Raw genomic sequence first — 68,526 nt, forward strand, 5'->3', positions numbered from 1 at the left:
TGTGGTGTAAGTGGCCTCAGCCAGCAGCCACAGGCCCTGGTGTGGTGTAAGTGGCCTCAGCCAGAAGCCACAGGCACTGGTGTGGTGTAAGTGGCCTCAGCCAGAGCCACAGGCCCTGATGTGGTGTAAGTGGCCTCAGCCAGCAGCAAAAGGGCCCTGGTGTGGTGTAAGTGGCCTCAGCCAGCAGCCACAGGCCCTGGTGTGGTGTAGGTGGCCTCAGCCAGCAGCCACAGGCCCTGGTGTGGTGTAAGTGGCCTCAGCCAGCAGCCAGCAGCCACAGGCCCTGGTGTGGTGTAAGTGGCCTCAGCCAGCAGCCACAGGCCCTGGTGTGGTGTAAGTGGCCTCAGCCAGTGCCACAGGCCCTGGTGTGGTGTAAGTGGCCTGAGCAAGAGCCACAGGCCCTGGTGTGGTGTAAGTCGCCTCAGCCAGAAGCCACAGGCACTGGTGTGGTGTAAGTGGCCTCAGCCAGCAGCAAAAGGGCCCTGGTGTGGTTTAAGTCGCCTCATCCAGCAGCCACAGGCCCTGGTGTGGTGTAGGTGGCCTCAGCCAGCAGCCACAGGCCCTGGTGTGGTGTAAGTGGCCACAGCAAGCAGCACAGGGCCTGGTTTGGTGAAGATGGCCTCGGCCAGAAGCGCAGGGCCTGGTGTGATGTGAGTGGCCTGAGCAACAGCCACAGGCCTTGGTGTGGTGTAAGTGGCCTCAGCCAGCAGCCACAGGCCCTGGTGTGGTGTAAGTCGCCTCAGCCAGAAGCCACAGGCACTGGTGTGGTGTAAGTGGCCTCAGCCAGCAGCAAAAGGGCCCTGGTGTGGTGTAAGTGGCCTCAGCCAGCAGCCACAGGCCCTGGTGTGGTGTAGGTGGCCTCAGCCAGCAGCCACAGGCCCTGGTGTGGTGTAAGTGGCCTCAGCCAGCAGCCACAGGCCCTGGTGTGGTGTAAGTGGCCTCAGCCAGTGCCACAGGCCCTGGTGTGGTGTAAGTGGCCTGAGCAAGTGCCACAGGCCCTGGTGTGGTGTAAGTGGCCTCAGCCAGTGCCACAGGCCCTGGTGTGGTGTAATTGGCCTCAGCCAGCAACTAATGCCCTGGTGTGGTGTAGGTGGCCTCAGCCAGCAGCCACAGGCCCTGGTGTGGTGTAAGTGGCCTCAGCCAGAGCCACAGGCCCTGATGTGGTGTAAGTGGCCCCAGCCGGTCACTCAGGCCCTTGTGTGGTGTAGGTTGCATCAGCTAGCAGCACAAGACATTGGAAAAGAGCCAAAAGCAGTGTCGTTAATGTGCCCTCATTAATGGGCAGCTGCTTTTGGTCTTTTAATACACCCCTTCTCTGGATCAAAAGCGGTTCAATGACATGAAAATGAAAGGCTTACAGCACCAGGTATTCCCAGGCAGTCTCCCATCCAAGTACTAACCAAGCCCAGCCCTGCTTAGCTTCCGAGATCAGACGAGGTCGGGCGTGCTCAGGGTGGTATGGCCGTAAGCTGCTGGCCCCAGCACAATGTCTCAATTTATGGATTCAAGTGATTAGGTGGCAAGTACCTGAAGTTACGAAGACAATCCTATAACCATACCTGCATGTTTGCATAATACCCTAACCCAAAGGCTCAGTTTGGCATTTATCCAACAGCACAGGCCCTGGATTGTTGAAGATGGCCTCAAGAACCAGCACGGGACCTGGTGTGTTTTACATGGCCACAGCAAGCAGCACAGGGCCTGGTTTGGTGAAGATGGCCTCGGCCAGAAGCGCAGGGCCTGGTGTGATGTGAGTGGCCTGAGCAAGAGCAACAGGCCTTGGTGTGGTGTAAGTGGCCTCAGCCAGCAGCCACAGGCCCTGGTGTGGTGTAAGTCGCCTCAGCCAGAAGCCACAGGCACTGGTGTGGTGTAAGTGGCCTCAGCCAGCAGCCACAGGCCCTGGTGTGGTGTAGGTGGCCTCAGCCAGCAGCCACAGGCCCTGGTGTGGTGTAAGTGGCCTCAGCCAGCAGCCACAGGCCCTGGTGTGGTGTAAGTGGCCTCAGCCAGTGCCACAGGCCCTGGTGTGGTGTAAGTGGCCTGAGCAAGAGCCACAGACCCTGGTGTGGTGTAATTGGCCTCAGCCAGCAGCCACAGGCCCTGGTGTGGTGTAAGTCGCCTCAGCCAGAAGCCACAGGCACTGGTGTGGTGTAAGTGGCCTCAGCCAGCAGCAAAAGGGCCCTGGTGTGGTTTAAATCGCCTCAGCCAGCAGCCACAGGCCCTGGTGTGGTGTAGGTGGCCTCAGCCAGCAGCCACAGGCCCTGGTGTGGTGTAAGTGGCCACAGCAAGCAGCACAGGGCCTGGTTTGGTGAAGATGGCCTCGGCCAGAAGCGCAGGGCCTGGTGTGATGTGAGTGGCCTGAGCAAGAGCCACAGGCCTTGGTGTGGTGTAAGTGGCCTCAGCCAGCAGCCACAGGCCCTGGTGTGGTGTAAGTCGCCTCAGCCAGAAGCCACAGGCACTGGTGTGGTGTAAGTGGCCTCAGCCAGCAGCAAAAGGGCCCTGGTGTGGTGTAAGTGGCCTCAGCCAGCAGCCACAGGCCCTGGTGTGGTGTAGGTGGCCTCAGCCAGCAGCCACAGGCCCTGGTGTGGTGTAAGTGGCCTCAGCCAGCAGCCACAGGCCCTGGTGTGGTGTAAGTGGCCTCAGCCAGTGCCACAGGCCCTGGTGTGGTGTAAGTGGCCTGAGCAAGTGCCACAGGCCCTGGTGTGGTGTAAGTGGCCTCAGCCAGTGCCACAGGCCCTGGTGTGGTGTAATTGGCCTCAGCCAGCAACTAATGCCCTGGTGTGGTGTAGGTGGCCTCAGCCAGCAGCCACAGGCCCTGGTGTGGTGTAAGTGGCCTCAGCCAGCAGCCACAGGCCCTGGTGTGGTGTAAGTGGCCTCAGCCAGAGCCACAGGCCCTGATGTGGTGTAAGTGGCCCCAGCCGGTCACTCAGGCCCTTGTGTGGTGTAGGTTGCATCAGCTAGCAGCACAAGACATTGGAAAAGAGCCAAAAGCAGTGTCGTTAATGTGCCCTCATTAATGGGTAGCTGCTTTTGGTCTTTTAATACACCCCTTCTCTGGATCAAAAGCGGTTCAATGACATGAAAATGAAAGGCTTACAGCACCAGGTATTCCCAGGCAGTCTCCCATCCAAGTACTAACCAAGCCCAGCCCTGCTTAGCTTCCGAGATCAGACGAGGTCGGGCGTGCTCAGGGTGGTATGGCCGTAAGCTGCTGGCTCCAGCACAATGTCTCAATTTATGGATTCAAGTGATTAGGTGGCAAGTACCTGAAGTTACGAAGACAATCCTATAACCATACCTGCATGTTTGCATAATACCCTAACCCAAAGGCTCAGTTTGGCATTTATCCAACAGCACAGGCCCTGGATTGTTGAAGATGGCCTCAGGGACCAGCACAGGCCCTGGTGTGGTGTAAGTGGCCACAGCAAGCAGCACAGGGCCTGGTTTGGTGAAGATGGCCTCGGCCAGAAGCGCAGGGCCTGGTGTGATGTGAGTGGCCTGAGCAAGAGCCACAGGCCTTGGTGTGGTGTAAGTGGCCTCAGCCAGCAGCCACAGGCCCTGGTGTGGTGTAAGTCGCCTCAGCCAGAAGCCACAGGCACTGGTGTGGTGTAAGTGGCCTCAGCCAGCAGCAAAAGGGCCCTGGTGTGGTGTAAGTGGCCTCAGCCAGCAGCCACAGGCCCTGGTGTGGTGTAGGTGGCCTCAGCCAGCAGCCACAGGCCCTGGTGTGGTGTAAGTGGCCTCAGCCAGCAGCCACAGGCCCTGGTGTGGTGTAGGTGGCCTCAGCCAGCAGCCACAGGCCCTGGTGTGGTGTAAGTGGCCTCAGCCAGTGCCACAGGCCCTGGTGTGGTGTAAGTGGCCTGAGCAAGTGCCACAGGCCCTGGTGTGGTGTAAGTGGCCTCAGCCAGTGCCACAGGCCCTGGTGTGGTGTAATTGGCCTCAGCCAGCAACTAATGCCCTGGTGTGGTGTAGGTGGCCTCAGCCAGCAGCCACAGGCCCTGGTGTGGTGTAAGTGGCCTCAGCCAGCAGCCACAGGCCCTGGTGTGGTGTAAGTGGCCTCAGCCAGAGCCACAGGCCCTGATGTGGTGTAAGTGGCCCCAGCCGGTCACTCAGGCCCTTGTGTGGTGTAGGTTGCATCAGCTAGCAGCACAAGACATTGGAAAAGAGCCAAAAGCAGTGTCGTTAATGTGCCCTCATTAATGGGCAGCTGCTTTTGGTCTTTTAATACACCCCTTCTCTGGATCAAAAGCGGTTCAATGACATGAAAATGAAAGGCTTACAGCACCAGGTATTCCCAGGCAGTCTCCCATCCAAGTACTAACCAAGCCCAGCCCTGCTTAGCTTCCGAGATCAGACGAGGTCGGGCGTGCTCAGGGTGGTATGGCCGTAAGCTGCTGGCCCCAGCACAATGTCTCAATTTATGGATTCAAGTGATTAGGTGGCAAGTACCTGAAGTTACGAAGACAATCCTATAACCATACCTGCATGTTTGCATAATACCCTAACCCAAAGGCTCAGTTTGGCATTTATCCAACAGCACAGGCCCTGGATTGTTGAAGATGGCCTCAAGAACCAGCACGGGACCTGGTGTGTTTTACATGGCCACAGCAAGCAGCACAGGGCCTGGTTTGGTGAAGATGGCCTCGGCCAGAAGCGCAGGGCCTGGTGTGATGTGAGTGGCCTGAGCAAGAGCAACAGGCCTTGGTGTGGTGTAAGTGGCCTCAGCCAGCAGCCACAGGCCCTGGTGTGGTGTAAGTCGCCTCAGCCAGAAGCCACAGGCACTGGTGTGGTGTAAGTGGCCTCAGCCAGCAGCCACAGGCCCTGGTGTGGTGTAGGTGGCCTCAGCCAGCAGCCACAGGCCCTGGTGTGGTGTAAGTGGCCTCAGCCAGCAGCCACAGGCCCTGGTGTGGTGTAAGTGGCCTCAGCCAGTGCCACAGGCCCTGGTGTGGTGTAAGTGGCCTGAGCAAGAGCCACAGACCCTGGTGTGGTGTAATTGGCCTCAGCCAGCAGCCACAGGCCCTGGTGTGGTGTAAGTCGCCTCAGCCAGAAGCCACAGGCACTGGTGTGGTGTAAGTGGCCTCAGCCAGCAGCAAAAGGGCCCTGGTGTGGTTTAAATCGCCTCAGCCAGCAGCCACAGGCCCTGGTGTGGTGTAGGTGGCCTCAGCCAGCAGCCACAGGCCCTGGTGTGGTGTAAGTGGCCACAGCAAGCAGCACAGGGCCTGGTTTGGTGAAGATGGCCTCGGCCAGAAGCGCAGGGCCTGGTGTGATGTGAGTGGCCTGAGCAAGAGCCACAGGCCTTGGTGTGGTGTAAGTGGCCTCAGCCAGCAGCCACAGGCCCTGGTGTGGTGTAAGTCGCCTCAGCCAGAAGCCACAGGCACTGGTGTGGTGTAAGTGGCCTCAGCCAGCAGCAAAAGGGCCCTGGTGTGGTGTAAGTGGCCTCAGCCAGCAGCCACAGGCCCTGGTGTGGTGTAGGTGGCCTCAGCCAGCAGCCACAGGCCCTGGTGTGGTGTAAGTGGCCTCAGCCAGCAGCCACAGGCCCTGGTGTGGTGTAAGTGGCCTCAGCCAGTGCCACAGGCCCTGGTGTGGTGTAAGTGGCCTGAGCAAGTGCCACAGGCCCTGGTGTGGTGTAAGTGGCCTCAGCCAGTGCCACAGGCCCTGGTGTGGTGTAATTGGCCTCAGCCAGCAACTAATGCCCTGGTGTGGTGTAGGTGGCCTCAGCCAGCAGCCACAGGCCCTGGTGTGGTGTAAGTGGCCTCAGCCAGCAGCCACAGGCCCTGGTGTGGTGTAAGTGGCCTCAGCCAGAGCCACAGGCCCTGATGTGGTGTAAGTGGCCCCAGCCGGTCACTCAGGCCCTTGTGTGGTGTAGGTTGCATCAGCTAGCAGCACAAGACATTGGAAAAGAGCCAAAAGCAGTGTCGTTAATGTGCCCTCATTAATGGGCAGCTGCTTTTGGTCTTTTAATACACCCCTTCTCTGGATCAAAAGCGGTTCAATGACATGAAAGGCTTACAGCACCAGGTATTCCCAGGTAGTCTCCCATCCAAGTACTAACCAAGCCCAGCCCTGCTTAGCTTCCGAGATCAGACGAGGTCGGGCGTGCTCAGGGTGGTATGGCCGTAAGCTGCTGGCTCCAGCACAATGTCTCAATTTATGGATTCAAGTGATTAGGTGGCAAGTACCTGAAGTTACGAAGACAATCCTATAACAATACCTGCATGTGTGCATAATACCCTAACCCAAAGGCTCAGTTTGGCATTTATCCAACAGCACAGGCCCTGGATTGTTGAAGATGGCCTCAGGAACCAGCACAGGGCCTGGTGTGTTGTACATGGCCACAGCAAGCAGCACAGGGCCTGGTTTGGTGAAGATGGCCTCGGCCAGAAGCGCAGGGCCTGGTGTGATGTGAGTGGCCTGAGCAAGAGCAACAGGCCTTGGTGTGGTGTAAGTGGCCTCAGCCAGCAGCCACAGGCCCTGGTGTGGTGTAAGTCGCCTCAGCCAGAAGCCACAGGCACTGGTGTGGTGTAAGTGGCCTCAGCCAGCAGCAAAAGGGCCCTGGTGTGGTGTAAGTGGCCTCAGCCAGCAGCCACAGGCCCTGGTGTGGTGTAGGTGGCCTCAGCCAGCAGCCACAGGCCCTGGTGTGGTGTAAGTGGCCTCAGCCAGCAGCCACAGGCCCTGGTGTGGTGTAAGTGGCCTCAGCCAGCAGCCACAGGCCCTGGTGTGGTGTAAGTGGCCTCAGCCAGTGCCACAGGCCCTGGTGTGGTGTAAGTGGCCTGAGCAAGAGCCACAGACCCTGGTGTGGTGTAATTGGCCTCAGCCAGCAGCCACAGGCCCTGGTGTGGTGTAAGTTGCCTCAGCTAGAAGACACAGGCACTGGTGTGGTGTAAGTGGCCTCAGCCAGCAGCAAAAGGGCCCTGGTGTGGTGTAAGTCGCCTCAGCCAGCAGCCACAGGCCCTGGTGTGGTGTAGGTGGCCTCAGCCAGCAGCCACAGGCCCTGGTGTGGTGTAAGTGGCCTCAATAGCAACTAAGGCCCTGGTGTGGTGTAAGTGGCTTCAGCCAGCAGCCACAGGCTCTGTTGTGGTGTAACTGGCCTCAGCCAGCAGCCACAGGCACTGGTGTGGTGTAAGTGGCCTCAGCCAGCAGCCACAGGCCCTGGTGTGGTGTAAGTGGCCTCAGCCAGCAGCCACAGGCCCTGGTGTGGTGTAAGTGGCCTCAGCCAGAGCCACAGGCCCTGATGTGGTGTAAGTGGCCCCAGCCGGTCACTCAGGCCCTTGTGTGGTGTAGGTTGCATCAGCTAGCAGCACAAGACATTGGAAAAGAGCCAAAAGCAGTGTCGTTAATGTGCCCTCATTAATGGGCAGCTGCTTTTGGTCTTTTAATACACCCCTTCTCTGGATCAAAAGCGGTTCAATGACATGAAAATGAAAGGCTTACAGCACCAGGTATTCCCAGGCAGTCTCCCATCCAAGTACTAACCAAGCCCAGCCCTGCTTAGCTTCCGAGATCAGACGAGGTCGGGAGTGCTCAGGGTGGTATGGCCGTAAGCTGCTGGCTCCAGCACAATGTCTCAATTTATGGATTCAAGTGATTAGGTGGCAAGTACCTGAAGTTACGAAGACAATCCTATAACCATACCTGCATGTTTGCATAATACCCTAAACAAAGGCTCAGTTTGGCATTTATCCAACAGCACAGGCCCTGGATTGTTGAAGATGGCCTCAGGGACCAGCACAGGGCCTGGTGTGTTGTACATGGCCACAACAAGCAGCACAGGGCCTGGTTTGGTGAAGATGGCCTCGGCCAGAAGCGCAGGGCCTGGTGTGATGTGAGTGGCCTGAGCAAGAGCAACAGGCCTTGGTGTGGTGTAAGTGGCCTCAGCCAGCAGCCACAGGCCCTGGTGTGGTGTAAGTCGCCTCAGCCAGAAGCCACAGGCACTGGTGTGGTGTAAGTGGCCTCAGCCAGCAGCAAAAGGGCCCTGGTGTGGTGTAAGTGGCCTCAGCCAGCAGCCACAGGCCCTGGTGTGGTGTAAGTGGCCTCAGCCAGCAGCCACAGGCACTGGTGTGGTGTAAGTGGCCTCAGCCAGCAGCCAAAGGCCCTGGTGTGGTGTAAGTGGCCTCAGCCAGTGCCACAGGCCCTGGTGTGGTGTAAGTGGCCTGAGCAAGAGCCACAGACCCTGGTGTGGTGTAATTGGCCTCAGCCAGCAGCCACAGGCCCTGGTGTGGTGTAAGTCGCCTCAGCCAGAAGCCACAGGCACTGGTGTGGTGTAAGTGGCCTCAGCCAGCAGCAAAAGGGCCCTGGTGTGGTTTAAGTCGCCTCAGCCAGCAGCCACAGGCCCTGGTGTGGTGTAGGTGGCCTCAGCCAGCAGCCACAGGCCCTGGTGTGGTGTAAGTGGCCACAGCAAGCAACACAGGGCCTGGTTTGGTGAAGATGGCCTCGGCCAGAAGCGCAGGGCCTGGTGTGATGTGAGTGGCCTGAGCAAGAGCCACAGGCCTTGGTGTGGTGTAAGTGGCCTCAGCCAGCAGCCACAGGCCCTGGTGTGGTGTAAGTCGCCTCAGCCAGAAGCCACAGGCACTGGTGTGGTGTAAGTGGCCTCAGCCAGCAGCAAAAGGGCCCTGGTGTGGTGTAAGTGGCCTCAGCCAGCAGCCACAGGCCCTGGTGTGGTGTAGGTGGCCTCAGCCAGCAGCCACAGGCCCTGGTGTGGTGTAAGTGGCCTCAGCCAGCAGCCACAGGCCCTGGTGTGGTGTAAGTGGCCTCAGCCAGTGCCACAGGCCCTGGTGTGGTGTAAGTGGCCTGAGCAAGTGCCACAGGCCCTGGTGTGGTGTAAGTGGCCTGAGCAAGAGCCACAGACCCTGGTGTGGTGTAATTGGCCTCAATAGCAACTAATGCCCTGGTGTGGTGTAAGTGGCCTGAGCAAGAGCCACAGACCCTGGTGTGGTGTAATTGGCCTCAGCCAGCAGCCACAGGCCCTGGTGTGGTGTAAGTGGCCTCAGCCAGCAGCCACAGGCCCTGGTGTGGTGTAGGTGTCCTCAGCCAGCAGCCACAGGCCCTGGTGTGGTGTAAGTGGCCTCAGCCAGCAGCCACAGGCCCTGGTGTGGTGTAAGTGGCCTCAGCCAGTGCCACAGGCCCTGGTGTGGTGTAAGTGGCCTGAGCAAGAGCCACAGGCCCTGGTGTGGTGTAAGTGGCCTCAGCCAGAGCCACAGGCCCTGATGTGGTGTAAGTGGCCCCAGCCGGTCACTCAGGCCCTTGTGTGGTGTAGGTTGCATCAGCTAGCAGCACAAGACATTGGAAAAGAGCCAAAAGCAGTGTCGTTAATGTGCCCTCATTAATGGGCAGCTGCTTTTGGTCTTTTAATACACCCCTTCTCTGGATCAAAAGCGGTTCAATGACATGAAAATGAAAGGCTTACAGCACCAGGTATTCCCAGGCAGTCTCCCATCCAAGTACTAACCAAGCCCAGCCCTGCTTAGCTTCCGAGATCAGACGAGGTCGGGCGTGCTCAGGGTGGTATGGCCGTAAGGTGCTGGCTCCAGCACAATGTCTCAATTTATGGATTCAAGTGATTAGGTGGCAAGTACCTGAAGTTACGAAGACAATCCTATAACCATACCTGCATGTTTGCATAATACCCTAACCCAAAGGCTCAGTTTGGCATTTATCCAACAGCACAGGCCCTGGATTGTTGAAGATGGCCTCAGGAACCAGCACAGGGCCTGGTGTGTTGTACATGGCCACAGCAAGCAGCACAGGGCCTGGTTTGGTGAAGATGGCCTCGGCCAGAAGCGCAGGGCCTGGTGTGATGTGAGTGGCCTGAGTAAGAGCAACAGGCCTTGGTGTGGTGTAAGTGGCCTCAGCCAGCAGCCACAGGCCCTGGTGTGGTGTAAGTCGCCTCAGCCAGAAGCCACAGGCACTGGTGTGGTGTAAGTGGCCTCAGCCAGCAGCAAAAGGGCCCTGGTGTGGTGTAAGTGGCCTCAGCCAGCAGCCACAGGCCCTGGTGTGGTGTAAGTGGCCTCAGCCAGCAGCCACAGGCCCTGGTGTGGTGTAAGTGGCCTCAGCCAGCAGCCACAGGCCCTGGTGTGGTGTAAGTGGCCTCAGCCAGTGCCACAGGCCCTGGTGTGGTGTAAGTGGCCTGAGCAAGAGCCACAGGCCCTGGTGTGGTGTAAGTGGCCTCAGCCAGTGCCACAGGCCCTGGTGTGGTGTAATTGGCCTCAGCCAGCAGCCACAGGCCCTGGTGTGGTGTAGGTGGCCTCAGCCAGCAGCCACAGGCCCTGGTGTGGTGTAAGTGGCCTCAGCCAGAGCCACAGGCCCTGATGTGGTGTAAGTGGCCCCAGCCGGTCACTCAGGCCCTTGTGTGGTGTAGGTTGCATCAGCTAGCAGCACAAGACATTGGAAAAGAGCCAAAAGCAGTGTCGTTAATGTGCCCTCATTAATGGGCAGCTGCTTTTGGTCTTTTAATACACCCCTTCTCTGGATCAAAAGCGGTTCAATGACATGAAAATGAAAGGCTTACAGCACCAGGTATTCCCAGGCAGTCTCCCATCCAAGTACTAACCAAGCCCAGCCCTGCTTAGCTTCCGAGATCAGACGAGGTCGGGCGTGCTCAGGGTGGTATGGCCGTAAGGTGCTGGCTCCAGCACAATGTCTCAATTTATGGATTCAAGTGATTAGGTGGCAAGTACCTGAAGTTACGAAGACAATCCTATAACCATACCTGCATGTTTGCATAATACCCTAAACAAAGGCTCAGTTTGGCATTTATCCAACAGCACAGGCCCTGGATTGTTGAAGATGGCCTCAGGGACCAGCACAGGGCCTGGTGTGTTGTACATGGCCACAGCAAGCAGCACAGGGCCTGGTTTGGTGAAGATGGCCTCGGCCAGAAGCGCAGGGCCTGGTGTGATGTGAGTGGCCTGAGCAAGAGCAACAGGCCTTGGTGTGGTGTAAGTGGCCTCAGCCAGCAGCCACAGGCCCTGGTGTGGTGTAAGTGGCCTCAGCCAGAAGCCACAGGCACTGGTGTGGTGTAAGTGGCCTCAGCCAGCAGCAAAAGGGCCCTGGTGTGGTGTAAGTGGCCTCAGCCAGCAGCCACAGGCCCTGGTGTGGTGTAGGTGGCCTCAGCCAGCAGCCACAGGCCCTGGTGTGGTGTAAGTGGCCTCAGCCAGCAGCCACAGGCCCTGGTGTGGTGTAAGTGGCCTCAGCCAGTGCCACAGGCCCTGGTGTGGTGTAAGTGGCCTGAGCAAGAGCCACAGACCCTGGTGTGGTGTAATTGGCCTCAGCCAGCAGCCACAGGCCCTGGTGTGGTGTAAGTCGCCTCAGCCAGAAGCCACAGGCACTGGTGTGGTGTAAGTGGCCTCAGCCAGCAGCAAAAGGGCCCTGGTGTGGTGTAAGTGGCCTCAGCCAGCAGCCAAGGGCCCTGGTGTGGTGTAGGTGGCCTCAGCCAGCAGCCACAGGCCCTGGTGTGGTGTAGGTGGCCTCAGCCAGCAGCCACAGGCCCTGGTGTGGTGTAAGTGGCCACAGCAAGCAGCACAGGGCCTGGTTTGGTGAAGATGGCCTCGGCCAGAAGCGCAGGGCCTGGTGTGATGTGAGTGGCCTGAGCAAGAGCCACAGGCCTTGGTGTGGTGTAAGTGGCCTCAGCCAGCAGCCACAGGCCCTGGTGTGGTGTAAGTCGCCTCAGCCAGAAGCCACAGGCACTGGTGTGGTGTAAGTGGCCTCAGCCAGCAGCAAAAGGGCCCTGGTGTGGTGTAAGTGGCCTCAGCCAGCAGCCACAGGCCCTGGTGTGGTGTAGGTGGCCTCAGCCAGCAGCCACAGGCCCTGGTGTGGTGTAAGTGGCCTCAGCCAGCAGCCACAGGCCCTGGTGTGGTGTAAGTGGCCTCAGCCAGTGCCACAGGCCCTGGTGTGGTGTAAGTGGCCTGAGCAAGTGCCACAGGCCCTGGTGTGGTGTAAGTGGCCTGAGCAAGAGCCACAGACCCTGGTGTGGTGTAATTGGCCTCAATAGCAACTAATGCCCTGGTGTGGTGTAGGTGGCCTCAGCCAGCAGCCACAGGCCCTGGTGTGGTGTAAGTGGCCTCAGCCAGCAGCCACAGGCCCTGGTGTGGTGTAAGTGGCCTCAGCCAGAGCCACAGGCCCTGATGTGGTGTAAGTGGCCCCAGCCGGTCACTCAGGCCCTTGTGTGGTGTAGGTTGCATCAGCTAGCAGCACAAGACATTGGAAAAGAGCCAAAAGCAGTGTCGTTAATGTGCCCTCATTAATGGGCAGCTGCTTTTGGTCTTTTAATACACCCCTTCTCTGGATCAAAAGCGGTTCAATGACATGAAAATGAAAGGCTTACAGCACCAGGTATTCCCAGGCAGTCTCCCATCCAAGTACTAACCAAGCCCAGCCCTGCTTAGCTTCCGAGATCAGGCGTGCTCAGGGTGGTATGGCCGTAAGCTGCTGGCGCCAGCACAATGTCTCAATTTATGGATTCAAGTGATTAGGTGGCAAGTACCTGAAGTTACGAAGACAATCCTATAACCATACCTGCATGTTTGCATAATACCCTAAACAAAGGCTCAGTTTGGCATTTATCCAACAGCACAGGCCCTGGATTGTTGAAGATGGCCTCAGGGACCAGCACAGGGCCTGGTGTGTTGTACATGGCCACAGCAAGCAGCACAGGGCCTGGTTTGGTGAAGATGGCCTCGGCCAGAAGCGCAGGGCCTGGTGTGATGTGAGTGGCCTGAGCAAGAGCAACAGGCCTTGGTGTGGTGTAAGTGGCCTCAGCCAGCAGCCACAGGCCCTGGTGTGGTGTAAGTGGCCTGAGCAAGAGCCACAGACCCTGGTGTGGTGTAATTGGCCTCAGCCAGCAGCCACAGGCCCTGGTGTGTTGTACATGGCCACAGCAAGCAGCACAGGGCCTGGTGTGGTGTAAGTGGCCTCAGCCAGCAGCAAAAGGGCCCTGGTGTGGTTTAAGTCGCCTCAGCCAGCAGCCACAGGCCCTGGTGTGGTGTAGGTGGCCTCAGCCAGCAGCCACAGGCCCTGGTGTGGTGTAAGTGGCCTGAGCAAGAGCCACAGACCCTGGTTTGGTGAAGATGGCCTCGGCCAGAAGCGCAGGGCCTGGTGTGATGTGAGTGGCCTGAGCAAGAGCCACAGGCCTTGGTGTGGTGTAAGTGGCCTCAGCCAGCAGCCACAGGCCCTGGTGTGGTGTAAGTCGCCTCAGCCAGAAGCCACAGGCACTGGTGTGGTGTAAGTGGCCTCAGCCAGCAGCAAAAGGGCCCTGGTGTGGTGTAAGTGGCCTCAGCCAGCAGCCACAGGCCCTGGTGTGGTGTAGGTGGCCTCAGCCAGCAGCCACAGGCCCTGGTGTGGTGTAGGTGGCCTCAGCCAGCAGCCACAGGCCCTGGTGTGGTGTAAGTGGCCTCAGCCAGCAGCCACAGGCCCTGGTGTGGTGTAAGTGGCCTCAGCCAGTGCCACAGGCCCTGGTGTGGTGTAAGTGGCCTGAGCAAGAGCCACAGGCCCTGGTGTGGTGTAAGTGGCCTGAGCAAGAGCCACAGACCCTGGTGTGGTGTAATTGGCCTCAATAGCAACTAATGCCCTGGTGTGGTGTAGGTGGCCTCAGCCAGCAGCCACAGGCCCTGGTGTGGTGTAAGTGGCCTCAGCCAGCAGCCACAGGCCCTGGTGTGGTGTAAGTGGCCTCAGCCAGAGCCACAGGCCCTGATGTGGTGTAAGTGGCCCCAGCCGGTCACTCAGGCCCTTGTGTGGTGTAGGTTGCATCAGCTAGCAGCACAAGACATTGGAAAAGAGCCAAAAGCAGTGTCGTTAATGTGCCCTCATTAATGGGCAGCTGCTTTTGGTCTTTTAATACACCCCTTCTCTGGATCAAAAGCGGTTCAATGACATGAAAATGAAAGGCTTACAGCACCAGGTATTCCCAGGCAGTCTCCCATCCAAGTACTAACCAAGCCCAGCCCTGCTTAGCTTCCGAGATCAGACGAGGTCGGGCGTGCTCAGGGTGGTATGGCCGTAAGCTGCTGGCGCCAGCACAATGTCTCAATTTATGGATTCAAGTGATTAGGTGGCAAGTACCTGAAGTTACGAAGACAATCCTATAACCATACCTGCATGTTTGCATAATACCCTAACCCAAAGGCTCAGTTTGGCATTTATCCAACAGCACAGGCCCTGGATTGTTGAAGATGGCCTCAGGGACCAGCACAGGGCCTGGTGTGTTGTACATGGCCACAGCAAGCAGCACAGGGCCTGGTTTGGTGAAGATGGCCTCGGCCAGAAGCGCAGGGCCTGGTGTGATGTGAGTGGCCTGAGCAAGAGCAACAGGCCTTGGTGTGGTGTAAGTGGCCTCAGCCAGCAGCCACAGGCCCTGGTGTGGTGTAAGTGGCCTGAGCAAGAGCCACAGACCCTGGTGTGGTGTAATTGGCCTCAGCCAGCAGCCACAGGCCCTGGTGTGGTGTAAGTCGCCTCAGCCAGAAGCCACAGGCACTGGTGTGGTGTAAGTGGCCTCAGCCAGCAGCAAAAGGGCCCTGGTGTGGTTTAAGTCGCCTCAGCCAGCAGCCACAGGCCCTGGTGTGGTGTAGGTGGCCTCAGCCAGCAGCCACAGGCCCTGGTGTGGTGTAAGTGGCCACAGCAAGCAGCACAGGGCCTGGTTTGGTGAAGATGGCCTCGGCCAGAAGCGCAGGGCCTGGTGTGATGTGAGTGGCCTGAGCAAGAGCCACAGGCCTTGGTGTGGTGTAAGTGGCCTCAGCCAGCAGCCACAGGCCCTGGTGTGGTGTAAGTCGCCTCAGCCAGAAGCCACAGGCACTGGTGTGGTGTAAGTGGCCTCAGCCAGCAGCAAAAGGGCCCTGGTGTGGTGTAAGTGGCCTCAGCCAGCAGCCACAGGCCCTGGTGTGGTGTAGGTGGCCTCAGCCAGCAGCCACAGGCCCTGGTGTGGTGTAAGTGGCCTCAGCCAGCAGCAAAAGGGCCCTGGTGTGGTGTAAGTGGCCTCAGCCAGCAGCCACAGGCCCTGGTGTGGTGTAGGTGGCCTCAGCCAGCAGCCACAGGCCCTGGTGTGGTGTAAGTGGCCTCAGCCAGCAGCCACAGGCCCTGGTGTGGTGTAAGTGGCCTCAGCCAGTGCCACAGGCCCTGGTGTGGTGTAAGTGGCCTGAGCAAGAGCCACAGACCCTGGTGTGGTGTAATTGGCCTCAGCCAGCAGCCACAGGCCCTGGTGTGGTGTAAGTCGCCTCAGCCAGAAGCCACAGGCACTGGTGTGGTGTAAGTGGCCTCAGCCAGCAGCAAAAGGGCCCTGGTGTGGTGTAAGTGGCCTCAGCCAGCAGCCACAGGCCCTGGTGTGGTGTAGGTGGCCTCAGCCAGCAGCCACAGGCCCTGGTGTGGTGTAGGTGGCCTCAGCCAGCAGCCACAGGCCCTGGTGTGGTGTAAGTGGCCACAGCAAGCAGCACAGGGCCTGGTTTGGTGAAGATGGCCTCGGCCAGAAGCGCAGGGCCTGGTGTGATGTGAGTGGCCTGAGCAAGAGCCACAGGCCTTGGTGTGGTGTAAGTGGCCTCAGCCAGCAGCCACAGGCCCTGGTGTGGTGTAAGTCGCCTCAGCCAGAAGCCACAGGCACTGGTGTGGTGTAAGTGGCCTCAGCCAGCAGCAAAAGGGCCCTGGTGTGGTGTAAGTGGCCTCAGCCAGCAGCCACAGGCCCTGGTGTGGTGTAGGTGGCCTCAGCCAGCAGCCACAGGCCCTGGTGTGGTGTAAGTGGCCTCAGCCAGCAGCCACAGGCCCTGGTGTGGTGTAAGTGGCCTCAGCCAGTGCCACAGGCCCTGGTGTGGTGTAAGTGGCCTGAGCAAGTGCCACAGGCCCTGGTGTGGTGTAAGTGGCCTGAGCAAGAGCCACAGACCCTGGTGTGGTGTAATTGGCCTCAATAGCAACTAATGCCCTGGTGTGGTGTAGGTGGCCTCAGCCAGCAGCCACAGGCCCTGGTGTGGTGTAAGTGGCCTCAGCCAGCAGCCACAGGCCCTGGTGTGGTGTAAGTGGCCTCAGCCAGAGCCACAGGCCCTGATGTGGTGTAAGTGGCCCCAGCCGGTCACTCAGGCCCTTGTGTGGTGTAGGTTGCATCAGCTAGCAGCACAAGACATTGGAAAAGAGCCAAAAGCAGTGTCGTTAATGTGCCCTCATTAATGGGCAGCTGCTTTTGGTCTTTTAATACACCCCTTCTCTGGATCAAAAGCGGTTCAATGACATGAAAATGAAAGGCTTACAGCACCAGGTATTGCCAGGCAGTCTCCCATCCAAGTACTAACCAAGCCCAGCCCTGCTTAGCTTCCGAGATCAGGCGTGCTCAGGGTGGTATGGCCGTAAGCTGCTGGCGCCAGCACAATGTCTCAATTTATGGATTCAAGTGATTAGGTGGCAAGTACCTGAAGTTACGAAGACAATCCTATAACCATACCTGCATGTTTGCATAATACCCTAAACAAAGGCTCAGTTTGGCATTTATCCAACAGCACAGGCCCTGGATTGTTGAAGATGGCCTCAGGGACCAGCACAGGGCCTGGTGTGTTGTACATGGCCACAGCAAGCAGCACAGGGCCTGGTTTGGTGAAGATGGCCTCGGCCAGAAGCGCAGGGCCTGGTGTGATGTGAGTGGCCTGAGCAAGAGCCACAGACCCTGGTGTGGTGTAATTGGCCTCAGCCAGCAGCCACAGGCCCTGGTGTGGTGTAAGTGGCCTCAGCCAGCAGCCACAGGCACTGGTGTGGTGTAAGTGGCCTCAGCCAGCAGCAAAAGGGCCCTGGTGTGGTTTAAGTCGCCTCAGCCAGCAGCCACAGGCCCTGGTGTGGTGTAGGTGGCCTCAGCCAGCAGCCACAGGCCCTGGTGTGGTGTAAGTGGCCACAGCAAGCAGCACAGGGCCTGGTTTGGTGAAGATGGCCTCGGCCAGAAGCGCAGGGCCTGGTGTGATGTGAGTGGCCTGAGCAAGAGCCACAGGCCTTGGTGTGGTGTAAGTGGCCTCAGCCAGCAGCCACAGGCCCTGGTGTGGTGTAAGTCGCCTCAGCCAGAAGCCACAGGCACTGGTGTGGTGTAAGTGGCCTCAGCCAGCAGCAAAAGGGCCCTGGTGTGGTGTAAGTGGCCTCAGCCAGCAGCCACAGGCCCTGGTGTGGTGTAGGTGGACTCAGCCAGCAGCCACAGGCCCTGGTGTGGTGTAGGTGGCCTCAGCCAGCAGCCACAGGCCCTGGTGTGGTGTAAGTGGCCTCAGCCAGCAGCCACAGGCCCTGGTGTGGTGTAAGTGGCCTCAGCCAATGCCACAGGCCCTGGTGTGGTGTAAGTGGCCTGAGCAAGAGCCACAGGCCCTGGTGTGGTGTAAGTGGCCTGAGCAAGAGCCACAGACCCTGGTGTGGTGTAATTGGCCTCAATAGCAACTAATGCCCTGGTGTGGTGTAGGTGGCCTCAGCCAGCAGCCACAGGCCCTGGTGTGGTGTAAGTGGCCTCAGCCAGCAGCCACAGGCCCTGGTGTGGTGTAAGTGGCCTCAGCCAGAGCCACAGGCCCTGATGTGGTGTAAGTGGCCCCAGCCGGTCACTCAGGCCCTTGTGTGGTGTAGGTTGCATCAGCTAGCAGCACAAGACATTGGAAAAGAGCCAAAAGCAGTGTCGTTAATGTGCCCTCATTAATGGGCAGCTGCTTTTGGTCTTTTAATACACCCCTTCTCTGGATCAAAAGCGGTTCAATGACATGAAAATGAAAGGCTTACAGCACCAGGTATTCCCAGGCAGTCTCCCATCCAAGTACTAACCAAGCCCAGCCCTGCTTAGCTTCCGAGATCAGACGAGGTCGGGCGTGCTCAGGGTGGTATGGCCGTAAGCTGCTGGCGCCAGCACAATGTCTCAATTTATGGATTCAAGTGATTAGGTGGCAAGTACCTGAAGTTACGAAGACAATCCTATAACCATACCTGCATGTTTGCATAATACCCTAACCCAAAGGCTCAGTTTGGCATTTATCCAACAGCACAGGCCCTGGATTGTTGAAGATGGCCTCAGGGACCAGCACAGGGCCTGGTGTGTTGTACATGGCCACAGCAAGCAGCACAGGGCCTGGTTTGGTGAAGATGGCCTCGGCCAGAAGCGCAGGGCCTGGTGTGATGTGAGTGGCCTGAGCAAGAGCAACAGGCCTTGGTGTGGTGTAAGTGGCCTCAGCCAGCAGCCACAGGCCCTGGTGTGGTGTAAGTGGCCTGAGCAAGAGCCACAGACCCTGGTGTGGTGTAATTGGCCTCAGCCAGCAGCCACAGGCCCTGGTGTGGTGTAAGTCGCCTCAGCCAGAAGCCACAGGCACTGGTGTGGTGTAAGTGGCCTCAGCCAGCAGCAAAAGGGCCCTGGTGTGGTTTAAGTCGCCTCAGCCAGCAGCCACAGGCCCTGGTGTGGTGTAGGTGGCCTCAGCCAGCAGCCACAGGCCCTGGTGTGGTGTAAGTGGCCACAGCAAGCAGCACAGGGCCTGGTTTGGTGAAGATGGCCTCGGCCAGAAGCGCAGGGCCTGGTGTGATGTGAGTGGCCTGAGCAAGAGCCACAGGCCTTGGTGTGGTGTAAGTGGCCTCAGCCAGCAGCCACAGGCCCTGGTGTGGTGTAAGTCGCCTCAGCCAGAAGCCACAGGCACTGGTGTGGTGTAAGTGGCCTCAGCCAGCAGCAAAAGGGCCCTGGTGTGGTGTAAGTGGCCTCAGCCAGCAGCCACAGGCCCTGGTGTGGTGTAGGTGGCCTCAGCCAGCAGCCACAGGCCCTGGTGTGGTGTAAGTGGCCTCAGCCAGCAGCCACAGGCCCTGGTGTGGTGTAAGTGGCCTCAGCCAGTGCCACAGGCCCTGGTGTGGTGTAAGTGGCCTGAGCAAGAGCCACAGGCCCTGGTGTGGTGTAAGTGGCCTGAGCAAGAGCCACAGACCCTGGTGTGGTGTAATTGGCCTCAATAGCAACTAATGCCCTGGTGTGGTGTAGGTGGCCTCAGCCAGCAGCCACAGGCCCTGGTGTGGTGTAAGTGGCCTCAGCCAGCAGCCACAGGCCCTGGTGTGGTGTAAGTGGCCTCAGCCAGAGCCACAGGCCCTGATGTGGTGTAAGTGGCCCCAGCCGGTCACTCAGGCCCTTGTGTGGTGTAGGTTGCATCAGCTAGCAGCACAAGACATTGGAAAAGAGCCAAAAGCAGTGTCGTTAATGTGCCCTCATTAATGGGCAGCTGCTTTTGGTCTTTTAATACACCCCTTCTCTGGATCAAAAGCGGTTCAATGACATGAAAATGAAAGGCTTACAGCACCAGGTATTCCCAGGTAGTCTCCCATCCAAGTACTAACCAAGCCCAGCCCTGCTTAGCTTCCGAGATCAGACGAGGTCGGGCGTGCTCAGGGTGGTATGGCCGTAAGCTGCTGGCTCCAGCACAATGTCTCAATTTATGGATTCAAGTGATTAGGTGGCAAGTACCTGAAGTTACGAAGACAATCCTATAACCATACCTGCATGTTTGCATAATACCCTAACCCAAAGGCTCAGTTTGGCATTTATCCAACAGCACAGGCCCTGGATTGTTGAAGATGGCCACAGCAAGCAGCACAGGGCCTGGTTTGGTGAAGATGGCCTCGGCCAGAAGCGCAGGGCCTGGTGTGATGTGAGTGGCCTGAGTAAGAGCAACAGGCCTTGGTGTGGTGTAAGTGGCCTCAGCCAGCAGCCACAGGCCCTGGTGTGGTGTAAGTCGCCTCAGCCAGAAGCCACAGGCACTGGTGTGGTGTAAGTGGCCTCAGCCAGCAGCAAAAGGGCCCTGGTGTGGTGTAAGTGGCCTCAGCCAGCAGCCACAGGCCCTGGTGTGGTGTAGGTGGCCTCAGCCAGCAGCCACAGGCCCTGGTGTGGTGTAAGTGGCCTCAGCCAGCAGCCACAGGCCCTGGTGTGGTGTAAGTGGCCTCAGCCAGCAGCCACAGGCCCTGGTGTGGTGTAAGTGGCCTCAGCCAGTGCCACAGGCCCTGGTGTGGTGTAAGTGGCCTGAGCAAGAGCCACAGGCCCTGGTGTGGTGTAAGTGGCCTCAGCCAGTGCCACAGGCCCTGGTGTGGTGTAGGTGGCCTCAGCCAGCAGCCACAGGCCCTGGTGTGGTGTAAGTGGCCACAGCAAGCAGCACAGGGCCTGGTTTGGTGAAGATGGCCTCGGCCAGAAGCGCAGGGCCTGGTGTGATGTGAGTGGCCTGAGCAAGAGCCACAGGCCTTGGTGTGGTGTAAGTGGCCTCAGCCAGCAGCCACAGGCCCTGGTGTGGTGTAAGTGGCCTCAGCCAGAAGCCACAGGCACTGGTGTGGTGTAAGTGGCCTCAGCCAGCAGCAAAAGGGCCCTGGTGTGGTGTAAGTGGCCTCAGCCAGCAGCCACAGGCCCTGGTGTGGTGTAGGTGGCCTCAGCCAGCAGCCACAGGCCCTGGTGTGGTGTAAGTGGCCTCAGCCAGCAGCCACAGGCCCTGGTGTGGTGTAAGTGGCCTCAGCCAGTGCCACAGGCCCTGGTGTGGTGTAAGTGGCCTGAGCAAGAGCCACAGGCCCTGGTGTGGTGTAAGTGGCCTGAGCAAGAGCCACAGACCCTGGTGTGGTGTAATTGGCCTCAATAGCAACTAATGCCCTGGTGTGGTGTAGGTGGCCTCAGCCAGCAGCCACAGGCCCTGGTGTGGTGTAAGTGGCCTCAGCCAGCAGCCACAGGCCCTGGTGTGGTGTAAGTGGCCTCAGCCAGAGCCACAGGCCCTGATGTGGTGTAAGTGGCCCCAGCCGGTCACTCAGGCCCTTGTGTGGTGTAGGTTGCATCAGCTAGCAGCACAAGACATTGGAAAAGAGCCAAAAGCAGTGTCGTTAATGTGCCCTCATTAATGGGCAGCTGCTTTTGGTCTTTTAATACACCCCTTCTCTGGATCAAAAGCGGTTCAATGACATGAAAATGAAAGGCTTACAGCACCAGGTATTCCCAGGTAGTCTCCCATCCAAGTACTAACCAAGCCCAGCCCTGCTTAGCTTCCGAGATCAGACGAGGTCGGGCGTGCTCAGGGTGGTATGGCCGTAAGCTGCTGGCTCCAGCACAATGTCTCAATTTATGGATTCAAGTGATTAGGTGGCAAGTACCTGAAGTTACGAAGACAATCCTATAACCATACCTGCATGTTTGCATAATACCCTAACCCAAAGGCTCAGTTTGGCATTTATCCAACAGCACAGGCCCTGGATTGTTGAAGATGGCCACAGCAAGCAGCACAGGGCCTGGTTTGGTGAAGATGGCCTCGGCCAGAAGCGCAGGGCCTGGTGTGATGTGAGTGGCCTGAGTAAGAGCAACAGGCCTTGGTGTGGTGTAAGTGGCCTCAGCCAGCAGCCACAGGCCCTGGTGTGGTGTAAGTCGCCTCAGCCAGAAGCCACAGGCACTGGTGTGGTGTAAGTGGCCTCAGCCAGCAGCAAAAGGGCCCTGGTGTGGTGTAAGTGGCCTCAGCCAGCAGCCACAGGCCCTGGTGTGGTGTAGGTGGCCTCAGCCAGCAGCCACAGGCCCTGGTGTGGTGTAAGTGGCCTCAGCCAGCAGCCACAGGCCCTGGTGTGGTGTAAGTGGCCTCAGCCAGCAGCCACAGGCCCTGGTGTGGTGTAAGTGGCCTCAGCCAGTGCCACAGGCCCTGGTGTGGTGTAAGTGGCCTGAGCAAGAGCCACAGGCCCTGGTGTGGTGTAAGTGGCCTCAGCCAGTGCCACAGGCCCTGGTGTGGTGTAGGTGGCCTCAGCCAGCAGCCACAGGCCCTGGTGTGGTGTAAGTGGCCACAGCAAGCAGCACAGGGCCTGGTTTGGTGAAGATGGCCTCGGCCAGAAGCGCAGGGCCTGGTGTGATGTGAGTGGCCTGAGCAAGAGCCACAGGCCTTGGTGTGGTGTAAGTGGCCTCAGCCAGCAGCCACAGGCCCTGGTGTGGTGTAAGTGGCCTCAGCCAGAAGCCACAGGCACTGGTGTGGTGTAAGTGGCCTCAGCCAGCAGCAAAAGGGCCCTGGTGTGGTGTAAGTGGCCTCAGCCAGCAGCCACAGGCCCTGGTGTGGTGTAGGTGGCCTCAGCCAGCAGCCACAGGCCCTGGTGTGGTGTAAGTGGCCTCAGCCAGCAGCCACAGGCCCTGGTGTGGTGTAAGTGGCCTCAGCCAGTGCCACAGGCCCTGGTGTGGTGTAAGTGGCCTGAGCAAGTGCCACAGGCCCTGGTGTGGTGTAAGTGGCCTCAGCCAGTGCCACAGGCCCTGGTGTGGTGTAATTGGCCTCAGCCAGCAACTAATGCCCTGGTGTGGTGTAGGTGGCCTCAGCCAGCAGCCACAGGCCCTGGTGTGGTGTAAGTGGCCTCAGCCAGCAGCCACAGGCCCTGGTGTGGTGTAAGTGGCCTCAGCCAGAGCCACAGGCCCTGATGTGGTGTAAGTGGCCCCAGCCGGTCACTCAGGCCCTTGTGTGGTGTAGGTTGCATCAGCTAGCAGCACAAGACATTGGAAAAGAGCCAAAAGCAGTGTCGTTAATGTGCCCTCATTAATGGGCAGCTGCTTTTGGTCTTTTAATACACCCCTTCTCTGGATCAAAAGCGGTTCAATGACATGAAAATGAAAGGCTTACAGCACCAGGTATTCCCAGGCAGTCTCCCATCCAAGTACTAACCAAGCCCAGCCCTGCTTAGCTTCCGAGATCAGACGAGGTCGGGCGTGCTCAGGGTGGTATGGCCGTAAGCTGCTGGCTCCAGCACAATGTCTCAATTTATGGATTCAAGTGATTAGGTGGCAAGTACCTGAAGTTACGAAGACAATCCTATAACCATACCTGCATGTTTGCATAATACCCTAAACAAAGGCTCAGTTTGGCATTTATCCAACAGCACAGGCCCTGGATTGTTGAAGATGGCCTCAGGGACCAGCACAGGGCCTGGTGTGTTGTACATGGCCACAGCAAGCAGCACAGGGCCTGGTTTGGTGAAGATGGCCTCGGCCAGAAGCGCAGGGCCTGGTGTGATGTGAGTGGCCTGAGCAAGAGCAACAGGCCTTGGTGTGGTGTAAGTGGCCTCAGCCAGCAGCCACAGGCCCTGGTGTGGTGTAAGTCGCCTCAGCCAGAAGCCACAGGCACTGGTGTGGTGTAAGTGGCCTCAGCCAGCAGCAAAAGGGCCCTGGTGTGGTGTAAGTGGCCTCAGCCAGCAGCCACAGGCCCTGGTGTGGTGTAGGTGGCCTCAGCCAGCAGCCACAGGCCCTGGTGTGGTGTAAGTGGCCTCAGCCAGCAGCCACAGGCCCTGGTGTGGTGTAAGTGGCCTCAGCCAGTGCCACAGGCCCTGGTGTGGTGTAAGTGGCCTGAGCAAGAGCCACAGACCCTGGTGTGGTGTAATTGGCCTCAGCCAGCAGCCACAGGCCCTGGTGTGGTGTAAGTCGCCTCAGCTAGAAGACACAGGCACTGGTGTGGTGTAAGTGGCCTCAGCCAGCAGCAAAAGGGCCCTGGTGTGGTGTAAGTCGCCTCAGCCAGCAGCCACAGGCCCTGGTGTGGTGTAGGTGGCCACAGCCAGCAGCCACAGGCCCTGGTGTGGTGTAAGTGGCCTCAGCCAGCAGCCAAAGGCCCTGGTGTGGTGTAAGTGGCCTCAGCCAGTGCCACAGGCCCTGGTGTGGTGTAAGTGGCCTGAGCAAGAGCCACAGACCCTGGTGTGGTGTAATTGGCCTCAGCCAGCAGCCACAGGCCCTGGTGTGGTGTAAGTCGCCTCAGCCAGAAGCCACAGGCACTGGTGTGGTGTAAGTGGCCTCAGCCAGCAGCAAAAGGGCCCTGGTGTGGTTTAAGTCGCCTCAGCCAGCAGCCACAGGCCCTGGTGTGGTGTAGGTGGCCTCAGCCAGCAGCCACAGGCCCTGGTGTGGTGTAAGTGGCCACAGCAAGCAACACAGGGCCTGGTTTGGTGAAGATGGCCTCGGCCAGAAGCGCAGGGCCTGGTGTGATGTGAGTGGCCTGAGCAAGAGCCACAGGCCTTGGTGTGGTGTAAGTGGCCTCAGCCAGCAGCCACAGGCCCTGGTGTGGTGTAAGTCGCCTCAGCCAGAAGCCACAGGCACTGGTGTGGTGTAAGTGGCCTCAGCCAGCAGCAAAAGGGCCCTGGTGTGGTGTAAGTGGCCTCAGCCAGCAGCCACAGGCCCTGGTGTGGTGTAGGTGGCCTCAGCCAGCAGCCACAGGCCCTGGTGTGGTGTAAGTGGCCTCAGCCAGCAGCCACAGGCCCTGGTGTGGTGTAAGTGGCCTCAGCCAGTGCCACAGGCCCTGGTGTGGTGTAAGTGGCCTGAGCAAGAGCCACAGGCCCTGGTGTGGTGTAAGTGGCCTCAGCCAGAGCCACAGGCCCTGATGTGGTGTAAGTGGCCCCAGCCGGTCACTCAGGCCCTTGTGTGGTGTAGGTTGCATCAGCTAGCAGCACAAGACATTGGAAAAGAGCCAAAAGCAGTGTCGTTAATGTGCCCTCATTAATGGGCAGCTGCTTTTGGTCTTTTAATACACCCCTTCTCTGGATCAAAAGCGGTTCAATGACATGAAAATGAAAGGCTTACAGCACCAGGTATTCCCAGGCAGTCTCCCATCCAAGTACTAACCAAGCCCAGCCCTGCTTAGCTTCCGAGATCAGACGAGGTCGGGCGTGCTCAGGGTGGTATGGCCGTAAGGTGCTGGCTCCAGCACAATGTCTCAATTTATGGATTCAAGTGATTAGGTGGCAAGTACCTGAAGTTACGAAGACAATCCTATAACCATACCTGCATGTTTGCATAATACCCTAACCCAAAGGCTCAGTTTGGCATTTATCCAACAGCACAGGCCCTGGATTGTTGAAGATGGCCTCAGGAACCAGCACAGGGCCTGGTGTGTTGTACATGGCCACAGCAAGCAGCACAGGGCCTGGTTTGGTGAAGATGGCCTCGGCCAGAAGCGCAGGGCCTGGTGTGATGTGAGTGGCCTGAGTAAGAGCAACAGGCCTTGGTGTGGTGTAAGTGGCCTCAGCCAGCAGCCACAGGCCCTGGTGTGGTGTAAGTCGCCTCAGCCAGAAGCCACAGGCACTGGTGTGGTGTAAGTGGCCTCAGCCAGCAGCAAAAGGGCCCTGGTGTGGTGTAAGTGGCCTCAGCCAGCAGCCACAGGCCCTGGTGTGGTGTAAGTGGCCTCAGCCAGCAGCCACAGGCCCTGGTGTGGTGTAAGTGGCCTCAGCCAGCAGCCACAGGCCCTGGTGTGGTGTAAGTGGCCTCAGCCAGTGCCACAGGCCCTGGTGTGGTGTAAGTGGCCTGAGCAAGAGCCACAGGCCCTGGTGTGGTGTAAGTGGCCTCAGCCAGTGCCACAGGCCCTGGTGTGGTGTAATTGGCCTCAGCCAGCAGCCACAGGCCCTGGTGTGGTGTAGGTGGCCTCAGCCAGCAGCCACAGGCCCTGGTGTGGTGTAAGTGGCCTCAGCCAGAGCCACAGGCCCTGATGTGGTGTAAGTGGCCCCAGCCGGTCACTCAGGCCCTTGTGTGGTGTAGGTTGCATCAGCTAGCAGCACAAGACATTGGAAAAGAGCCAAAAGCAGTGTCGTTAATGTGCCCTCATTAATGGGCAGCTGCTTTTGGTCTTTTAATACACCCCTTCTCTGGATCAAAAGCGGTTCAATGACATGAAAATGAAAGGCTTACAGCACCAGGTATTCCCAGGCAGTCTCCCATCCAAGTACTAACCAAGCCCAGCCCTGCTTAGCTTCCGAGATCAGACGAGGTCGGGCGTGCTCAGGGTGGTATGGCCGTAAGGTGCTGGCTCCAGCACAATGTCTCAATTTATGGATTCAAGTGATTAGGTGGCAAGTACCTGAAGTTACGAAGACAATCCTATAACCATACCTGCATGTTTGCATAATACCCTAAACAAAGGCTCAGTTTGGCATTTATCCAACAGCACAGGCCCTGGATTGTTGAAGATGGCCTCAGGGACCAGCACAGGGCCTGGTGTGTTGTACATGGCCACAGCAAGCAGCACAGGGCCTGGTTTGGTGAAGATGGCCTCGGCCAGAAGCGCAGGGCCTGGTGTGATGTGAGTGGCCTGAGCAAGAGCAACAGGCCTTGGTGTGGTGTAAGTGGCCTCAGCCAGCAGCCACAGGCCCTGGTGTGGTGTAAGTGGCCTCAGCCAGAAGCCACAGGCACTGGTGTGGTGTAAGTGGCCTCAGCCAGCAGCAAAAGGGCCCTGGTGTGGTGTAAGTGGCCTCAGCCAGCAGCCACAGGCCCTGGTGTGGTGTAGGTGGCCTCAGCCAGCAGCCACAGGCCCTGGTGTGGTGTAAGTGGCCTCAGCCAGCAGCCACAGGCCCTGGTGTGGTGTAAGTGGCCTCAGCCAGTGCCACAGGCCCTGGTGTGGTGTAAGTGGCCTGAGCAAGAGCCACAGACCCTGGTGTGGTGTAATTGGCCTCAGCCAGCAGCCACAGGCCCTGGTGTGGTGTAAGTCGCCTCAGCCAGAAGCCACAGGCACTGGTGTGGTGTAAGTGGCCTCAGCCAGCAGCAAAAGGGCCCTGGTGTGGTGTAAGTGGCCTCAGCCAGCAGCCACAGGCCCTGGTGTGGTGTAGGTGGCCTCAGCCAGCAGCCACAGGCCCTGGTGTGGTGTAGGTGGCCTCAGCCAGCAGCCACAGGCCCTGGTGTGGTGTAAGTGGCCACAGCAAGCAGCACAGGGCCTGGTTTGGTGAAGATGGCCTCGGCCAGAAGCGCAGGGCCTGGTGTGATGTGAGTGGCCTGAGCAAGAGCCACAGGCCTTGGTGTGGTGTAAGTGGCCTCAGCCAGCAGCCACAGGCCCTGGTGTGGTGTAAGTCGCCTCAGCCAGAAGCCACAGGCACTGGTGTGGTGTAAGTGGCCTCAGCCAGCAGCAAAAGGGCCCTGGTGTGGTGTAAGTGGCCTCAGCCAGCAGCCACAGGCCCTGGTGTGGTGTAGGTGGCCTCAGCCAGCAGCCACAGGCCCTGGTGTGGTGTAAGTGGCCTCAGCCAGCAGCCACAGGCCCTGGTGTGGTGTAAGTGGCCTCAGCCAGTGCCACAGGCCCTGGTGTGGTGTAAGTGGCCTGAGCAAGTGCCACAGGCCCTGGTGTGGTGTAAGTGGCCTGAGCAAGAGCCACAGACCCTGGTGTGGTGTAATTGGCCTCAATAGCAACTAATGCCCTGGTGTGGTGTAGGTGGCCTCAGCCAGCAGCCACAGGCCCTGGTGTGGTGTAAGTGGCCTCAGCCAGCAGCCACAGGCCCTGGTGTGGTGTAAGTGGCCTCAGCCAGAGCCACAGGCCCTGATGTGGTGTAAGTGGCCCCAGCCGGTCACTCAGGCCCTTGTGTGGTGTAGGTTGCATCAGCTAGCAGCACAAGACATTGGAAAAGAGCCAAAAGCAGTGTCGTTAATGTGCCCTCATTAATGGGCAGCTGCTTTTGGTCTTTTAATACACCCCTTCTCTGGATCAAAAGCGGTTCAATGACATGAAAATGAAAGGCTTACAGCACCAGGTATTCCCAGGCAGTCTCCCATCCAAGTACTAACCAAGCCCAGCCCTGCTTAGCTTCCGAGATCAGGCGTGCTCAGGGTGGTATGGCCGTAAGCTGCTGGCGCCAGCACAATGTCTCAATTTATGGATTCAAGTGATTAGGTGGCAAGTACCTGAAGTTACGAAGACAATCCTATAACCATACCTGCATGTTTGCATAATACCCTAAACAAAGGCTCAGTTTGGCATTTATCCAACAGCACAGGCCCTGGATTGTTGAAGATGGCCTCAGGGACCAGCACAGGGCCTGGTGTGTTGTACATGGCCACAGCAAGCAGCACAGGGCCTGGTTTGGTGAAGATGGCCTCGGCCAGAAGCGCAGGGCCTGGTGTGATGTGAGTGGCCTGAGCAAGAGCAACAGGCCTTGGTGTGGTGTAAGTGGCCTCAGCCAGCAGCCACAGGCCCTGGTGTGGTGTAAGTGGCCTGAGCAAGAGCCACAGACCCTGGTGTGGTGTAATTGGCCTCAGCCAGCAGCCACAGGCCCTGGTGTGTTGTACATGGCCACAGCAAGCAGCACAGGGCCTGGTGTGGTGTAAGTGGCCTCAGCCAGCAGCAAAAGGGCCCTGGTGTGGTTTAAGTCGCCTCAGCCAGCAGCCACAGGCCCTGGTGTGGTGTAGGTGGCCTCAGCCAGCAGCCACAGGCCCTGGTGTGGTGTAAGTGGCCTGAGCAAGAGCCACAGACCCTGGTTTGGTGAAGATGGCCTCGGCCAGAAGCGCAGGGCCTGGTGTGATGTGAGTGGCCTGAGCAAGAGCCACAGGCCTTGGTGTGGTGTAAGTGGCCTCAGCCAGCAGCCACAGGCCCTGGTGTGGTGTAAGTCGCCTCAGCCAGAAGCCACAGGCACTGGTGTGGTGTAAGTGGCCTCAGCCAGCAGCAAAAGGGCCCTGGTGTGGTGTAAGTGGCCTCAGCCAGCAGCCACAGGCCCTGGTGTGGTGTAGGTGGCCTCAGCCAGCAGCCACAGGCCCTGGTGTGGTGTAGGTGGCCTCAGCCAGCAGCCACAGGCCCTGGTGTGGTGTAAGTGGCCTCAGCCAGCAGCCACAGGCCCTGGTGTGGTGTAAGTGGCCTCAGCCAGTGCCACAGGCCCTGGTGTGGTGTAAGTGGCCTGAGCAAGAGCCACAGGCCCTGGTGTGGTGTAAGTGGCCTGAGCAAGAGCCACAGACCCTGGTGTGGTGTAATTGGCCTCAATAGCAACTAATGCCCTGGTGTGGTGTAGGTGGCCTCAGCCAGCAGCCACAGGCCCTGGTGTGGTGTAAGTGGCCTCAGCCAGCAGCCACAGGCCCTGGTGTGGTGTAAGTGGCCTCAGCCAGAGCCACAGGCCCTGATGTGGTGTAAGTGGCCCCAGCCGGTCACTCAGGCCCTTGTGTGGTGTAGGTTGCATCAGCTAGCAGCACAAGACATTGGAAAAGAGCCAAAAGCAGTGTCGTTAATGTGCCCTCATTAATGGGCAGCTGCTTTTGGTCTTTTAATACACCCCTTCTCTGGATCAAAAGCGGTTCAATGACATGAAAATGAAAGGCTTACAGCACCAGGTATTCCCAGGCAGTCTCCCATCCAAGTACTAACCAAGCCCAGCCCTGCTTAGCTTCCGAGATCAGACGAGGTCGGGCGTGCTCAGGGTGGTATGGCCGTAAGCTGCTGGCGCCAGCACAATGTCTCAATTTATGGATTCAAGTGATTAGGTGGCAAGTACCTGAAGTTACGAAGACAATCCTATAACCATACCTGCATGTTTGCATAATACCCTAACCCAAAGGCTCAGTTTGGCATTTATCCAACAGCACAGGCCCTGGATTGTTGAAGATGGCCTCAGGGACCAGCACAGGGCCTGGTGTGTTGTACATGGCCACAGCAAGCAGCACAGGGCCTGGTTTGGTGAAGATGGCCTCGGCCAGAAGCGCAGGGCCTGGTGTGATGTGAGTGGCCTGAGCAAGAGCAACAGGCCTTGGTGTGGTGTAAGTGGCCTCAGCCAGCAGCCACAGGCCCTGGTGTGGTGTAAGTGGCCTGAGCAAGAGCCACAGACCCTGGTGTGGTGTAATTGGCCTCAGCCAGCAGCCACAGGCCCTGGTGTGGTGTAAGTCGCCTCAGCCAGAAGCCACAGGCACTGGTGTGGTGTAAGTGGCCTCAGCCAGCAGCAAAAGGGCCCTGGTGTGGTTTAAGTCGCCTCAGCCAGCAGCCACAGGCCCTGGTGTGGTGTAGGTGGCCTCAGCCAGCAGCCACAGGCCCTGGTGTGGTGTAAGTGGCCACAGCAAGCAGCACAGGGCCTGGTTTGGTGAAGATGGCCTCGGCCAGAAGCGCAGGGCCTGGTGTGATGTGAGTGGCCTGAGCAAGAGCCACAGGCCTTGGTGTGGTGTAAGTGGCCTCAGCCAGCAGCCACAGGCCCTGGTGTGGTGTAAGTCGCCTCAGCCAGAAGCCACAGGCACTGGTGTGGTGTAAGTGGCCTCAGCCAGCAGCAAAAGGGCCCTGGTGTGGTGTAAGTGGCCTCAGCCAGCAGCCACAGGCCCTGGTGTGGTGTAGGTGGCCTCAGCCAGCAGCCACAGGCCCTGGTGTGGTGTAAGTGGCCTCAGCCAGCAGCCACAGGCCCTGGTGTGGTGTAAGTGGCCTCAGCCAGTGCCACAGGCCCTGGTGTGGTGTAAGTGGCCTGAGCAAGAGCCACAGGCCCTGGTGTGGTGTAAGTGGCCTGAGCAAGAGCCACAGACCCTGGTGTGGTGTAATTGGCCTCAATAGCAACTAATGCCCTGGTGTGGTGTAGGTGGCCTCAGCCAGCAGCCACAGGCCCTGGTGTGGTGTAAGTGGCCTCAGCCAGCAGCCACAGGCCCTGGTGTGGTGTAAGTGGCCTCAGCCAGAGCCACAGGCCCTGATGTGGTGTAAGTGGCCCCAGCCGGTCACTCAGGCCCTTGTGTGGTGTAGGTTGCATCAGCTAGCAGCACAAGACATTGGAAAAGAGCCAAAAGCAGTGTCGTTAATGTGCCCTCATTAATGGGCAGCTGCTTTTGGTCTTTTAATACACCCCTTCTCTGGATCAAAAGCGGTTCAATGACATGAAAATGAAAGGCTTACAGCACCAGGTATTCCCAGGTAGTCTCCCATCCAAGTACTAACCAAGCCCAGCCCTGCTTAGCTTCCGAGATCAGACGAGGTCGGGCGTGCTCAGGGTGGTATGGCCGTAAGCTGCTGGCTCCAGCACAATGTCTCAATTTATGGATTCAAGTGATTAGGTGGCAAGTACCTGAAGTTACGAAGACAATCCTATAACCATACCTGCATGTTTGCATAATACCCTAACCCAAAGGCTCAGTTTGGCATTTATCCAACAGCACAGGCCCTGGATTGTTGAAGATGGCCACAGCAAGCAGCACAGGGCCTGGTTTGGTGAAGATGGCCTCGGCCAGAAGCGCAGGGCCTGGTGTGATGTGAGTGGCCTGAGTAAGAGCAACAGGCCTTGGTGTGGTGTAAGTGGCCTCAGCCAGCAGCCACAGGCCCTGGTGTGGTGTAAGTCGCCTCAGCCAGAAGCCACAGGCACTGGTGTGGTGTAAGTGGCCTCAGCCAGCAGCAAAAGGGCCCTGGTGTGGTGTAAGTGGCCTCAGCCAGCAGCCACAGGCCCTGGTGTGGTGTAGGTGGCCTCAGCCAGCAGCCACAGGCCCTGGTGTGGTGTAAGTGGCCTCAGCCAGCAGCCACAGGCCCTGGTGTGGTGTAAGTGGCCTCAGCCAGCAGCCACAGGCCCTGGTGTGGTGTAAGTGGCCTCAGCCAGTGCCACAGGCCCTGGTGTGGTGTAAGTGGCCTGAGCAAGAGCCACAGGCCCTGGTGTGGTGTAAGTGGCCTCAGCCAGTGCCACAGGCCCTGGTGTGGTGTAGGTGGCCTCAGCCAGCAGCCACAGGCCCTGGTGTGGTGTAAGTGGCCACAGCAAGCAGCACAGGGCCTGGTTTGGTGAAGATGGCCTCGGCCAGAAGCGCAGGGCCTGGTGTGATGTGAGTGGCCTGAGCAAGAGCCACAGGCCTTGGTGTGGTGTAAGTGGCCTCAGCCAGCAGCCACAGGCCCTGGTGTGGTGTAAGTGGCCTCAGCCAGAAGCCACAGGCACTGGTGTGGTGTAAGTGGCCTCAGCCAGCAGCAAAAGGGCCCTGGTGTGGTGTAAGTGGCCTCAGCCAGCAGCCACAGGCCCTGGTGTGGTGTAGGTGGCCTCAGCCAGCAGCCACAGGCCCTGGTGTGGTGTAAGTGGCCTCAGCCAGCAGCCACAGGCCCTGGTGTGGTGTAAGTGGCCTCAGCCAGTGCCACAGGCCCTGGTGTGGTGTAAGTGGCCTGAGCAAGAGCCACAGGCCCTGGTGTGGTGTAAGTGGCCTGAGCAAGAGCCACAGACCCTGGTGTGGTGTAATTGGCCTCAATAGCAACTAATGCCCTGGTGTGGTGTAGGTGGCCTCAGCCAGCAGCCACAGGCCCTGGTGTGGTGTAAGTGGCCTCAGCCAGCAGCCACAGGCCCTGGTGTGGTGTAAGTGGCCTCAGCCAGAGCCACAGGCCCTGATGTGGTGTAAGTGGCCCCAGCCGGTCACTCAGGCCCTTGTGTGGTGTAGGTTGCATCAGCTAGCAGCACAAGACATTGGAAAAGAGCCAAAAGCAGTGTCGTTAATGTGCCCTCATTAATGGGCAGCTGCTTTTGGTCTTTTAATACACCCCTTCTCTGGATCAAAAGCGGTTCAATGACATGAAAATGAAAGGCTTACAGCACCAGGTATTCCCAGGTAGTCTCCCATCCAAGTACTAACCAAGCCCAGCCCTGCTTAGCTTCCGAGATCAGACGAGGTCGGGCGTGCTCAGGGTGGTATGGCCGTAAGCTGCTGGCTCCAGCACAATGTCTCAATTTATGGATTCAAGTGATTAGGTGGCAAGTACCTGAAGTTACGAAGACAATCCTATAACCATACCTGCATGTTTGCATAATACCCTAACCCAAAGGCTCAGTTTGGCATTTATCCAACAGCACAGGCCCTGGATTGTTGAAGATGGCCACAGCAAGCAGCACAGGGCCTGGTTTGGTGAAGATGGCCTCGGCCAGAAGCGCAGGGCCTGGTGTGATGTGAGTGGCCTGAGTAAGAGCAACAGGCCTTGGTGTGGTGTAAGTGGCCTCAGCCAGCAGCCACAGGCCCTGGTGTGGTGTAAGTCGCCTCAGCCAGAAGCCACAGGCACTGGTGTGGTGTAAGTGGCCTCAGCCAGCAGCAAAAGGGCCCTGGTGTGGTGTAAGTGGCCTCAGCCAGCAGCCACAGGCCCTGGTGTGGTGTAGGTGGCCTCAGCCAGCAGCCACAGGCCCTGGTGTGGTGTAAGTGGCCTCAGCCAGCAGCCACAGGCCCTGGTGTGGTGTAAGTGGCCTCAGCCAGCAGCCACAGGCCCTGGTGTGGTGTAAGTGGCCTCAGCCAGTGCCACAGGCCCTGGTGTGGTGTAAGTGGCCTGAGCAAGAGCCACAGGCCCTGGTGTGGTGTAAGTGGCCTCAGCCAGTGCCACAGGCCCTGGTGTGGTGTAGGTGGCCTCAGCCAGCAGCCACAGGCCCTGGTGTGGTGTAAGTGGCCACAGCAAGCAGCACAGGGCCTGGTTTGGTGAAGATGGCCTCGGCCAGAAGCGCAGGGCCTGGTGTGATGTGAGTGGCCTGAGCAAGAGCCACAGGCCTTGGTGTGGTGTAAGTGGCCTCAGCCAGCAGCCACAGGCCCTGGTGTGGTGTAAGTGGCCTCAGCCAGAAGCCACAGGCACTGGTGTGGTGTAAGTGGCCTCAGCCAGCAGCAAAAGGGCCCTGGTGTGGTGTAAGTGGCCTCAGCCAGCAGCCACAGGCCCTGGTGTGGTGTAGGTGGCCTCAGCCAGCAGCCACAGGCCCTGGTGTGGTGTAAGTGGCCTCAGCCAGCAGCCACAGGCCCTGGTGTGGTGTAAGTGGCCTCAGCCAGTGCCACAGGCCCTGGTGTGGTGTAAGTGGCCTGAGCAAGTGCCACAGGCCCTGGTGTGGTGTAAGTGGCCTCAGCCAGTGCCACAGGCCCTGGTGTGGTGTAATTGGCCTCAGCCAGCAACTAATGCCCTGGTGTGGTGTAGGTGGCCTCAGCCAGCAGCCACAGGCCCTGGTGTGGTGTAAGTGGCCTCAGCCAGCAGCCACAGGCCCTGGTGTGGTGTAAGTGGCCTCAGCCAGAGCCACAGGCCCTGATGTGGTGTAAGTGGCCCCAGCCGGTCACTCAGGCCCTTGTGTGGTGTAGGTTGCATCAGCTAGCAGCACAAGACATTGGAAAAGAGCCAAAAGCAGTGTCGTTAATGTGCCCTCATTAATGGGCAGCTGCTTTTGGTCTTTTAATACACCCCTTCTCTGGATCAAAAGCGGTTCAATGACATGAAAATGAAAGGCTTACAGCACCAGGTATTCCCAGGCAGTCTCCCATCCAAGTACTAACCAAGCCCAGCCCTGCTTAGCTTCCGAGATCAGACGAGGTCGGGCGTGCTCAGGGTGGTATGGCCGTAAGCTGCTGGCTCCAGCACAATGTCTCAATTTATGGATTCAAGTGATTAGGTGGCAAGTACCTGAAGTTACGAAGACAATCCTATAACCATACCTGCATGTTTGCATAATACCCTAACCCAAAGGCTCAGTTTGGCATTTATCCAACAGCACAGGCCCTGGATTGTTGAAGATGGCCTCAGGAACCAGCACAGGGCCTGGTGTGTTGTACATGGCCACAGCAAGCAGCACAGGGCCTGGTTTGGTGAAGATGGCCTCGGCCAGAAGCGCAGGGCCTGGTGTGATGTGAGTGGCCTGAGCAAGAGCAACAGGCCTTGGTGTGGTGTAAGTGGCCTCAGCCAGCAGCCACAGGCCCTGGTGTGGTGTAAGTCGCCTCAGCCAGCAGCCACAGGCACTGGTGTGGTGTAAGTGGCCTCAGCCAGCAGCAAAAGGGCCCTGGTGTGGTGTAAGTGGCCTCAGCCAGCAGCCACAGGCCCTGGTGTGGTGTAGGTGGCCTCAGCCAGCAGCCACAGGCCCTGGTGTGGTGTAAGTGGCCTCAGCCAGTGCCACAGGCCCTGGTGTGGTGTAAGTGGCCTGAGCAAGAGCCACAGGCCCTGGTGTGGTGTAAGTGGCCTGAGCAAGAGCCACAGACCCTGGTGTGGTGTAATTGGCCTCAATAGCAACTAATGCCCTGGTGTGGTGTAGGTGGCCTCAGCCAGCAGCCACAGGCCCTGGTGTGGTGTAAGTGGCCTCAGCCAGCAGCCACAGGCCCTGGTGTGGTGTAAGTGGCCTCAGCCAGCAGCCACAGGCCCTGGTGTGGTGTAAGTCGCCTCAGCCAGAAGCCACAGGCACTGGTGTGGTGTAAGTGGCCTCAGCCAGCAGCAAAAGGGCCCTGGTGTGGTGTAAGTGGCCTCAGCCAGCAGCCACAGGCCCTGGTGTGGTGTAGGTGGCCTCAGCCAGCAGCCACAGGCCCTGGTGTGGTGTAAGTGGCCTCAGCCAGCAGCCACAGGCCCTGGTGTGGTGTAAGTGGCCTCAGCCAGTGCCACAGGCCCTGGTGTGGTGTAAGTGGCCTGAGCAAGAGCCACAGACCCTGGTGTGGTGTAATTGGCCTCAGCCAGCAGCCACAGGCCCTGGTGTGGTGTAAGTCGCCTCAGCTAGAAGACACAGGCACTGGTGTGGTGTAAGTGGCCTCAGCCAGCAGCAAAAGGGCCCTGGTGTGGTGTAGGTGGCCTCAGCCAGCAGCCACAGGCCCTGGTGTGGTGTAGGTGGCCTCAGCCAGCAGCCACAGGCCCTGGTGTGGTGTAAGTGGCCTCAATAGCAACTAAGGCCCTGGTGTGGTGTAAGTGGCTTCAGCCAGCAGCCACAGGCTCTGTTGTGGTGTAACTGGCCTCAGCCAGCAGCCACAGGCCCTGGTGTGGTGTAAGTGGCCTCAGCCAGAGCCACAGGCCCTGATGTGGTGTAAGTGGCCCCAGCCGGTCACTCAGGCCCTGGTGTGGTGTAAGTCGCCTCAGCCAGAAGCCACAGGCACTGGTGTGGTGTAAGTGGCCTCAGCCAGCAGCAAAAGGGCCCTGGTGTGGTGTAAGTGGCCTCAGCCAGCAGCCACAGGCCCTGGTGTGGTGTAGGTGGCCTCAGCCAGCAGCCACAGGCCCTGGTGTGGTGTAAGTGGCCTCAGCCAGCAGCCACAGGCCCTGGTGTGGTGTAAGTGGCCTCAGCCAGCAGCCACAGGCCCTGGTGTGGTGTAAGTGGCCTCAGCCAGTGCCACAGGCCCTGGTGTGGTGTAAGTGGCCTGAGCAAGAGCAACAGGCCTTGGTGTGGTGTAAGTGGCCTCAGCCAGCAGCCACAGGCCCTGGTGTGGTGTAAGTCGCCTCAGCCAGAAGCCACAGGCACTGGTGTGGTGTAAGTGGCCTCAGCCAGCAGCAAAAGGGCCCTGGTGTGGTGTAAGTGGCCTCAGCCAGCAGCCACAGGCCCTGGTGTGGTGTAAGTGGCCTCAGCCAGAAGCCACAGGCACTGGTGTGGTGTAAGTGGCCTCAGCCAGCAGCAAAAGGGCCCTGGTGTGGTGTAAGTGGCCTCAGCCAGCAGCCACAGGCCCTGGTGTGGTGTAGGTGGCCTCAGCCAGCAGCCACAGGTCCTGGTGTGGTGTAAGTGGCCTCAGCCAGTGCCACAGGCCCTGGTGTGGTGTAAGTGGCCTGAGCAAGAGCCACAGGCCCTGGTGTGGTGTAATTGGCCTCAATAGCAACTAATGCCCTGGTGTGGTGTAAGTGGCCTCAGCCAGAAGCCACAGGCACTGGTGTGGTGTAAGTGGCCTCAGCCAGCAGCAAAAGGGCCCTGGTGTGGTGTAGGTGGCCTCAGCCAGCAGCCACAGGCCCTGGTGTGGTGTAAGTGGCCTCAGCCAGTGCCACAGGCCCTGGTGTGGTGTAAGTGGCCTGAGCAAGAGCCACAGGCCCTGGTGTGGTGTAAGTGGCCTCAGCCAGTGCCACAGGCCCTGGTGTGGTGTAATTGGCCTCAGCCAGCAGCCACAGGCCCTGGTGTGGTCTAAGTGGCCTCAGCCAGTGCCACAGGCCCTGGTGTGGTGTAAGTGGCCTGAGCAAGAGCCACAGGCCCTGGTGTGGTGTAAGTGGCCTCAGCCAGCAGCCACAGGCCCTGGTGTGGTGTAAGTGGCCTGAGCAAGTGCCACAGGCCCTGGTGTGGTGTAAGTGGCCTAAGCCAGAGCCACAGGCCCTGGTGTGGTGTAAGTGGCCTCAATAGCAAATAAGGCCCTGGTGTGGTGTAAGTGGCCTGAGCAAGAACCACAGGGCCTGGTTTGGTGAAGATGGCCTCGGCCAGAAGCGCAGGGCCTGGTGTAATGTGAGTGGCCTGAGCAAGAGCCACAGGCCCTGGTGTGGTGTAAGTGGCCTCAGCCAGCAGCCACAGGCCCTGGTGTGGTGTAAGTCGCCTCAGCCAGAATCCACAGCCACTGGTGTGGTGTAAGTGGCCTCAGCCAGCAGCAAAAGGGCCCTGGTGTGGTGTAAGTCGCCTCAGCCAGCAGCCACAGGCCCTGGTGTGGTGTAGGTGGCCTCAGCCAGCAGCCACAGGCCCTGGTGTGGTGTAAGTGGCCTCAGCCAGTGCCACAGGCCCTGGTGTGGTGTAAGTGGCCTGAGCAAGAGCCACAGACCCTGGTGTGGTGTAATTGGCCTCAGCCAGCAGCCACAGGCCCTGGTGTGGTGTAAGTGGCCTCAGCCAGTAGCAAAAGGGCCCTGGTGTGGTGTAAGTCGCCTCAGCCAGCAGCCACAGGCCCTGGTGTGGTGTAGGTGGCCTCAGCCAGCAGCCACAGGCCCTGGTGTGGTGTAAGTGGCCTCAGCCAGCAGCCACAGGCCCTGGTGTGGTGTAAGTGGCCTCAGCCAGTGCCACAGGCCCTGGTGTGGTGTAAGTGGCCTGAGCAAGAGCCACAGACCCTGGTGTGGTGTAATTGGCCTCAATAGCAACTAATGCCCTGGTGTGGTGTAGGTGGCCTCAGCCAGCAGCCACAGGCCCTGGTGTGGTGTAAGTGGCCTCAGCCAGCAGCCACAGGCCCTGGTGTGGTGTAAGTGGCCTCAGCCAGCAGCCACAGGCCCTGGTGTGGTGTAAGTCGCCTCAGCCAGAAGCCACAGGCACTGGTGTGGTGTAAGTGGCCTCAGCCAGCAGCAAAAGGGCCCTGGTGTGGTGTAAGTGGCCTCAGCCAGCAGCCACAGGCCCTGGTGTGGTGTAGGTGGCCTCAGCCAGCAGCCACAGGCCCTGGTGTGGTGTAAGTGGCCTCAGCCAGCAGCCACAGGCCCTGGTGTGGTGTAAGTGGCCTCAGCCAGTGCCACAGGCCCTGGTGTGGTGTAAGTGGCCTGAGCAAGAGCCACAGACCCTGGTGTGGTGTAATTGGCCTCAGCCAGCAGCCACAGGCCCTGGTGTGGTGTAAGTCGCCTCAGCTAGAAGACACAGGCACTGGTGTGGTGTAAGTGGCCTCAGCCAGCAGCAAAAGGGCCCTGGTGTGGTGTAGGTGGCCTCAGCCAGCAGCCACAGGCCCTGGTGTGGTGTAGGTGGCCTCAGCCAGCAGCCACAGGCCCTGGTGTGGTGTAAGTGGCCTCAATAGCAACTAAGGCCCTGGTGTGGTGTAAGTGGCTTCAGCCAGCAGCCACAGGCTCTGTTGTGGTGTAACTGGCCTCAGCCAGCAGCCACAGGCCCTGGTGTGGTGTAAGTGGCCTCAGCCAGAGCCACAGGCCCTGATGTGGTGTAAGTGGCCCCAGCCGGTCACTCAGGCCCTGGTGTGGTGTAAGTCGCCTCAGCCAGAAGCCACAGGCACTGGTGTGGTGTAAGTGGCCTCAGCCAGCAGCAAAAGGGCCCTGGTGTGGTGTAAGTGGCCTCAGCCAGCAGCCACAGGCCCTGGTGTGGTGTAGGTGGCCTCAGCCAGCAGCCACAGGCCCTGGTGTGGTGTAAGTGGCCTCAGCCAGCAGCCACAGGCCCTGGTGTGGTGTAAGTGGCCTCAGCCAGCAGCCACAGGCCCTGGTGTGGTGTAAGTGGCCTCAGCCAGTGCCACAGGCCCTGGTGTGGTGTAAGTGGCCTGAGCAAGAGCCACAGACCCTGGTGTGGTGTAATTGGCCTCAGCCAGCAGCCACAGGCCCTGGTGTGGTGTAAGTGGCCTCAGCCAGAAGCCACAGGCACTGGTGTGGTGTAAGTGGCCTCAGCCAGCAGCAAAAGGGCCCTGGTGTGGTGTAAGTCGCCTCAGCCAGCAGCCACAGGCCCTGGTGTGGTGTAGGTGGCCTCAGCCAGCAGCCACAGGCCCTGGTGTGGTGTAAGTGGCCTCAGCCAGTGCCACAGGCCCTGGTGTGGTGTAAGTGGCCTGAGCAAGAGCCACAGGCCCTGGTGTGGTGTAAGTGGCCTCAGCCAGTGCCACAGGCCCTGGTGTGGTGTAATTGGCCTCAGCCAGCAGCCACAGGCCCTGGTGTGGTGTAAGTGGCCTCAGCCAGAGCCACAGGCCCTGATGTGGTGTAAGTGGCCTCAATAGCAACTAATGCCCTGGTGTGGTGTAGGTGGCCTCAGCCAGCAGCCACAGGCCCTGGTGTGGTGTAAGTGGCCTCAGCCAGCAGCCACAGGCCCTGGTGTGGTGTAAGTGGCCTCAGCCAGAGCCACAGGCCCTGATGTGGTGTAAGTGGCCCCAGCCGGTCACTCAGGCCCTTGTGTGGTGTAGGTTGCATCAGCTAGCAGCACAAGACATTGGAAAAGAGCCAAAAGCAGTGTCGTTAATGTGCCCTCATTAATGGGCAGCTGCTTTTGGTCTTTTAATACACCCCTTCTCTGGATCAAAAGCGGTTCAATGACATGAAAATCAAAGGCTTACAGCACCAGGTATTCCCAGGCAGTCTCCCATCCAAGTACTAACCAAGCCCAGCCCTGCTTAGCTTCCGAGATCAGACGAGGTCGGGCGTGCTCAGGGTGGTATGGCCGTAAGCTGCTGGCGACAGCACAATGTCTCAATTTATGGATTCAAGTGATTAGGTGGCAAGTACCTGAAGTTACGAAGACAATCCTATAACCATACCTGCATGTTTGCATAATACCCTAACCCAAAGGCTCAGTTTGGCATTTATCCAACAGCACAGGCCCTGGATTGTTGAAGATGGCCTCAGGAACCAGCACAGGGCCTGGTGTGTTGTACATGGCCACAGCAAGCAGCACAGGGCCTGGTTTGGTGAAGATGGCCTCGGCCAGAAGCGCAGGGCCTGGTGTGATGTGAGTGGCCTGAGCAAGAGCAACAGGCCTTGGTGTGGTGTAAGTGGCCTCAGCCAGCAGCCACAGGCCCTGGTGTGGTGTAAGTGGCCTCAGCCAGTGCCACAGGCCCTGGTGTGGTGTAAGTGGCCTGAGCAAGAGCCACAGACCCTGGTGTGGTGTAATTGGCCTCAGCCAGCAGCCACAGGCCCTGGTGTGGTGTAAGTGGCCTCAGCCAGAAGCCACAGGCACTGGTGTGGTGTAAGTGGCCTCAGCCAGCAGCAAAAGGGCCCTGGTGTGGTGTAAGTCGCCTCAGCCAGCAGCCACAGGCCCTGGTGTGGTGTAGGTGGCCTCAGCCAGCAGCCACAGGCCCTGGTGTGGTGTAAGTGGCCTCAGCCAGTGCCACAGGCCCTGGTGTGGTGTAAGTGGCCTGAGCAAGAGCCACAGACCCTGGTGTGGTGTAATTGGCCTCAGCCAGCAGCCACAGGCCCTGGTGTGGTGTAAGTCGCCTCAGCCAGAAGCCACAGGCACTGGTGTGGTGTAAGTGGCCTCAGCCAGCAGCAAAAGGGCCCTGGTGTGGTTTAAGTCGCCTCAGCCAGCAGCCACAGGCCCTGGTGTGGTGTAGGTGGCCTCAGCCAGCAGCCACAGGCCCTGGTGTGGTGTAAGTGGCCACAGCAAGCAGCACAGGGCCTGGTTTGGTGAAGATGGCCTCGGCCAGAAGCGCAGGGCCTGGTGTGATGTGAGTGGCCTGAGCAAGAGCCACAGGCCTTGGTGTGGTGTAAGTGGCCTCAGCCAGCAGCCACAGGCCCTGGTGTGGTGTAAGTCGCCTCAGCCAGAAGCCACAGGCACTGGTGTGGTGTAAGTGGCCTCAGCCAGCAGCAAAAGGGCCCTGGTGTGGTGTAAGTGGCCTCAGCCAGCAGCCACAGGCCCTGGTGTGGTGTAGGTGGCCTCAGCCAGCAGCCACAGGCCCTGGTGTGGTGTAAGTGGCCTCAGCCAGCAGCCACAGGCCCTGGTGTGGTGTAAGTGGCCTCAGCCAGTGCCACAGGCCCTGGTGTGGTGTAAGTGGCCTGAGCAAGAGCCACAGGCCCTGGTGTGGTGTAAGTGGCCTGAGCAAGAGCCACAGACCCTGGTGTGGTGTAATTGGCCTCAATAGCAACTAATGCCCTGGTGTGGTGTAGGTGGCCTCAGCCAGCAGCCACAGGCCCTGGTGTGGTGTAAGTGGCCTCAGCCAGCAGCCACAGGCCCTGGTGTGGTGTAAGTGGCCTCAGCCAGAGCCACAGGCCCTGATGTGGTGTAAGTGGCCCCAGCCGGTCACTCAGGCCCTTGTGTGGTGTAGGTTGCATCAGCTAGCAGCACAAGACATTGGAAAAGAGCCAAAAGCAGTGTCGTTAATGTGCCCTCATTAATGGGCAGCTGCTTTTGGTCTTTTAATACACCCCTTCTCTGGATCAAAAGCGGTTCAATGACATGAAAATCAAAGGCTTACAGCACCAGGTATTCCCAGGCAGTCTCCCATCCAAGTACTAACCAAGCCCAGCCCTGCTTAGCTTCCGAGATCAGACGAGGTCGGGCGTGCTCAGGGTGGTATGGCCGTAAGCTGCTGGCGACAGCACAATGTCTCAATTTATGGATTCAAGTGATTAGGTGGCAAGTACCTGAAGTTACGAAGACAATCCTATAACCATACCTGCATGTTTGCATAATACCCTAACCCAAAGGCTCAGTTTGGCATTTATCCAACAGCACAGGCCCTGGATTGTTGAAGATGGCCTCAGGGACCAGCACAGGGCCTGGTGTGTTGTACATGGCCACAGCAAGCAGCACAGGGCCTGGTTTGGTGAAGATGGCCTCGGCCAGAAGCGCAGGGCCTGGTGTGATGTGAGTGGCCTGAGCAAGAGCAACAGGCCTTGGTGTGGTGTAAGTGGCCTCAGCCAGCAGCCACAGGCCCTGGTGTGGTGTAAGTGGCCTGAGCAAGAGCCACAGACCCTGGTGTGGTGTAATTGGCCTCAGCCAGCAGCCACAGGCCCTGGTGTGGTGTAAGTCGCCTCAGCCAGAAGCCACAGGCACTGGTGTGGTGTAAGTGGCCTCAGCCAGCAGCAAAAGGGCCCTGGTGTGGTTTAAGTCGCCTCAGCCAGCAGCCACAGGCCCTGGTGTGGTGTAGGTGGCCTCAGCCAGCAGCCACAGGCCCTGGTGTGGTGTAAGTGGCCACAGCAAGCAGCACAGGGCCTGGTTTGGTGAAGATGGCCTCGGCCAGAAGCGCAGGGCCTGGTGTGATGTGAGTGGCCTGAGCAAGAGCCACAGGCCTTGGTGTGGTGTAAGTGGCCTCAGCCAGCAGCCACAGGCCCTGGTGTGGTGTAAGTCGCCTCAGCCAGAAGCCACAGGCACTGGTGTGGTGTAAGTGGCCTCAGCCAGCAGCAAAAGGGCCCTGGTGTGGTGTAAGTGGCCTCAGCCAGCAGCCACAGGCCCTGGTGTGGTGTAGGTGGCCTCAGCCAGCAGCCACAGGCCCTGGTGTGGTGTAAGTGGCCTCAGCCAGCAGCCACAGGCCCTGGTGTGGTGTAAGTGGCCTCAGCCAGTGCCACAGGCCCTGGTGTGGTGTAAGTGGCCTGAGCAAGAGCCACAGGCCCTGGTGTGGTGTAAGTGGCCTGAGCAAGAGCCACAGACCCTGATGTGGTGTAATTGGCCTCAATAGCAACTAATGCCCTGGTGTGGTGTAGGTGGCCTCAGCCAGCAGCCACAGGCCCTGGTGTGGTGTAAGTGGCCTCAGCCAGCAGCCACAGGCCCTGGTGTGGTGTAAGTGGCCTCAGCCAGAGCCACAGGCCCTGATGTGGTGTAAGTGGCCCCAGCCGGTCACTCAGGCCCTTGTGTGGTGTAGGTTGCATCAGCTAGCAGCACAAGACATTGGAAAAGAGCCAAAAGCAGTGTCGTTAATGTGCCCTCATTAATGGGCAGCTGCTTTTGGTCTTTTAATACACCCCTTCTCTGGATCAAAAGCGGTTCAATGACATGAAAATCAAAGGCTTACAGCACCAGGTATTCCCAGGTAGTCTCCCATCCAAGTACTAACCAAGCCCAGCCCTGCTTAGCTTCCGAGATCAGACGAGGTCGGGCGTGCTCAGGGTGGTATGGCCGTAAGCTGCTGGCTCCAGCACAATGTCTCAATTTATGGATTCAAGTGATTAGGTGGCAAGTACCTGAAGTTACGAAGACAATCCTATAACCATACCTGCATGTTTGCATAATACCCTAACCCAAAGGCTCAGTTTGGCATTTATCCAACAGCACAGGCCCTGGATTGTTGAAGATGGCCACAGCAAGCAGCACAGGGCCTGGTTTGGTGAAGATGGCCTCGGCCAGAAGCGCAGGGCCTGGTGTGATGTGAGTGGCCTGAGTAAGAGCAACAGGCCTTGGTGTGGTGTAAGTGGCCTCAGCCAGCAGCCACAGGCCCTGGTGTGGTGTAAGTCGCCTCAGCCAGAAGCCACAGGCACTGGTGTGGTGTAAGTGGCCTCAGCCAGCAGCAAAAGGGCCCTGGTGTGGTGTAAGTGGCCTCAGCCAGCAGCCACAGGCCCTGGTGTGGTGTAGGTGGCCTCAGCCAGCAGCCACAGGCCCTGGTGTGGTGTAAGTGGCCTCAGCCAGCAGCCACAGGCCCTGGTGTGGTGTAAGTGGCCTCAGCCAGCAGCCACAGGCCCTGGTGTGGTGTAAGTGGCCTCAGCCAGTGCCACAGGCCCTGGTGTGGTGTAAGTGGCCTGAGCAAGAGCCACAGGCCCTGGTGTGGTGTAAGTGGCCTCAGCCAGTGCCACAGGCCCTGGTGTGGTGTAATTGGCCTCAGCCAGCAGCCACAGGCCCTGGTGTGGTGTAGGTGGCCTCAGCCAGCAGCCACAGGCCCTGGTGTGGTGTAAGTGGCCTCAGCCAGCAGCCACAGGCCCTGGTGTGGTGTAAGTGGCCTCAGCCAGAGCCACAGGCCCTGATGTGGTGTAAGTGGCCCCAGCCGGTCACTCAGGCCCTTGTGTGGTGTAGGTTGCATCAGCTAGCAGCACAAGACATTGGAAAAGAGCCAAAAGCAGTGTCGTTAATGTGCCCTCATTAATGGGCAGCTGCTTTTGGTCTTTTAATACACCCCTTCTCTGGATCAAAAGCGGTTCAATGACATGAAAATCAAAGGCTTACAGCACCAGGTATTCCCAGGCAGTCTCCCATCCAAGTACTAACCAAGCCCAGCCCTGCTTAGCTTCCGAGATCAGACGAGGTCGGGCGTGCTCAGGGTGGTATGGCCGTAAGCTGCTGGCTCCAGCACAATGTCTCAATTTATGGATTCAAGTGATTAGGTGGCAAGTACCTGAAGTTACGAAGACAATCCTATAACCATACCTGCATGTTTGCATAATACCCTAAACAAAGGCTCAGTTTGGCATTTATCCAACAGCACAGGCCCTGGATTGTTGAAGATGGCCTCAGGGACCAGCACAGGGCCTGGTGTGTTGTACATGGCCACAGCAAGCAGCACAGGGCCTGGTTTGGTGAAGATGGCCTCGGCCAGAAGCGCAGGGCCTGGTGTGATGTGAGTGGCCTGAGCAAGAGCAACAGGCCTTGGTGTGGTGTAAGTGGCCTCAGCCAGCAGCCACAGGCCCTGGTGTGGTGTAAGTCGCCTCAGCCAGAAGCCACAGGCACTGGTGTGGTGTAAGTGGCCTCAGCCAGCAGCAAAAGGGCCCTGGTGTGGTGTAAGTGGCCTCAGCCAGCAGCCACAGGCCCTGGTGTGGTGTAGGTGGCCTCAGCCAGCAGCCACAGGCCCTGGTGTGGTGTAAGTGGCCTCAGCCAGCAGCCACAGGCCCTGGTGTGGTGTAAGTGGCCTCAGCCAGTGCCACAGGACCTGGTGTGGTGTAAGTGGCCTGAGCAAGAGCCACAGACCCTGGTGTGGTGTAATTGGCCTCAGCCAGCAGCCACAGGCCCTGGTGTGGTGTAAGTCGCCTCAGCCAGAAGCCACAGGCACTGGTGTGGTGTAAGTGGCCTCAGCCAGCAGCAAAAGGGCCCTGGTGTGGTTTAAGTCGCCTCAGCCAGCAGCCACAGGCCCTGGTGTGGTGTAGGTGGCCTCAGCCAGCAGCCACAGGCCCTGGTGTGGTGTAAGTGGCCACAGCAAGCAGCACAGGGCCTGGTTTGGTGAAGATGGCCTCGGCCAGAAGCGCAGGGCCTGGTGTGATGTGAGTGGCCTGAGCAAGAGCCACAGGCCTTGGTGTGGTATAAGTGGCCTCAGCCAGCAGCCACAGGCCCTGGTGTGGTGTAAGTCGCCTCAGCCAGAAGCCACAGGCACTGGTGTGGTGTAAGTGGCCTCAGCCAGCAGCAAAAGGGCCCTGGTGTGGTGTAAGTGGCCTCAGCCAGCAGCCACAGGCCCTGGTGTGGTGTAGGTGGCCTCAGCCAGCAGCCACAGGCCCTGGTGTGGTGTAAGTGGCCTCAGCCAGCAGCCACAGGCCCTGGTGTGGTGTAAGTGGCCTCAGCCAGTGCCACAGGCCCTGGTGTGGTGTAAGTGGCCTGAGCAAGTGCCACAGGCCCTGGTGTGGTGTAAGTGGCCTGAGCAAGAGCCACAGACCCTGGTGTGGTGTAATTGGCCTCAATAGCAACTAATGCCCTGGTGTGGTGTAGGTGGCCTCAGCCAGCAGCCACAGGCCCTGGTGTGGTGTAAGTGGCCTCAGCCAGCAGCCACAGGCCCTGGTGTGGTGTAAGTGGCCTCAGCCAGAGCCACAGGCCCTGATGTGGTGTAAGTGGCCCCAGCCGGTCACTCAGGCCCTTGTGTGGTGTAGGTTGCATCAGCTAGCAGCACAAGACATTGGAAAAGAGCCAAAAGCAGTGTCGTTAATGTGCCCTCATTAATGGGCAGCTGCTTTTGGTCTTTTAATACACCCCTTCTCTGGATCAAAAGCGGTTCAATGACATGAAAAGGAAAGGCTTACAGTACCAGGTATTCCCAGGCAGTCTCCCATCCAAGTACTAACCAAGCCCAGCCCTGCTTAGCTTCCGAGATCAGACGAGGTCGGGCGTGCTCAGGGTGGTATGGCCGTAAGCTGCTGGCTCCAGCACAATGTCTCAATTTATGGATTCAAGTGATTAGGTGGCAAGTACCTGAAGTTACGAAGACAATCCTATAACCATACCTGCATGTTTGCATAATACCCTAACCCAAAGGCTCAGTTTGGCATTTATCCAACAGCACAGGCCCTGGATTGTTGAAGATGGCCTCAGGAACCAGCACAGGGCCTGGTGTGTTGTACATGGCCACAGCAAGCAGCACAGGGCCTGGTTTGGTGAAGATGGCCTCGGCCAGAAGCGCAGGGCCTGGTGTGATGTGAGTGGCCTGAGCAAGAGCAACAGGCCTTGGTGTGGTGTAAGTGGCCTCAGCCAGCAGCCACAGGCCCTGGTGTGGTGTAAGTCGCCTCAGCCAGAAGCCACAGGCACTGGTGTGGTGTAAGTGGCCTCAGCCAGCAGCCACAGGCCCTGGTGTGGTGTAAGTGGCCTCAGCCAGTGCCACAGGCCCTGGTGTGGTGTAAGTGGCCTGAGCAAGAGCCACAGGCCCTGGTGTGGTGTAAGTGGCCTGAGCAAGAGCCACAGACCCTGGTGTGGTGTAATTGGCCTCAATAGCAACTAATGCCCTGGTGTGGTGTAGGTGGCCTCAGCCAGCAGCCACAGGCCCTGGTGTGGTGTAAGTGGCCTCAGCCAGAGCCACAGGCCCTGATGTGGTGTAAGTGGCCCCAGCCGGTCACTCAGGCCCTTGTGTGGTGTAGGTTGCATCAGCTAGCAGCACAAGACATTGGAAAAGAGCCAAAAGCAGTGTCGTTAATGTGCCCTCATTAATGGGCAGCTGCTTTTGGTCTTTTAATACACCCCTTCTCTGGATCAAAAGCGGTTCAATGACATGAAAATGAAAGGCTTACAGCACCAGGTATTCCCAGGTAGTCTCCCATCCAAGTACTAACCAAGCCCAGCCCTGCTTAGCTTCCGAGATCAGACGAGGTCGGGCGTGCTCAGGGTGGTATGGCCGTAAGCTGCTGGCTCCAGCACAATGTCTCAATTTATGGATTCAAGTGATTAGGTGGCAAGTACCTGAAGTTACGAAGACAATCCTATAACAATACCTGCATGTGTGCATAATACCCTAACCCAAAGGCTCAGTTTGGCATTTATCCAACAGCACAGGCCCTGGATTGTTGAAGATGGCGTCAGGAACCAGCACAGGGCCTGGTGTGTTGTACATGGCCACAGCAAGCAGCACAGGGCCTGGTTTGGTGAAGATGGCCTCGGCCAGAAGCGCAGGGCCTGGTGTGATGTGAGTGGCCTGAGCAAGAGCAACAGGCCTTGGTGTGGTGTAAGTGGCCTCAGCCAGCAGCCACAGGCCCTGGTGTGGTGTAAGTCGCCTCAGCCAGAAGCCACAGGCACTGGTGTGGTGTAAGTGGCCTCAGCCAGCAGCAAAAGGGCCCTGGTGTGGTGTAAGTGGCCTCAGCCAGCAGCCACAGGCCCTGGTGTGGTGTAGGTGGCCTCAGCCAGCAGCCACAGGCCCTGGTGTGGTGTAAGTGGCCTCAGCCAGCAGCCACAGGCCCTGGTGTGGTGTAAGTGGCCTCAGCCAGCAGCCACAGGCCCTGGTGTGGTGTAAGTGGCCTCAGCCAGTGCCACAGGCCCTGGTGTGGTGTAAGTGGCCTGAGCAAGAGCCACAGACCCTGGTGTGGTGTAATTGGCCTCAGCCAGCAGCCACAGGCCCTGGTGTGGTGTAAGTTGCCTCAGCTAGAAGACACAGGCACTGGTGTGGTGTAAGTGGCCTCAGCCAGCAGCAAAAGGGCCCTGGTGTGGTGTAAGTCGCCTCAGCCAGCAGCCACAGGCCCTGGTGTGGTGTAGGTGGCCTCAGCCAGCAGCCACAGGCCCTGGTGTGGTGTAAGTGGCCTCAATAGCAACTAAGGCCCTGGTGTGGTGTAAGTGGCTTCAGCCAGCAGCCACAGGCTCTGTTGTGGTGTAACTGGCCTCAGCCAGCAGCCACAGGCCCTGGTGTGGTGTAAGTGGCCTCAGCCAGAGCCACAGGCCCTGATGTGGTGTAAGTGGCCCCAGCCGGTCACTCAGGCCCTGGTGTGGTGTAGGTGGCATCAGCTAGCAGCACAAGACATTGGAAAAGAGCCAAAAGCAGTGTCGTTAATGTGCCCTCATTAATGGGCAGCTGCTTTTGGTCTTTTAATACACCCCTTCTCTGGATCAAAAGCGGTTCAATGACATGAAAATGAAAGGCTTACAGCACCAGGTATTCCCAGGCAGTCTCCCATCCAAGTACTAACCAAGCCAAGCCCTGCTTAGCTTCCGAGATCAGACGAGGTCGGGCGTGCTCAGGGTGGTATGGCCGTAAGCTGCTGGCCCCAGCACAATGTCTCAATTTATGGATTCAAGTGATTAGGTGGCAAGTACCTGAAGTTACGAAGACAATCCTATAACCATACCTGCATGTTTGCATAATACCCTAACCCAAAGGCTCAGTTTGGCATTTATCCAACAGCACAGGCCCTGGATTGTTGAAGATGGCCTCAGGAACCAGCACAGGACCTGGTTTGGTGAAGATGGCCTCGGCCAGAAGCGCAGGGCCTGGTGTGAAGTGAGTGGCCTGAGCAAGAGCAACAGGCCTTGGTGTGGTGTAAGTGGCCTCAGCCAGCAGCCACAGGCCCTGGTGTGGTGTAAGTGGCCTCAGCCAGCAGCCACAGGCACTGGTGTGGTGTAAGTGGCCTCAGCCAGCAGCAAAAGGGCCCTGGTGTGGTGTAAGTGGCCTCAGCCAGCAGCCACAGGCCCTGGTGTGGTGTAGGTGGCCTCAGCCAGCAGCCACAGGCCCTGGTGTGGTGTAAGTGGCCTCAGCCAGCAGCCACAGGCCCTGGTGTGGTGTAAGTGGCCTCAGCCAGCAGCCACAGGCCCTGGTGTGGTGTAAGTGGCCTCAGCCAGTGCCACAGGCCCTGGTGTGGTGTAAGTGGCCTGAGCAAGAGCCACAGACCCTGGTGTGGTGTAATTGGCCTCAGCCAGCAGCCACAGGCCCTGGTGTGGTGTAAGTGGCCTCAGCCAGAAGCCACAGGCACTGGTGTGGTGTAAGTGGCCTCAGCCAGCAGCAAAAGGGCCCTGGTGTGGTGTAAGTCGCCTCAGCCAGCAGCCACAGGCCCTGGTGTGGTGTAGGTGGCCTCAGCCAGCAGCCACAGGCCCTGGTGTGGTGTAAGTGGCCACAGCAAGCAGCACAGGGCCTGGTTTGGTGAAGATGGCCTCGGCCAGAAGCGCAGGGCCTGGTGTGATGTGAGTGGCCTGAGCAAGAGCCACAGGCCTTGGTGTGGTGTAAGTGGCCTCAGCCAGCAGCCACAGGCCCTGGTGTGGTGTAAGTCGCCTCAGCCAGAAGCCACAGGCACTGGTGTGGTGTAAGTGGCCTCAGCCAGCAGCAAAAGGGCCCTGGTGTGGTGTAAGTGGCCTCAGCCAGCAGCCACAGGCCCTGGTGTGGTGTAGGTGGCCTCAGCCAGCAGCCACAGGCCCTGGTGTGGTGTAAGTGGCCTCAGCCAGCAGCCACAGGCCCTGGTGTGGTGTAAGTGGCCTCAGCCAGTGCCACAGGCCCTGGTGTGGTGTAAGTGGCCTGAGCAAGTGCCACAGGCCCTGGTGTGGTGTAAGTGGCCTCAGCCAGTGCCACAGGCCCTGGTGTGGTGTAATTGGCCTCAGCCAGCAACTAATGCCCTGGTGTGGTGTAGGTGGCCTCAGCCAGCAGCCACAGGCCCTGGTGTGGTGTAAGTGGCCTCAGCCAGCAGCCACAGGCCCTGGTGTGGTGTAAGTGGCCTCAGCCAGAGCCACAGGCCCTGATGTGGTGTAAGTGGCCCCAGCCGGTCACTCAGGCCCTTGTGTGGTGTAGGTTGCATCAGCTAGCAGCACAAGACATTGGAAAAGAGCCAAAAGCAGTGTCGTTAATGTGCCCTCATTAATGGGCAGCTGCTTTTGGTCTTTTAATACACCCCTTCTCTGGATCAAAAGCGGTTCAATGACATGAAAATGAAAGGCTTACAGCACCAGGTATTCCCAGGCAGTCTCCCATCCAAGTACTAACCAAGCCCAGCCCTGCTTAGCTTCCGAGATCAGACGAGGTCGGGCGTGCTCAGGGTGGTATGGCCGTAAGCTGCTGGCCCCAGCACAATGTCTCAATTTATGGATTCAAGTGATTAGGTGGCAAGTACCTGAAGTTACGAAGACAATCCTATAACCATACCTGCATGTTTGCATAATACCCTAAACAAAGGCTCAGTTTGGCATTTATCCAACAGCACAGGCCCTGGATTGTTGAAGATGGCCTCAGGGACCAGCACAGGGCCTGGTGTGTTGTACATGGCCACAGCAAGCAGCACAGGGCCTGGTTTGGTGAAGATGGCCTCGGCCAGAAGCGCAGGGCCTGGTGTGATGTGAGTGGCCTGAGCAAGAGCAACAGGCCTTGGTGTGGTGTAAGTGGCCTCAGCCAGCAGCCACAGGCCCTGGTGTGGTGTAAGTCGCCTCAGCCAGAAGCCACAGGCACTGGTGTGGTGTAAGTGGCCTCAGCCAGCAGCAAAAGGGCCCTGGTGTGGTGTAAGTGGCCTCAGCCAGCAGCCACAGGCCCTGGTGTGGTGTAGGTGGCCTCAGCCAGCAGCCACAGGCCCTGGTGTGGTGTAAGTGGCCTCAGCCAGCAGCCACAGGCCCTGGTGTGGTGTAAGTGGCCTCAGCCAGTGCCACAGGCCCTGGTGTGGTGTAAGTGGCCTGAGCAAGAGCCACAGACCCTGGTGTGGTGTAATTGGCCTCAGCCAGCAGCCACAGGCCCTGGTGTGGTGTAAGTCGCCTCAGCCAGAAGCCACAGGCACTGGTGTGGTGTAAGTGGCCTCAGCCAGCAGCAAAAGGGCCCTGGTGTGGTTTAAGTCGCCTCAGCCAGCAGCCACAGGCCCTGGTGTGGTGTAGGTGGCCTCAGCCAGCAGCCACAGGCCCTGGTGTGGTGTAAGTGGCCACAGCAAGCAGCACAGGGCCTGGTTTGGTGAAGATGGCCTCGGCCAGAAGCGCAGGGCCTGGTGTGATGTGAGTGGCCTGAGCAAGAGCCACAGGCCTTGGTGTGGTGTAAGTGGCCTCAGCCAGCAGCCACAGGCCCTGGTGTGGTGTAAGTCGCCTCAGCCAGAAGCCACAGGCACTGGTGTGGTGTAAGTGGCCTCAGCCAGCAGCAAAAGGGCCCTGGTGTGGTGTAAGTGGCCTCAGCCAGCAGCCACAGGCCCTGGTGTGGTGTAGGTGGCCTCAGCCAGCAGCCACAGGCCCTGGTGTGGTGTAAGTGGCCTCAGCCAGCAGCCACAGGCCCTGGTGTGGTGTAAGTGGCCTCAGCCAGTGCCACAGGCCCTGGTGTGGTGTAAGTGGCCTGAGCAAGTGCCACAGGCCCTGGTGTGGTGTAAGTGGCCTGAGCAAGAGCCACAGACCCTGGTGTGGTGTAATTGGCCTCAATAGCAACTAATGCCCTGGTGTGGTGTAGGTGGCCTCAGCCAGCAGCCACAGGCCCTGGTGTGGTGTAAGTGGCCTCAGCCAGAGCCACAGGCCCTGATGTGGTGTAAGTGGCCCCAGCCGGTCACTCAGGCCCTTGTGTGGTGTAGGTTGCATCAGCTAGCAGCACAAGACATTGGAAAAGAGCCAAAAGCAGTGTCGTTAATGTGCCCTCATTAATGGGCAGCTGCTTTTGGTCTTTTAATACACCCCTTCTCTGGATCAAAAGCGGTTCAATGACATGAAAAGGAAAGGCTTACAGTACCAGGTATTCCCAGGCAGTCTCCCATCCAAGTACTAACCAAGCCCAGCCCTGCTTAGCTTCCGAGATCAGACGAGGTCGGGCGTGCTCAGGGTGGTATGGCCGTAAGCTGCTGGCTCCAGCACAATGTCTCAATTTATGGATTCAAGTGATTAGGTGGCAAGTACCTGAAGTTACGAAGACAATCCTATAACCATACCTGCATGTTTGCATAATACCCTAACCCAAAGGCTCAGTTTGGCATTTATCCAACAGCACAGGCCCTGGATTGTTGAAGATGGCCTCAGCCAGCAGCCACAGGCCCTGGTGTGGTGTACATGGCCACAGCAAGCAGCACAGGGCCTGGTTTGGTGAAGATGGCCTCGGCCAGAAGCGCAGGGCCTGGTGTGAAGTGAGTGGCCTGAGCAAGAGCCACAGGCCTTGGTGTGGTGTAAGTGGCCTCAGCCAGCAGCCACAGGCCCTGGTGTGGTGTAAGTCGCCTCAGCCAGAAGCCACAGGCACTGGTGTGGTGTAAGTGGCCTCAGCCAGCAGCAAAAGGGCCCTGGTGTGGTGTAAGTGGCCTCAGCCAGCAGCCACAGGCCCTGGTGTGGTGTAAGTCGCCTCAGCCAGAAGCCACAGGCACTGGTGTGGTGTAAGTGGCCTCAGCCAGCAGCAAAAGGGCCCTGGTGTGGTGTAAGTGGCCTCAGCCAGCAGCCACAGGCCCTGGTGTGGTGTAGGTGGCCTCAGCCAGCAGCCACAGGCCCTGGTGTGGTGTAAGTGGCCTCAGCCAGTGCCACAGGCCCTGGTGTGGTGTAAGTGGCCTGAGCAAGAGCCACAGGCCCTGGTGTGGTGTAAGTGGCCTGAGCAAGAGCCACAGACCCTGGTGTGGTGTAATTGGCCTCAATAGCAACTAATGCCCTGGTGTGGTGTAGGTGGCCTCAGCCAGCAGCCACAGGCCCTGGTGTGGTGTAGGTGGCCTCAGCCAGCAGCCACAGGCCCTGGTGTGGTGTAAGTGGCCTCAGCCAGAAGCCACAGGCACTGGTGTGGTGTAAGTGGCCTCAGCCAGCAGCAAAAGGGCCCTGGTGTGGTGTAAGTCGCCTCAGCCAGCAGCCACAGGCCCTGGTGTGGTGTAAGTGGCCTCAGCCAGAAGCCACAGGCACTGGTGTGGTGTAAGTGGCCTCAGCCAGCAGCAAAAGGGCCCTGGTGTGGTGTAGGTGGCCTCAGCCAGCAGCCACAGGCCCTGGTGTGGTGTAAGTGGCCTCAGCCAGTGCCACAGGCCCTGGTGTGGTGTAAGTGGCCTGAGCAAGAGCCACAGGCCCTGGTGTGGTGTAATTGGCCTCAGCCAGCAGCCACAGGCCCTGGTGTGGTGTAAGTGGCCTCAGCCAGCAGCAAAAGGGCCCTGGTGTGGTGTAGGTGGCCTCAGCCAGCAGCCACAGGCCCTGGTGTGGTGTAAGTGGCCTCAGCCAGCAGCCACAGGCCCTGGTGTGGTGTAGGTGGCCTCAGCCAGCAGCCACAGGCCCTGGTGTGGTGTAAGTGGCCTCAGCCAGTGCCACAGGCCCTGGTGTGGTGTAAGTGGCCTGAGCAAGAGCCACAGGCCCTGGTGTGGTGTAAGTGGCCTCAGCCAGTGCCACAGGCCCTGGTGTGGTGTAATTGGCCTCAGCCAGCAGCCACAGGCCCTGGTGTGGTGTAGGTGGCCTCAGCCAGCAGCCACAGGCCCTGGTGTGGTGTAAGTGGCCTCAGCCAGCAGCCACAGGCCCTGGTGTGGTGTAAGTGGCCTCAGCCAGAGCCACAGGCCCTGATGTGGTGTAAGTGGCCCCAGCCGGTCACTCAGGCCCTTGTGTGGTGTAGGTTGCATCAGCTAGCAGCACAAGACATTGGAAAAGAGCCAAAAGCAGTGTCGTTAATGTGCCCTCATTAATGGGCTGCTGCTTTTGGTCTTTTAATACACCCCTTCTCTGGATCAAAAGCGGTTCAATGACATGAAAGGCTTACAGCACCAGGTATTCCCAGGCAGTCTCCCATCCAAGTACTAACCAAGCCCAGCCCTGCTTAGCTTCCGAGATCAGACGAGGTCGGGCGTGCTCAGGGTGGTATGGCCGTAAGCTGCTGGCTCCAGCACAATGTCTCAATTTATGGATTCAAGTGATTAGGTGGCAAGTACCTGAAGTTACGAAGACAATCCTATAACCATACCTGCATGTTTGCATAATACCCTAACCCAAAGGCTCAGTTTGGCATTTATCCAACAGCACAGGCCCTGGATTGTTGAAGATGGCCTCAGGAACCAGCACAGGGCCTGGTGTGTTGTACATGGCCACAGCAAGCAGCACAGGGCCTGGTTTGGTGAAGATGGCCTCGGCCAGAAGCGCAGGGCCTGGTGTGATGTGAGTGGCCTGAGCAAGAGCAACAGGCCTTGGTGTGGTGTAAGTGGCCTCAGCCAGCAGCCACAGGCCCTGGTGTGGTGTAAGTCGCCTCAGCCAGAAGCCACAGGCACTGGTGTGGTGTAAGTGGCCTCAGCCAGCAGCAAAAGGGCCCTGGTGTGGTGTAAGTGGCCTCAGCCAGCAGCCACAGGCCCTGGTGTGGTGTAGGTGGCCTCAGCCAGCAGCCACAGGCCCTGGTGTGGTGTAAGTGGCCTCAGCCAGTGCCACAGGCACTGGTGTGGTGTAAGTGGCCTGAGCAAGAGCCACAGACCCTGGTGTGGTGTAATTGGCCTCAATAGCAACTAATGCCCTGGTGTGGTGTAGGTGGCCTCAGCCAGCAGCCACAGGCCCTGGTGTGGTGTAAGTGGCCTCAGCCAGCAGCCACAGGCCCTGGTGTGGTGTAAGTGGCCTCAGCCAGTGCCACAGGCCCTGGTGTGGTGTAAGTGGCCTGAGCAAGAGCCACAGGCCCTGGTGTGGTATAAGTGGCCTGAGCAAGAGCCACAAACCCTGGTGTGGTGTAATTGGCCTCAATAGCAACTAATGCCCTGGTGTGGTGTAGGTGGCCTCAGCCAGCAGCCACAGGCCCTGGTGTGGTGTAAGTGGCCTCAGCCAGCAGCCACAGGCCCTGGTGTGGTGTAAGTGGCCTCAGCCAGAGCCACAGGCCCTGATGTGGTGTAAGTGGCCCCAGCCGGTCACTCAGGCCCTTGTGTGGTGTAGGTTGCATCAGCTAGCAGCACAAGACATTGGAAAAGAGCCAAAAGCAGTGTCGTTAATGTGCCCTCATTAATGGGCAGGTGCTTTTGGTCTTTTAATACACCCCTTCTCTGGATCAAAAGCGGTTCAATGACATGAAAATGAAAGGCTTACAGCATGTAAAATTATGATATTATTTTATGCCATGTTATACCCCTAATTAAAGATTGTGAATTATTATGTAGTTTTAGTTTGCATTATTCTCCTGAATTAGAAGAAGCTGATAACTATTGCATTAGTTAAACTGATTTGCATTACATTAAATTGCTGACTTGTTGTGAATGAATGATATTGTTTTATGATGCATTATATTGCTGAGTTATAAGAAATACTGTTCGCAGAAGGTTATTGTCTAATTTGTCTGAGTAGAAGAGAACAGAGTGTGCTGGAGTTTTCTGCCCCATTTCAGCAGGAGCAGATAAACAGGGAGCCAAGGTCGTAGCTTAGGCGCTGTGTGAGAGAGAGAGCATGTGAATGTTTAGGCTTTTTATGATAAGGTGGAGGCACCAGAGGTTATAAAAGTTTGAGCAATGCTCCACCATTTTGAGATTTTGAGGCTGTCTGCATCAGTGTCCATCTCCCACGTGTGTGATCATTAAATCATCGTTTGACTCAACCCGGCCGGACCAGTGTTGTTATTGTGGTTTTTTCTCTTGTCTCCATCCCCAATATTTTGAACCTTAACAGCTTGGGGGCTCGTCCTGTGGTATTGGGGTGGAATTTAAAAGTTTGGACGGTCCGAGGTTGTCGAACGGACAGGCACGAGCCAGTGGTCTGATGTGAGTGGACAAAAGCCGGCTTATTTAAAGGTAAGGCACTACCTGTTGAATGATTTCCAAAATGTGCCAAATTGGATATGACTAAATTAAAGTCTACTCACTGAAATTACTGGTAGAGTGTCTGTTTTGATTTTGATGAGAATCACCGTGTGGTATGCAGTTAAAGTTGCTTAAGAATGTTTAATGAAGTTGAAGAAATATGAAAGTAATAATGTTGGGTTTGAGTCCCTGGATATTGAGCTGAAGGCTCAGGTAGTTTGGTAGGGAAATTAGGACAGAAACTGTTCCAGAAGTAACAGATACTGTTTAATAGTTTTACAAATTAGGACAGAAACTGTTCCCAGAAGTAACAGAGACTGTTTAATTGGTCGTAAAAAAGTTATCTTTCTTCGGTGGGACCCGTTATGGTAAAATTTTTCAAAATCGGTTAGGTTAAAATTATTATAGGACGGCACTGGAAGATGCTAAGAAGCACATAGCCCGGAGGTTACGCTCCCTCCTGGCCGTGGACGCGCGGTCTTGACCTGTCGGCGAACAGGGGTAGTTCAGTTTTGGTTTAACTGTGGGGTACAGGGCATCCCGAAATAAGCTAGGAGTTACCGAGACTCCTCATCGTTTAAAACGGTGTCATGTGCTTGTTTGGACAAAGTTAAATTGAGTTAGGGATTTAGAAGTTAGGTCAGAAACTGTTCCCAGAAGTAACAGATACTGTTTAATTGATTACAAAAAAGTGAAGCTTTCTTCGGTTGGACCCGTTAACTTAAATTTGTCGAAATTTGTTAGGTGCTGAATCTGTCAGGCCTGTCAGTGATTGTAAATATAAGACGTCTTTGTAATATAAAATAGAAGAGTTTTGTCTGAGCTTTGTGTGACCCTGTGTGTGACGACAGCGCACTGCAGCGCTGCGAGCTATTTTTAGACGGTGTGTGAACATGCAAATGAGCTGTGACGCGCACAGAGGACTTTGCTTCCTGTTTAGCGTGTTTTTGAGTTTTATAATTTTGATTTGCAAACAATGATACATGCCTGTAAGTAAAACGCTGATTTTGCTGATTATGATACTACAAATAAGGTGTTGAATGACTAGGGTGTGAATGATGTTGGAGTTTAAAGCTGAAACTCAGAGAGGAGTGTGTTGGGAGACTGGCATGTAGTCTGCAGTGCAAAGGTGGGCGTCTTGCCTGCTAGTCTATTTAACAGTAATGAAAATGATATTAAATAAATCTCTCAGTGTGTTGATACAGGTGGCTATGGGGCTGGACCAACTGCCCCCACAAGCACGGCGGCCGAAGCAAAATTATAGTAATGGAAACCAAACTCAGCAAGAATCAGCAGCTGTGGAAAAGACAGCAGCTAGCAGAGAATTAAAGGAGAAATTAAGAGAAGTTTTACACATAAAATTGCGGCCAACAGACTTGTGGAGGTTGGGAAGGCGCCTGGAGCATCACAACAAGAAGGTGAAACAAAAACACACACAAGCAGAGAAATGTGAGAGAGAGGCACGTGCTAGAGAAATGCCTCGTTTGAGAAAAAACGTTAAATTAGCCCATGTACAAACGCACATACACGCAATGAAGAAACAGCTTACACCCATGAACACGTGAAGATTTTCCAGCAAGTTTAAAGCAGTGAAACTTAACATACACCCGCCGTTACACAATAAAGTTTATCCACTACTAACAAATAAACCCTCTGGGTTGCAGGACAACAACTTAACTTCAAAAAAAAAAAAAAAAAAAATCACAACCAGTGATAACACGACAAATTTAGTGGTTAATAAAAGTCAAATTGTGACATGTTTTCTTCTGATTGATTAATACAAGTGATTACTGAATGAAAGAAAATTCCATTTTTGTGCTTTAAACATGATCTTAAGAATTTTAACATGTACCTGTGTTGTCCTGTCAGCTTGGTGGGTTATGAGCGTGATGTAGGTGAGAAACCAGATCCTTGTGTAGAGTATTATGGAGGCATAGAGGTGGATTACGTTAGAGGATCCACCACAGCCTTCACTTTTGATCTGTGTTCCGTGATAGACTGTGGAAAGGATCAGACCAGTTGGCGCGGGTACGAAGTGTGGACATGTCATGACATAAGATTTACAAATGCTTGTCTTGTAGGTAAACCCACCGCCACGGGGTACACCCCGTGTGAGGAGTGGGACATGGTGACCGGTTACACCCTCCCAGGATGGGATGCACGGGGCCGTTGGGAGGGGTTTGCAATTCAGCGTGATTTCAGTAACACACAAAATCCACTTACAATGTCAATTGGTGGGTGGCAGGTTACACCGCAGCGGTACCGGAAAGAAGATAAAGTGTTTTATTTAGTGTTAGGAGTAGATGTATTTGGGAAAGATCCGAGAGGCATAATAAAGATAAACTTTAAAGATCCACCCTGTAAATTACCCAGCCACAACGCCACATTAAGCTGTAATTTATCTAGCAGCGACACCGCATCAACCAAAGCCCCACCTTCCGTGTCTAAGGTAACAAAAATGGACTACACAAAGTGGAAACCCCGACAGCTGATGTCTCGTGCCACAGGCTATGTGGACAGCAACCTGTGGCTGGACTGGCTGATTGAAACTACAAAAGAGCAAAAGGTGTCGGATTGTGTGGCATGCGCTACAGCACGCCCACGTTTATTTATTGAACCGGCACCTCTGTATCCAGAGGACCCCTGGGGTTTTGATTGCATGCTCCGACTTACTCGGAGAGCAGTAACTACAGGAAAATGTGCTCCATTATCTGCTTTATTTCCCCCAATAGATAATAACACCATTCCCGGACCGTTCACACCTAGGAAAGCTAATTATACTTGTTTTAATTTTACTGCAGATGATCCAGGAGAGCAGGAGTATGACGCTGGCGAGATCCCAGCTGATTGGTGTGAGGCCACATTTCCAGGAAGAGGAGAGGCAGCGCGTGCGAGCGCCACGGTCGTGGGTACTTGGGCTCGAGCCGGTTTGTACTATTATTGTGGAGGTGGGAGTCTGCATGTGCGAATACCAAATGAAGCGGTTGGTGTTTGTGCCATGGTCAGACTAGGAGCGCCTCTGCTGATAATAGGGGGTAAGGATAATTCTGAGAGGGTAGAGGGACATGCGCGACGACCACCTAGGCGCAGACGTCAAGGGTGGCCTAAAGGAACATCTTGGTCGTTTGATTTAACTGTTAATTCGCCCACATATATAGATTCTATCGGTGTTCCGCGTGGCGTTCCAAATGAGTTTAAATTAGTAGATCAGATAGCAGCCGGTTTTGAAAACATTCCAATAATTTCTGCCTTGTTTCCCGTCACCCCCAACAAAAACGTAGATAGAATTAACTATGTGCACTATAACGTTCTCCGACTGTCAAATTTGACCCGTGATGCAATTCAGGGCTTAGCAGAACAAGTAGGTCCAACCTCTCTGATGGCAGTGCAGAACCGGATGGCGCTGGATATGGTTCTGGCTGAAAAAGGAGGGGTTTGTGAAATGTTTGGACAAATGTGTTGTACTTTTATTCCCAATAATACAGCTCCGGATGGCTCTGTAACTCGAGCACTGGAGGGGCTACGGACTCTGGCCCATAATATGCATGAACATTCAGGTATCGATAATCCGCTGGAGGAATGGATGACTTCTGTTTTTGGGCAATGGAAGGGATTTGTTATGTCAATCTTGGTCTCACTGTCTGTTTTTACTGCTGTCTTAACCACATGTGGTTGTTGTTTGATCCCATGCCTCAGAGCTCTGGTAGTTCGTCTTATTGACAGGGCCGTAACCTCAGGGCCGGAGGGCCGGGGGGTTATGATGCCTCTGTTAAAGGATGATCCTGAGGAATGGAGAGACGTGGACCTTGTGACCCTGGAATGCGTCTTGTAAGTGATCTCTTTGAGAAAAGAGATCAAAGGGGGTGTTGTTAAAGACTAGTAGTCAAACATATGCCATTTTATGACCAGTAGTCAATGTAGTAAATTAGCTTAACAGCTGCAGGCCATATATTATCCTTTAGTTCTAATGGTGTGCTATGTACGTAGTTTAGTCTCTATTATACTCTTGAATAAAAGAAACATAATCATTTGTAGTTCATTAGACAAAATGTGCATTACTCTGTATCCTTGATCAGCTGTGAATGTCTGACACTGTTTTCTTGAGAATGTTTTACTGCTGAATCATGTGAAGAAGGCCATAAGGGGGAGACTAGGTGTCTGAGGAGAAGAGATAAAACACATTCTTTACCCCCCTTCCAGTTTCACACAGAAACACAGGGAGGCAAGGTCAGGAGCCAGGCTCACTAAGAATTAGAAAAACATGTGAAGATGCAGCTTTTATGACAGAAAGGGGGGCTGGGATTAGCTATAAAAGTCTGTGAAAGTTGCCACCATTTTGAGACATGCTGTCGAACCTCTGCAGGCATCTCTCCCGTCCGGACGTTGTAATGCTCTGACTGTTGAATTGTATGGAAATAAATGATTGTTGATTGAGCATTGATACACCGAGTATTGTCCTTCCTTCAGCCCAAAGATTCAAAGAACTGCGTGTTTTCAACAAGCACCAGGTATTCCCAGGCAGTCTCCCATCCAAGTACTAACCAAGCCCAGCCCTGCTTAGCTTCCGAGATCAGACGAGGTCGGGCGTGCTCAGGGTGGTATGGCCGTAAGCTGCTGGCTCCAGCACAATGTCTCAATTTATGGATTCAAGTGATTAGGTGGCAAGTACCTGAAGTTACGAAGACAATCCTATAACCATACCTGCATGTTTGCATAATACCCTAACCCAAAGGCTCAGTTTGGCATTTATCCAACAGCACAGGCCCTGGATTGTTGAAGATGGCCTCAGGAACCAGCACAGGGCCTGGTGTGTTGTACATGGCCACAGCAAGCAGCACAGGGCCTGGTTTGGTGAAGATGGCCTCGGCCAGAAGCGCAGGGCCTGGTGTGATGTGAGTGGCCTGAGCAAGAGCAACAGGCCTTGGTGTGGTGTAAGTGGCCTCAGCCAGCAGCCACAGGCCCTGGTGTGGTGTAAGTCGCCTCAGCCAGAAGCCACAGGCACTGGTGTGGTGTAAGTGGCCTCAGCCAGCAGCCACAGGCCCTGGTGTGGTGTAAGTGGCCTCAGCCAGTGCCACAGGCCCTGGTGTGGTGTAAGTGGCCTGAGCAAGAGCCACAGGCCCTGGTGTGGTGTAAGTGGCCTGAGCAAGAGCCACAGACCCTGGTGTGGTGTAATTGGCCTCAATAGCAACTAATGCCCTGGTGTGGTGTAGGTGGCCTCAGCCAGCAGCCACAGGCCCTGGTGTGGTGTAAGTGGCCTCAGCCAGAGCCACAGGCCCTGATGTGGTGTAAGTGGCCCCAGCCGGTCACTCAGGCCCTTGTGTGGTGTAGGTTGCATCAGCTAGCAGCACAAGACATTGGAAAAGAGCCAAAAGCAGTGTCGTTAATGTGCCCTCATTAATGGGCAGCTGCTTTTGGTCTTTTAATACACCCCTTCTCTGGATCAAAAGCGGTTCAATGACATGAAAATGAAAGGCTTACAGCACCAGGTATTCCCAGGTAGTCTCCCATCCAAGTACTAACCAAGCCCAGCCCTGCTTAGCTTCCGAGATCAGACGAGGTCGGGCGTGCTCAGGGTGGTATGGCCGTAAGCTGCTGGCTCCAGCACAATGTCTCAATTTATGGATTCAAGTGATTAGGTGGCAAGTACCTGAAGTTACGAAGACAATCCTATAACAATACCTGCATGTGTGCATAATACCCTAACCCAAAGGCTCAGTTTGGCATTTATCCAACAGCACAGGCCCTGGATTGTTGAAGATGGCCTCAGGAACCAGCACAGGGCCTGGTGTGTTGTACATGGCCACAGCAAGCAGCACAGGGCCTGGTTTGGTGAAGATGGCCTCGGCCAGAAGCGCAGGGCCTGGTGTGATGTGAGTGGCCTGAGCAAGAGCAACAGGCCTTGGTGTGGTGTAAGTGGCCTCAGCCAGCAGCCACAGGCCCTGGTGTGGTGTAAGTCGCCTCAGCCAGAAGCCACAGGCACTGGTGTGGTGTAAGTGGCCTCAGCCAGCAGCAAAAGGGCCCTGGTGTGGTGTAAGTGGCCTCAGCCAGCAGCCACAGGCCCTGGTGTGGTGTAGGTGGCCTCAGCCAGCAGCCACAGGCCCTGGTGTGGTGTAAGTGGCCTCAGCCAGCAGCCACAGGCCCTGGTGTGGTGTAAGTGGCCTCAGCCAGCAGCCACAGGCCCTGGTGTGGTGTAAGTGGCCTCAGCCAGTGCCACAGGCCCTGGTGTGGTGTAAGTGGCCTGAGCAAGAGCCACAGACCCTGGTGTGGTGTAATTGGCCTCAATAGCAACTAATGCCCTGGTGTGGTGTAAGTGGCCTGAGCAAGAGCCACAGACCCTGGTGTGGTGTAAGTGGCCTCAGCCAGCAGCAAAAGGGCCCTGGTGTGGTGTAAGTCGCCTCAGCCAGCAGCCACAGGCCCTGGTGTGGTGTAGGTGGCCTCAGCCAGCAGCCACAGGCCCTGGTGTGGTGTAAGTGGCCTCAATAGCAACTAAGGCCCTGGTGTGGTGTAAGTGGCTTCAGCCAGCAGCCACAGGCTCTGTTGTGGTGTAACTGGCCTCAGCCAGCAGCCACAGGCCCTGGTGTGGTGTAAGTGGCCTCAGCCAGAGCCACAGGCCCTGATGTGGTGTAAGTGGCCCCAGCCGGTCACTCAGGCCCTGGTGTGGTGTAGGTGGCATCAGCTAGCAGCACAAGACATTGGAAAAGAGCCAAAAGCAGTGTCGTTAATGTGCCCTCATTAATGGGCAGCTGCTTTTGGTCTTTTAATACACCCCTTCTCTGGATCAAAAGCGGTTCAATGACATGAAAATGAAAGGCTTACAGCACCAGGTATTCCCAGGCAGTCTCCCATCCAAGTACTAACCAAGCCAAGCCCTGCTTAGCTTCCGAGATCAGACGAGGTCGGGCGTGCTCAGGGTGGTATGGCCGTAAGCTGCTGGCCCCAGCACAATGTCTCAATTTATGGATTCAAGTGATTAGGTGGCAAGTACCTGAAGTTACGAAGACAATCCTATAACCATACCTGCATGTTTGCATAATACCCTAACCCAAAGGCTCAGTTTGGCATTTATCCAACAGCACAGGCCCTGGATTGTTGAAGATGGCCTCAGGAACCAGCACAGGACCTGGTTTGGTGAAGATGGCCTCGGCCAGAAGCGCAGGGCCTGGTGTGAAGTGAGTGGCCTGAGCAAGAGCAACAGGCCTTGGTGTGGTGTAAGTGGCCTCAGCCAGCAGCCACAGGCCCTGGTGTGGTGTAAGTGGGTCAGCCAGCAGCCACAGGCACTGGTGTGGTGTAAGTGGCCTCAGCCAGCAGCAAAAGGGCCCTGGTGTGGTGTAAGTGGCCTCAGCCAGCAGCCACAGGCCCTGGTGTGGTGTAGGTGGCCTCAGCCAGCAGCCACAGGCCCTGGTGTGGTGTAAGTGGCCTCAGCCAGCAGCCACAGGCCCTGGTGTGGTGTAAGTGGCCTCAGCCAGCAGCCACAGGCCCTGGTGTGGTGTAAGTGGCCTCAGCCAGTGCCACAGGCCCTGGTGTGGTGTAAGTGGCCTGAGCAAGAGCCACAGACCCTGGTGTGGTGTAATTGGCCTCAGCCAGCAGCCACAGGCCCTGGTGTGGTGTAAGTGGCCTCAGCCAGAAGCCACAGGCACTGGTGTGGTGTAAGTGGCCTCAGCCAGCAGCAAAAGGGCCCTGGTGTGGTGTAAGTCGCCTCAGCCAGCAGCCACAGGCCCTGGTGTGGTGTAGGTGGCCTCAGCCAGCAGCCACAGGCCCTGGTGTGGTGTAAGTGGCCACAGCAAGCAGCACAGGGCCTGGTTTGGTGAAGATGGCCTCGGCCAGAAGCGCAGGGCCTGGTGTGATGTGAGTGGCCTGAGCAAGAGCCACAGGCCTTGGTGTGGTGTAAGTGGCCTCAGCCAGCAGCCACAGGCCCTGGTGTGGTGTAAGTCGCCTCAGCCAGAAGCCACAGGCACTGGTGTGGTGTAAGTGGCCTCAGCCAGCAGCAAAAGGGCCCTGGTGTGGTGTAAGTGGCCTCAGCCAGCAGCCACAGGCCCTGGTGTGGTGTAGGTGGCCTCAGCCAGCAGCCACAGGCCCTGGTGTGGTGTAAGTGGCCTCAGCCAGCAGCCACAGGCCCTGGTGTGGTGTAAGTGGCCTCAGCCAGTGCCACAGGCCCTGGTGTGGTGTAAGTGGCCTGAGCAAGTGCCACAGGCCCTGGTGTGGTGTAAGTGGCCTCAGCCAGTGCCACAGGCCCTGGTGTGGTGTAATTGGCCTCAGCCAGCAACTAATGCCCTGGTGTGGTGTAGGTGGCCTCAGCCAGCAGCCACAGGCCCTGGTGTGGTGTAAGTGGCCTCAGCCAGCAGCCACAGGCCCTGGTGTGGTGTAAGTGGCCTCAGCCAGAGCCACAGGCCCTGATGTGGTGTAAGTGGCCCCAGCCGGTCACTCAGGCCCTTGTGTGGTGTAGGTTGCATCAGCTAGCAGCACAAGACATTGGAAAAGAGCCAAAAGCAGTGTCGTTAATGTGCCCTCATTAATGGGCAGCTGCTTTTGGTCTTTTAATACACCCCTTCTCTGGATCAAAAGCGGTTCAATGACATGAAAATGAAAGGCTTACAGCACCAGGTATTCCCAGGCAGTCTCCCATCCAAGTACTAACCAAGCCCAGCCCTGCTTAGCTTCCGAGATCAGACGAGGTCGGGCGTGCTCAGGGTGGTATGGCCGTAAGCTGCTGGCTCCAGCACAATGTCTCAATTTATGGATTCAAGTGATTAGGTGGCAAGTACCTGAAGTTACGAAGACAATCCTATAACCATACCTGCATGTTTGCATAATACCCTAAACAAAGGCTCAGTTTGGCATTTATCCAACAGCACAGGCCCTGGATTGTTGAAGATGGCCTCAGGGACCAGCACAGGGCCTGGTGTGTTGTACATGGCCACAGCAAGCAGCACAGGGCCTGGTTTGGTGAAGATGGCCTCGGCCAGAAGCGCAGGGCCTGGTGTGATGTGAGTGGCCTGAGCAAGAGCAACAGGCCTTGGTGTGGTGTAAGTGGCCTCAGCCAGCAGCCACAGGCCCTGGTGTGGTGTAAGTCGCCTCAGCCAGAAGCCACAGGCACTGGTGTGGTGTAAGTGGCCTCAGCCAGCAGCAAAAGGGCCCTGGTGTGGTGTAAGTGGCCTCAGCCAGCAGCCACAGGCCCTGGTGTGGTGTAGGTGGCCTCAGCCAGCAGCCACAGGCCCTGGTGTGGTGTAAGTGGCCTCAGCCAGCAGCCACAGGCCCTGGTGTGGTGTAAGTGGCCTCAGCCAGTGCCACAGGCCCTGGTGTGGTGTAAGTGGCCTGAGCAAGAGCCACAGACCCTGGTGTGGTGTAATTGGCCTCAGCCAGCAGCCACAGGCCCTGGTGTGGTGTAAGTCGCCTCAGCCAGAAGCCACAGGCACTGGTGTGGTGTAAGTGGCCTCAGCCAGCAGCAAAAGGGCCCTGGTGTGGTTTAAGTCGCCTCAGCCAGCAGCCACAGGCCCTGGTGTGGTGTAGGTGGCCTCAGCCAGCAGCCACAGGCCCTGGTGTGGTGTAAGTGGCCACAGCAAGCAGCACAGGGCCTGGTTTGGTGAAGATGGCCTCGGCCAGAAGCGCAGGGCCTGGTGTGATGTGAGTGGCCTGAGCAAGAGCCACAGGCCTTGGTGTGGTGTAAGTGGCCTCAGCCAGCAGCCACAGGCCCTGGTGTGGTGTAAGTCGCCTCAGCCAGAAGCCACAGGCACTGGTGTGGTGTAAGTGGCCTCAGCCAGCACCAAAAGGGCCCTGGTGTGGTGTAAGTGGCCTCAGCCAGCAGCCACAGGCCCTGGTGTGGTGTAGGTGGCCTCAGCCAGCAGCCACAGGCCCTGGTGTGGTGTAAGTGGCCTCAGCCAGCAGCCACAGGCCCTGGTGTGGTGTAAGTGGCCTCAGCCAGTGCCACAGGCCCTGGTGTGGTGTAAGTGGCCTGAGCAAGTGCCACAGGCCCTGGTGTGGTGTAAGTGGCCTGAGCAAGAGCCACAGACCCTGGTGTGGTGTAATTGGCCTCAATAGCAACTAATGCCCTGGTGTGGTGTAGGTGGCCTCAGCCAGCAGCCACAGGCCCTGGTGTGGTGTAAGTGGCCTCAGCCAGCAGCCACAGGCCCTGGTGTGGTGTAAGTCGCCTCAGCCAGAAGCCACAGGCACTGGTGTGGTGTAAGTGGCCTCAGCCAGCAGCAAAAGGGCCCTGGTGTGGTGTAAGTGGCCTCAGCCAGCAGCCACAGGCCCTGGTGTGGTGTAAGTCGCCTCAGCCAGAAGCCACAGGCACTGGTGTGGTGTAAGTGGCCTCAGCCAGCAGCAAAAGGGCCCTGGTCTGGTGTAAGTGGCCTCAGCCAGCAGCCACAGGCCCTGGTGTGGTGTAGGTGGCCTCAGCCAGCAGCCACAGGCCCTGGTGTGGTGTAAGTGGCCTCAGCCAGTGCCACAGGCCCTGGTGTGGTGTAAGTGGCCTGAGCAAGAGCCACAGGCCCTGGTGTGGTGTAAGTGGCCTGAGCAAGAGCCACAGACCCTGGTGTGGTGTAATTGGCCTCAATAGCAACTAATGCCCTGGTGTGGTGTAGGTGGCCTCAGCCAGCAGCCACAGGCCCTGGTGTGGTGTAGGTGGCCTCAGCCAGCAGCCACAGGCCCTGGTGTGGTGTAAGTGGCCTCAGCCAGAAGCCACAGGCACTGGTGTGGTGTAAGTGGCCTCAGCCAGCAGCAAAAGGGCCCTGGTGTGGTGTAGGTGGCCTCAGCCAGCAGCCACAGGCCCTGGTGTGGTGTAAGTGGCCTCAGCCAGTGCCACAGGCCCTGGTGTGGTGTAAGTGGCCTGAGCAAGAGCCACAGGCCCTGGTGTGGTGTAATTGGCCTCAGCCAGCAGCCACAGGCCCTGGTGTGGTGTAAGTGGCCTCAGCCAGAAGCCACAGGCACTGGTGTGGTGTAAGTGGCCTCAGCCAGCAGCCACAGGCCCTGGTGTGGTGTAGGTGGCCTCAGCCAGCAGCCACAGGCCCTGGTGTGGTGTAAGTGGCCTCAGCCAGTGCCACAGGCCCTGGTGTGGTGTAAGTGGCCTGAGCAAGAGCCACAGGCCCTGGTGTGGTGTAAGTGGCCTCAGCCAGTGCCACAGGCCCTGGTGTGGTGTAATTGGCCTCAGCCAGCAGCCACAGGCACTGGTGTGGTGTAAGTGGCCTCAGCCAGCAGCAAAAGGGCCCTGGTGTGGTGTAAGTGGCCTCAGCCAGCAGCCACAGGCCCTGGTGTGGTGTAGGTGGCCTCAGCCAGCAGCCACAGGCCCTGGTGTGGTGTAGGTGGCCTCAGCCAGCAGCCACAGGCCCTGGTGTGGTGTAAGTGGCCACAGCAAGCAGCACAGGGCCTGGTTTGGTGAAGATGGCCTCGGCCAGAAGCGCAGGGCCTGGTGTGATGTGAGTGGCCTGAGCAAGAGCCACAGGCCTTGGTGTGGTGTAAGTGGCCTCAGCCAGCAGCCACAGGCCCTGGTGTGGTGTAAGTCGCCTCAGCCAGAAGCCACAGGCACTGGTGTGGTGTAAGTGGCCTCAGCCAGCAGCAAAAGGGCCCTGGTGTGGTGTAAGTGGCCTCAGCCAGCAGCCACAGGCCCTGGTGTGGTGTAGGTGGCCTCAGCCAGCAGCCACAGGCCCTGGTGTGGTGTAAGTGGCCTCAGCCAGCAGCCACAGGCCCTGGTGTGGTGTAAGTGGCCTCAGCCAGTGCCACAGGCCCTGGTGTGGTGTAAGTGGCCTGAGCAAGTGCCACAGGCCCTGGTGTGGTGTAAGTGGCCTGAGCAAGAGCCACAGACCCTGGTGTGGTGTAATTGGCCTCAATAGCAACTAATGCCCTGGTGTGGTGTAGGTGGCCTCAGCCAGCAGCCACAGGCCCTGGTGTGGTGTAAGTGGCCTCAGCCAGCAGCCACAGGCCCTGGTGTGGTGTAAGTGGCCTCAGCCAGAGCCACAGGCCCTGATGTGGTGTAAGTGGCCCCAGCCGGTCACTCAGGCCCTTGTGTGGTGTAGGTTGCATCAGCTAGCAGCACAAGACATTGGAAAAGAGCCAAAAGCAGTGTCGTTAATGTGCCCTCATTAATGGGCAGCTGCTTTTGGTCTTTTAATACACCCCTTCTCTGGATCAAAAGCGGTTCAATGACATGAAAATGAAAGGCTTACAGCACCAGGTATTCCCAGGCAGTCTCCCATCCAAGTACTAACCAAGCCCAGCCCTGCTTAGCTTCCGAGATCAGGCGTGCTCAGGGTGGTATGGCCGTAAGCTGCTGGCGCCAGCACAATGTCTCAATTTATGGATTCAAGTGATTAGGTGGCAAGTACCTGAAGTTACGAAGACAATCCTATAACCATACCTGCATGTTTGCATAATACCCTAAACAAAGGCTCAGTTTGGCATTTATCCAACAGCACAGGCCCTGGATTGTTGAAGATGGCCTCAGGGACCAGCACAGGGCCTGGTGTGTTGTACATGGCCACAGCAAGCAGCACAGGGCCTGGTTTGGTGAAGATGGCCTCGGCCAGAAGCGCAGGGCCTGGTGTGATGTGAGTGGCCTGAGCAAGAGCAACAGGCCTTGGTGTGGTGTAAGTGGCCTCAGCCAGCAGCCACAGGCCCTGGTGTGGTGTAAGTGGCCTGAGCAAGAGCCACAGACCCTGGTGTGGTGTAATTGGCCTCAGCCAGCAGCCACAGGCCCTGGTGTGGTGTAAGTGGCCTCAGCCAGCAGCCACAGGCACTGGTGTGGTGTAAGTGGCCTCAGCCAGCAGCAAAAGGGCCCTGGTGTGGTTTAAGTCGCCTCAGCCAGCAGCCACAGGCCCTGGTGTGGTGTAGGTGGCCTCAGCCAGCAGCCACAGGCCCTGGTGTGGTGTAAGTGGCCACAGCAAGCAGCACAGGGCCTGGTTTGGTGAAGATGGCCTCGGCCAGAAGCGCAGGGCCTGGTGTGATGTGAGTGGCCTGAGCAAGAGCCACAGGCCTTGGTGTGGTGTAAGTGGCCTCAGCCAGCAGCCACAGGCCCTGGTGTGGTGTAAGTCGCCTCAGCCAGAAGCCACAGGCACTGGTGTGGTGTAAGTGGCCTCAGCCAGCAGCAAAAGGGCCCTGGTGTGGTGTAAGTGGCCTCAGCCAGCAGCCACAGGCCCTGGTGTGGTGTAGGTGGCCTCAGCCAGCAGCCACAGGCCCTGGTGTGGTGTAGGTG

The sequence above is a fragment of the Rhamphochromis sp. 'chilingali' genome (genome assembly GCF_963969265.1).
Source record: "Rhamphochromis sp. 'chilingali' genome assembly, chromosome: 1".
Classification (NCBI taxonomy): domain Eukaryota; kingdom Metazoa; phylum Chordata; class Actinopteri; order Cichliformes; family Cichlidae; genus Rhamphochromis; species Rhamphochromis sp. 'chilingali'.